The 60,948-nt window shown below is 35.2% G+C and overlaps 1 long non-coding RNA gene across 1 annotated transcript; it reads left to right on the forward strand.

Moving 5' to 3' along the window:
* The first annotated feature begins 28,446 nt into the window (after positions 1-28,446).
* On the forward strand, positions 28,447-60,670 carry LOC128080739 (uncharacterized). The gene is made up of 2 exons (XR_008206865.1): positions 28,447-28,533; positions 60,602-60,670. It is a non-coding gene; the product is annotated as an uncharacterized LOC128080739 (long non-coding RNA).
* Positions 60,671-60,948: the final 278 nt, after the last annotated feature.

The following is a 60,948-nucleotide window of genomic DNA, read 5'->3' on the forward strand; positions in this document are numbered from 1 at the left end:
TGATTTGCTTACGGAAGTGTTTCGTTACTGAATCTGGATGCTTTTCCTCTTCAACTTTTGTTATAACTGGCTGCTAAACCTTACAACGTTTTAAGGTGAAATTTATTCAGTCTTTAGATACAAAATTATTACACAAGAAGACCTTATGATTCCAGGAAGGGGGACAGTGCTGATGAATTGCAGAAATTTATACTGTCTCGCTACTAGTAGAGCTCTGTTTTAGTGGTCTTTTAAAGATGGCCTTATAAAAATATTACTGAACCAGGAACCAGAAGTTTGACAGAGCTGATCCATCAGAAGTGTCAATGAAATCCAAAGGAACCGGCATTTCAGTTGCCTGCCCAAACCAGTCTGAACTGTACTTATATATCAGAGTCTGTACACTATATTACTATCAATACAGGTATTTTTCACCAGCAGCAAGCATAACATTATTATGCCGTTTCCAGATGTTGTTTATTACAAGGAAAATCCCCTGTAGTCATGTAAGGGCTCAGGATCAGCCCATATCCAGGCCAGGAAGCTCTAATTTGTTCCGTATTGGTTTTGTCATGTTCCCAATTCTTAGTTTCCTGTTCAGTGAGACTAGACTGGAATATGAAAAGCTGTACTCAAGTAGACCTATGTATGTTGCAGTCAGATCTGACCAACCACTAGAAAAACTCTTGTGTATTAAGAAATTCGGGCAGAAAAAGAACAAACTTGTGTTGCTCTTTTTGTTTTCTGTGGAATCTAAAAGAATACAGAGCTGGAAAGCAGAGTAAGAAAGGTGTTCTTGGCTTCACTGATGACTTTGTTGTTTTCTGTCTAATCATTTTGTGAGCAGAGGTCAGGTTCACATCTATGGACAGCCCTAATCGTACTGGGGAAGTACCTAGTGATTCTGACAGCTTAAGAAGTAAGAATTAATAGGTTTGAGGACACTTAAACTAAGCTAATTCTTCATATTCGATGTCTAGTTTGAATTGGCCATGGAGTAAAACTGCTCTCATAAATTTCAGCTTCATACCAAATACTGAACTGACCATAATTGCTTTTTTCTTTTTTTTTTTTTTTTTCTCCACTGAAGCCTAACATATTTGGCCAAAATATGTTTTCCAAAAAAGATATCCAGTCTTTCTTTGAGCCTCTAAAGAGGCAGAGAAGCTTTTTTTTTTTTTTTTGGTAATAAGTGATCAAATATTCATATAAAGTTCATGCCTTACATCTGGCTCTGGTTAGACATTTTGGTAAAAACTATTTCCGCTCAAGCCTGAAAAGCTTTATTATTATAGGCATATGGCCAGATAACTACAGTTGTGTTGTTTCTTAAGCCAACTTTGAGTAAAATTGAAAGAATTTCAATTCCAAAGAAATTGAATTAGTGGACAGCCAGGAGAGCAACATGCCAGCAGTTTTGCATTTGATTAGATTTGCATACAATATTGCTGTATGTGTCACAGTTTTTTCACGTAATGATTGTCTAAACACATCCCCTTTTTATATATATTTTTTAAAATGCACTTTTTTTGCCACAGTTTGACGTACACTGATTTGCCTAAATAGGAATTAGACAATTACTGCTTTCCAGGGCACAAGCACTTACACTTTCATATGCATTTTTTGTAGATTGAGTTTTCTGACTGCCTTGCTAATTGCTTAGTTCTCAAAATTCATTTTCATCCTTCTTTATTCTGTTCTTCTCTATTCTATTCTGTTTCAAATGTACTTTCCAACAAATTATTGTTGAAAATGACAAATAGCATTGCCTAGATCTAGTGGTTTAATTATGGTCTATTCCCACAACCCTGTGCTAAAGATGGAGCTCTCAGTGATGACATCTGATTTGACATCTGTCAGTTCTGAATTCATTTCATGCTCAGTGTTGGTTTGTTTTCTTAGTATTAAGCTGTAACTCTACAAAGAGCTCTTGTATAGTAGTTGGATATAGTTGGATTTATTATGAAGATCTGTAATTTTATTTAAAAAAAAAAACAACAAAAAAACAAACAAACAAACAAAAAAAAACTTTAGATCAGATATAGTAACCTAATCTAATTAAGGATTATCTAGAGAAACCTTGCTCCTGGCCCTGTAGGACTCTGTATAATACATATTCAATTTTTTTTAAATAGAGCCTAGAAGAGCATCTTTGTTTGGAGATTGATCTTTTAGAGGAAACTAGGATGGACAAGAAATCCAGGCAAACAAGATGTTATTGACAAGTTTTCTTTTATGCAGATAGAAATGATCCTGGTTTGCTTTCTTATAAAACAAGACTTGCACCAAAGTGTTTTCAAGAATCTTCATGTAACTAATGCCTGAGTTGCATGGCTGGTTATGTGCAAATAGAGAAAAAAATATTGTATAAAATATTCTCTCAGTACTAGAGAACTTTTTTTTCCATGCTATCAGTATAAAGTCTCTTGTGTTCATTCTGTTATGTTAAATTACTAACAGAACAATCACAATTTATTCTGTGATGTATTGACCAAATAGTAACATTTTTTTGACAAATAGAGAAGGCTAGCAAGATAGAAGTTGCATGTGAAAAAGAAGTCTTATTTTGATTAGCTTTTGAAATGTACAATTTATGTGATTGTTAAATATTCAAGAGTATTCAGGTCTGGAGATATTCAAAATACACCTGAACAGGGCCCTTAGCATCCTGCTGACCCTACTTTAAGCTTGGAGATTGGGCTAGGCAATCTCCTACATTTCAGTTCTCAGTAATTCTGGGGTTCCATGATTTGATAGTTCAATCTCAAACTTTTGCTTTTACAGGTACTGAAGACTTTTTACACCATTTTCAAATGCAGTTTCCTTTCAATTATAGAAAAATCAGGCAAAAAAAAAAACAAAAACAAAAACAAAAAAAAAGACGGAAAAGCACTTTTTTTCCTAGCAACCTCTTGACAGTGAGGTTGAGGACTACTTTAAAAACTGCTTCCCAGACTTACAGCCAAATCAGTAATGTCTGAATAATAGTGTGATAATGCCAACTTACAAAATGCATGCTTAAAGCTGAAGTAAAAAAGTCTGCTTTTAATAGCTCACATATATTTTTCCTTAAAGTATAAAATATTGGGATTCCACAGAGATATTCCACATTAAAAATATTTTGCACATGTGTGTCTTCCATTGATCCTTTTAAATGTTTGCTATTGTACTTCTAGAACTTCTTTCAGAATAACACTATAAATGCAGATCATATTATAATACAATATTAAATAACTAAGTGTATAATCTTAGAAAAAGAATGGTCTTGCAGTGTGATAGAATGTGTTACTACAAATAGTTTCAATCAGGAGAAAGTAACAGGGGAAAAGTACGTTAGAAGCTTGAATAAAAAAACTGTTTGCAATCAGTTACAGCTGACTGCAACAAGAATTACTTTCTAGGGATCAAAGGAAATTAATGATTGACCAGTGTAACCAGAACATCTCACAGCATGGTAAATATTTAATACCATGCTATTACTGCCCAAAACAATCTGAGGTTTGGCATATATCCACTAAAATAACTCATTGCTAATTAATTTGGCATGTCATTTTGCGTAAAATTAGTAATTAATACTAACCACTGTGCACCATAGTAAACATTTTTCAGTTAAAGATCCAATCATAGTAGTTTCAAAAGCTTGGTAAAATGGTCATTTTTTAAATTATTCTTAGAAAAGAAGTTGCACGATGAGAAACGTATTGCAGTCAGTAGGAGGGATATATCAAAGTTTATAGACCAAATTTATTTGAGGTTGTTCAAGGTCAATGAATTTTTTTCCATCCACTTGCCTGAAATTATGAGTAATAGAACATGAATAAGTGGTGCACCAGCTGAAATGAACTATATTGATGTGTAGCACTATATTTAGCTGTCTTTTAAGCTGTTGCATTCTATTTGACAGACACCAAATTTAACTTGCATTCTTCACCACTTCACAAATAGCATTTACCCTTAGTTTTGCAAATTGGTGTGAAGAATCTCCAATAATTGTTACTCAAGATGCAGAAATCATGTGGTTATGGTAACCATTGTAAACACTGGTTTTGAGTAATAATAAATAAAAGGAAATCAAGTAAAACTTGGAGTTTGCTTTGCAAAGTGTTGTTATATGAAGAAGTGATTTTTTGGTCATTTTTTTCCTCTATCTTCGCAAAGTGAAGATTATAACTGTAGTAAAATACAATTTATTCTGAGCAATTGTGTGATTCCAAACCCCAGGCACTGAAATCCTCAAGTTAACTGGCCTAGAGAGTCATTGCAAGCTAGCATTAGTCCGTGAAGGTCTGCAGTGAGCAGGAACAATCTTGCTGCAGAGAAGTCAGAGACAGGAAGATCACTAGTAATTAAATTAATAGCAGTGGGCCCAAGGCAATGTTTCTTCATCTTCTGTTTCTTTTATTGCCTCTCATTTTTCCTGTGATACTTCTTTCCTTTTTCTTATTACTAATTAATACTAACACTTTTTTTTCTGTCTTTTTTTTTTTTTTTTTTCTTTTTTTTTTTCCCCCCTATGGTTTTGTTTCCATTCTAAGAGTAATTTCCCTGTCGGCTTATCTCTCCTTTCACTTTCAGTAGTCCTTTCTTTCAGAATCTCCCTTCAGTTACCTCCTCCCTTTGCTTTCTGCTTCTTTTTGCTACGTGACTAATTTCGTCTTGATAAATTTGATCAGTTTTCTGTCCAAATACACTTCTCCAGTACTTATGGTGGTTATTCCTCTTTAAAAGTGAATCATTTGAATGCTTTTTTTCAAAGTAATATGATTTTTTTTTTTTGTCTATTCTACTAAATAAAATTGGTTGTTTCTTTTTCTTTGCATCTATGACATTCAGTGAGCTCCAAACAACCATTTTAGGATTCTAGCTACATAACAGCATGTCATGACACCATGTCGCAAGAGCAGTTGACATGGTGACAATAATACTGTACAAAGTATGAATATTATACATATAGTAGGCCTAAACCTTTTAGTGTAATTTTAAATCTTCTTAAAAACATACAATGCATACATTAATCTGTATTGAATTTTCCTCCTTAGAGGCAATGTAGTACAGTGATATGCAGTGGTTGTATGTATTTAAAAATAATTACAATGCAAACTCCAATCTAAATATTTATTAGAGGTCCTTCATGTTATCCCATTAAAACAGGTAATGCAGGCCAATGTATTTGAACATTGAGCTTCTCTCACAGAACCAGTTTACTGCACAAGGTTATCCACAATTTCTGAGCATTGATGGGCACTCTGCCTCTGGATCATTTTTTTTTAAATAGTAAATCAAGCTCAGCCTGTGGTTGCCACTGCAGGGTTATCTGTAAGTTAAATGTTGTCATGAATGTAACATCTCCAATTCCTTGAGTAGTAACTATAGCAGAGACTTGTGTTTGTTTGTTTGTTTGTTTGAGAAAATGTCTTTTTATTCTTAGTACTGGGTCTAGTTTTTAGTGTGTGTGCAAAGTTTTTTACTAAGCAGGATAGCCTAGTCTTGGAGCTATGGGATACAGGAATTTCTGTTAGAGCTGTAGTTTTAAGCAGAATTTTTTAAGGGAATATAAACAAATATTCTTAGGCTTTCATATCACAGTTTGGACAGTAAACAATAGAGGGATCATATATTATTTCTACCTTTACTCTGCTGTCAGAATGCTCGGCACAGGAATATGATATTGTGAAGTGCAATCTTACACACTGAGGGACTAAGAAATTTCTGTTAGAACTTGTTATAAGCCTTATCTTTGGGGAACATAAAGAAAGAAAAGAAAGACCTAACTTTATGAGTTAGAGAATAGCAATGAACAGCCCTGAAATGCAGTCAGTGCAAAAATTGAGAGGGTATTTCCACTTATTTCCACTAGCAACCAAAATAAATTTGTCTATTGAGGAAGAATATAAAGAAAAAATACAACAGATATAAATGATTTTCAGTTAGAGATCAGGAGTAAGTTTCAAATCTCTGAGAACAAGGTTTAGAACTTTTTTTCCATGTAGTGCTTTAGGTGGAAATAAAAATGGACAGGTCAGTTAGATTTATAAGCCACAGTTGCCTGTGATAACAGAAGATGGGCTCAAATAAGGGAATGATCCCTTCAGCACTTTCTCCAGAACTAATGCAATGACAGCCATTTACTAAAAATTAATCTTACTTCCCTCCTTCCTATTCCTGTTATTCACATCTTAGCTTGTTCTTTGCAGTTCACTATATGGAGACAGTCTCAGAAATCTCTCAATTTTTTTTTGAAGTCCTTTATATTGTGACATAAAATCAATGGGCGTGTATTTCCTCTAAACTTAATAACAATCTTTACCACTTGGATGAGGTTAGTAAGAAGCAGTTTAGTTTGTCTTGCTGCATCACTGAATGGCTTGCAACATTGCCTTCTAGTTCCTGATAGTGCGTATAAATAAAGAGCCGAATTCTCATCTCTGTTATGTGGAGTTCACTCCACTACAGCTTGAATTGCCAATTTTTATTTTTTTTTTATTTTTATTTTTTCCCCAAAAGGAGATGTTTTATGTTTTGAACTTTGGGTGATTAATTGCATCACAGTAGATTAAGAGAGTACTTTATTCCCGAGTAAGCTACATTTTCACTGAGGTTTTGTAATAAACAGGCAAGCTTTTCTTGACGTAAAGCAAGATTTAGGTACTATTACACAGTAAGTGTTGGGAAAAAAAAAAGTTATCTGTAGCCTAAAATTGAGTTTACACAAATGTATCAAGAAAGAAACTTTTAAATCTACTTTCCAAGTGAATGAAATGGATTTATGCTGACTTAATGAAATAGTTCGCAACTTGAGATTAACTTAAATACAAGTGCTAAAAGACACTATTTTACCCAAAGAAATAAACTAAATTGAATCTACTAGTAGAGATGCTACAAAGTTATAAATGAAAAGATATGAAAAATGACCATCTTAATTATTCAAACACAGAAAAAACTTTTATTCTCCCAATGTGCAAGTAAAAAATTCTGAATAAAGTACTGAGGAATTAGTTGTAAGCAAACATCTTGTTCCACAAGGTTATTATTCTTCATAAAGAGATTAGGAATTTAAAGCACGGTTGAACTAATATTGAAAAACACTGTTGTATTCCTTACCAACCATTATAGGAAACTTCATGAATTCTAGAATGCTTGATAAGAAGAACACAGTACTACAGCAGCTCTCATAAGGCTGTGAACCTTATGAATACCATTTATCCATGCATTCTGTTATTTACACACTAATCCCAGCTAACACAGAACTTCTTGATGTTTTCTTGATCTTGATCATACACTGAAGGTCTCCATGATGTATAAAAATGATTTATAATAGGAGAGGTAAAATTTCCTGAAGTCAAGTATTCCTAGCATGTGTTTCCTGTTTGTTAAAAATAAAACAAAACAAAATAGAAGATTGTTCTTTGCTCATATATGTGAGTAGTTCATTGTTTCTTAATTGTCTTTCACATGTCCTATAGCAACCATACATGCATACTTCATTTTGACTATAGAGCAATTCTAAAGAAATTCTTAACATAGTTATAGAGTTAATAGCATCTATCGCAAGTCATATTTCTGACATGGATCATTCTTTTTGGTATTACCAACATCAACCATTAGGAAGTCAAGATTCTTTGAAAGTAATAGCATTATATTAAAAAAAAAACCCACATTTATACTGAGATAAGTGTTTCTTTCCTTTCCTCCTTCTGTGTCTCTGGAATGTATTCATTTCATGTTTTCAATCTTGTTCTTCAAAAGTACTAGTATATTTTTGTTTATTTTTTTACAAAATGAGGGTGACAGATCAAGGAGAAGTATTTGTGAAAAAGCAAGGCATTATTGTACTTTGATAAAGTATGAAAATTTACTACTGTTAGAGCTTGCCATAATTAAGTAGCAAACAACAAAAAAAAAAAGGAATCTATGAATCTATGAATAATATGACTGAAACATATTGTTTTGGCCTTGCATACTAACTGAAACAAATAGATTAAGTTCTTTACCTTTTACAGTGTAAGTAACAGATGACAAAACATTTCTGACCTCACTGCATCTGTTACTTCCACCAAGAGACTGGCAATTGGAAGAATGAAATTGAAGGTAAAACCTACTTTGGCTGCTAATCTTGCTAATCCTTCTATAAATATTTTATTCTGTACCATTTGAGTGTAGATAATTTATAGTCACTAATTTAGCATTTGTCTGCACACGTACCCAACATATGGCCTCAGTGAATGTGCAACAAGAGTCTTGAAATATGTAAAAACTTAATACACACAAGTATGTTCTTTATTGTATTGTATAACAGAAGAAAAATAATGGGTATATTAGAGTTTTACTCATGACTACTCTTTCCCAAATCAACATAGATCAATTTGCAAGCTTTTATTTCAGGAAGGAAGTCACATGGAAATGAAGTCTTCTAAGCATAAAATAGAAAAAAATCAATACCAGCTCAACCAAGAGGTCAAAAATGAATTGAATTATACTGGTATGTAGATATAGCAACTCAGGAATGACAGTAGAACACTGTATAGATATTAGTAAGTATCACGCTTTTGACTGAAACAGCATTAACAGCACGCCAGTATTTTCACTGTTTCTGAGTGATAGGAACACAGCAAGAGCCAAGCCAGGCTACAATGTGGGGAAGAGTGGCTAATTTCATGATGGAACAGCAGAGGGCAAGGCTCAGCCAGGATAGCAGTTCTGAATTAGTCCAAGGGTCATTCCATACCATATGGCGTCATACAGAAGGCCATAAAGTTGGCTGGGTGGTAGTTCGTGTGGTTGTAACTTTGTCTTACTAATAGAGTGGTGGTTGGTGGGCAGTTGTATTGTGAGCTTGGTGTTGGTCAGCAAGTGGTGAGTAATTGCATTATGGACATATGTAGTTGTCATTGCATTTTTGTTTTAGTTTTGCATTTCTGTCTTAGTAATTAGTTTGTGTGTCAACTCTACTTGGGTTGTTCCAAAAGTGGTACCTTCCATTTACTTCCATGGAAGCTACCACTAAGAAGTTTAATAGCACGGTTTAAAAGCATAGTTTCCAGGACAACTGCCTTGGGAAGCAGGTTTTACTCATTGTTTTACCTGAGAGTAAAATGAAGAGCTAAGGAAGCATTCTGACACTGGAATCATTTTTTCACATCTGCCTTGAGAACAAGGCAGCATATCTTCTGTTTATTTCAAAGCAGTGTTTTTAGGTTAAAGCAATATCCTCTAGTCTAAAAACGTTATTTTCATTTCTTAGGGAAAGTACAAAATAGATGCTCAGTAATTAAAATCTTATGTATATATAATGGTCAAAGAGAGAAAAATGAATGGGGAAAAATGGATCTATAGAGAACTACAGCTGATAGATATGAGGATCTTGCTGATCTTATGAGAATACTAAGACAGGAAGTCATACCCCACGTTTACCATTTACTTCTGAAACCTTCCCTCACCTGAGAGGCAGAAGTTTTCTCTCATAATTGTAAGATTCTACTTAAAACTTAGCTATATCTTGCTGTTGTGTCAGGGAAGACCTCTCAGCTTCTACATCTTGCTGAGTTGCGGGAGTTGAATGACCCAGGGAGATCAATCTTTCCTGAATGGCATGACCTCCATGCTTCCTATGAGCTCAGAACTTAGGCAGATCTTGCACTGTGCAGTATTTTGCACTGACAGTGGCAGCTGGGTTACAGGTCAAGGAGGAAGGTTTCTTACTTTTTAATTCTTTTTTTCTACGTGTTTTCCATCTGTTATGTTAGCAATAACAAGCCAGCAAATTTGTCGTAGCTTTCTCTTACTTCTGCACCAAGCTTCAAAGCCATCCATGGTGCCATAAAGCTGTTGAATGTAAACAGAAATGGGGAGTGCCGAAGGAGAGTGCACTTCTGTTTTAAGTGGAATCGGTGTTTGTAAGAAGTGATGATGTGTATAAAATAAGCAAGTGAATAGTATATATATGTAAAGTAATTCCCTCATTTTTCTGAAAATGCCAGCAAAGACTTAAGCCTTAATTGTGTTGTTATTGTTGCTAATCTAAACAGTGTTTCTATGTCTTTGAGTATAAGGGACAGTAATGTTTGAGACAGTTCGTGGAATCATGATACTACCGAATTTTTTAATAATCCCAAATGTTCAACTACAAACTCTCCATAAGATTTCCTTGAGGATTGTCTTTCTTACATTAAGATTTCAATATTTGATCATGATATTGAATAGCAAAGTTCATTTCTGCAAGGCACTGTATGTACATTAGCAAAATTCTTCAGTGTACTGATGCATGTATTTAGTGCCTTTTGTTTTAATGGATTTATTTCAAGAACTTAAATCCAATATACAAGTCAGAGAACACTGAAGGGACTTTTTGCAAATATGCCTTATATTTAACTGAAGATTCATTAAAATTTGGTCAGTGTACAGCATAGCCAAAAAAAAAAAAAAAAAAAAAAGGCAACAGATGTGTGTAGAGTAATGTAACTAAGTAATGTCTCTAGTTCTATTGACTTCAGAATATTTTTATGACAAATTAGTAAATGATACTTGAAAAACTGATCCGTGAATACCTGCTGTTCAGTTTTTAATCCAGAAATGACATAATCTTTATTAACTATCAAGCAAGTATATATATTATGTAAGAGCAAGATAAGTTCATTTTTCTGTTAATTTGTATATATTCAAATCAGACACCCTCACTAGAAATTAATCACTAGAAAGTAAGCATTATTTGTACATTGAGTTCTTATATCAAAGGGAATGCATGGTATTAGTAGTAAATGGCTGGTGCAATGTCCCAAAGATTTTTATTATAAACATAAGGCTTGTATACTCAGTTTTACTGTCTGATTTAAATGAATACATCAAGTAGTTTTAGTAGAGTTCTTTAATGCTGGAATAACTTTAAAAACAAAGTTTTAACTTGTTTCCTTTTTTGTTTTGACATGTCTGATATCAGGCACTTTAGATAGTTTCTCTTTGTTGTTATTAAGCCTGAATTAGCAAAAGAAAAAAAAAAAAAATACAAATGTGCATTTTTATTATTTCAGTTAGGATTCCTTGCCTCCTGAATAGGATGTTGAATAAGAAGGAAGACCTTTCTAGCACTCTATCTACACCTCTGTCTGAAGGAGAGTGTTCCCATTTTGCAGGCCACAGTAATAAAACAAACAAACAAACAAACAAACAAACAAAAAACAACAAAACATTTGAATTTTGTCTGGGTATTATAAAGAACTTTTTAATGTGTGCTTAATATGAACTGTGCGAAAATTTGTTCAGAACTGAGGCTGCGAAACACAAAGATGATTTTTGGCAGTGAGCTCTTAGAGTGATGAGAGGCTTGGATGGAGAGTCCTGCGGGGACTCCACCCATAAGGAGCAGATGATGGGGGAGAGAATGTGGACTTGAGCCTGAGTGAACTACAGCATGAGTTCATTTCAGGAGTAGCAGTAGTGAAATGGAAGGGAGATTTTATCTGTAGGTATTGAGTGCAGATAAAGGGATTTCCAAAGCTGAACATTAAGGTTCCTGAGAAGATATTGTTTATTTGGAAGAAAGATGTCTGTTCTTTATTTACATTTCATTTCTATTTGTGCATGCTTACTAAAAGAATGAAATAGAAAGCTACAAAGTATTTCTACCAATAATCTGCTCAAAGTTGTTTAAAACTATGTTTTATCTTGAAACAAAAAGAGCACATCAAGTTTGTGTTTCCCAGGATGCATTTTTCCTCTGTTTAGTATAAGAAATTTTCTCAAAAGTTTGGATACTTTATTTAAAGTAGATTTTTATTTTCCCATCCATTTTGTACAGCATCAGATTTACCTATCTAGATAAAGGTAATAGTGCTGAATCCCTGTATTGCTGTTTAGGAAGTATCCCTCAAAAGGTGTCTCTCTCTGGTCATTTTCTTTTCTTTAGATGAGCAATTATTTTTTATGGATATGTATAGCTGGGCAAATTTACTTGTAGGTGCAACAAATAAGCATGTATTTATTCATTTCAGCATTACTTTAGATGATGAATATTTTCAAATACAATACAACAAATTCATTTGTTTCTTACTGTTAATTGAAAAAAAGCTTTCTGAATACTTAATGTTTGTGAAATTGTGTTTTTGGTTCCCTCCTCAAACATTTAGTATAATATAGCAGATGTCAAAGATTTAACTAGTTCATAACTAACTTCATCCATTTTACCTAACTAATAAGATACTTCAGTCATTGTGTTTGTGTACCATTTGAAATTGAAAGTACCTTCATGTGTCTTGCACTTCTCTGAATCTTTCTTATATGGCTACATGTTTAGTCTTTCTATATGATCTAGATTTTTTTTCCCCAGAGATTTATGATTCGTTTTTATTTTGTCTTGTTGTATTTTACCTCTTGCTTCACAGGAATTACCATAAATAACAGGGCTAGTCAACTGATGTTATAGCAGAGATTGTTTGTTGAAGTTCCTTATCTTTTCCATTGCAGATATACAACATTTCTCATTATTTTGTGTGTTTTCGGACTATGGTTAACCAGTCTTCTAGAGTTATTTGCTAAATAATGGACCGATGAAGAAATTATAATTCTTTCTGAAGGTTTTGGGATATACTAACCTGAATAGATTTTGGAGGAAACCTTTTCTTAGTTGCTCTATAACTTCTGTGTATTTGCAATGTAAATCAAATTTTCATCTTCTTAGAACACAGTATTCATGAAGAGGCCTTACTTTCTCCAGTAGGAATTTTAACTAGCTATCAGTAGAAACTCAAGTACTTTGTATTTTTGAATAGCTTATAGCAGCCTGCACTGAATTAACTTTTTACAGCAAGTATCACTAGCATCTTGATTTGAATTTATTTCTTGTTCTCTATGAAAGCTCTAAGTTCTATTCTGAAGAAAAAATATTTTGCTTAGCCAGATTTGCATGGGCCTAAACTCAAAATAAAAACCATATGAAACCCTATTGGCTTCTAAAAATGCAGCTACTATTTGTTAAAGTCAGTAGAATTAAGAATTTGTGGCTTATGTCATAGAGCTCCTGTAGGCCTATGACATTTAGAAGTGTCTTGATGTATATTGTAATGACTGCTAAAATAAAACCTGCAAGTGATAAATGAACAGGTTGCTACTGTGAAAGTGTTTAAAGGTTTGGGACTCCTATTGATAAAACCACCAGAGAGAGTTTGTAGAAAATTACTCTCTTCTCACCTTTAATTGCATTATTTAAGTCAAAGATTTTCTTCTCTGAATGAAGTGCAAATAATAAAACCTTTTCATTTATTATGCAAAGTACTTTATAAACCAAATATAGAGACTATAAGTTAGGCTTACTTATTGAATTAAATAACCACTGGTCTACAGTGTTCATATTGGAAAGGAAAACAAAATATCCAGCGATGTGTTAGGATTTTCTGAAATGAAGAAGATGCAAAAATCTTCAGGAAGATACTTCTAATTAAAGTTTTTGTAATGCAACAATAAGCATTTGCAGTGGAAAAGCAAAAGTGGACCTTCCTGCAGAATGAGTTGGCCAGAAAAAAATATTTTTGAAATTGGTTCCATTTACTTCAGGAAAATGAGATTTAATCAATCTTTTTAAACCTAGTGGAAATATGCAGATCAATTTAACTGTATATCACATTTTTCATATTTGCTTGTAGATGAACCTCTTTCCTGTGATAGTACTTGGGTACAGGAAAATGAGATGCGGTAGGTTTTGGATGGAGTGATGAAGCTTTCCCTACCTGCGCAAGTGTAGCAGTTCCTCTGACACAAGGTTTATGACAACACTTGAGATAAGAAGGCAAATTGATGTTGAAGATATTCCAGAACACTGCTGGCTTTTTCATTGGTTATGGTTATTTCATTTTTTAAATCTTTATCTAATGGCTATTTTAGCTAACAGTAAAAGAATAAAGTGAGAAATAAATAGAAACACTCTGTTACCTTTTTTCCTTCTCAGTAATGCTGCTTATTTAATCCTGAAGGATAAACTGATAACGGAACATTTTATAGAGGAAAAGAAATTCTTATCAGACACAGAGCGGAGATAATTATTGCAGATTGGAACAATATATAGAAAATTCTCCGTAAATTGATTAGTCTCACTTTTATGTGCTGTAGTTTGCCCAACACAAATTCACTTCAGTTGATTTCTCTGCAAATGATATAAAATGATTTATTTTAAGTTATTGCTTTTCAACATCACTGTTGGTTTTTCTTCCATTATGTGACATACAGTCAGTTCCAGTTCTTGACCAATTCCTTTTCTGATCGTAAAAATAGTCAGAGATATTTTTGGAGTGAGATACATTTTACCATCTAGATAAATTATGATAGTGTGAAAGCAGAGAATGCTGCACAATTAAATGTACTCAAATAGAAATGTAGTATCAATCTCTTTTTATTATGAATAGCACCAGAAAAGGCCAATAACCCTGAAATCAAAAGGTACTAACTCTGAAATGAGCAAGATCAGGAAGCTGTGAAGTGTAACACTTTTTTCACTGATTTAGAAAATGGTTAAACATGGACTTTCTGGTCATGTACTTTTCTTTAGTTTAGATTTCAGTGTTACCTTTCTGCAACTCTTCCTAGTTAAGCTCCTGGGTCCTAAAAGAGGTTAAAGTTCCCAGTTTTTTTCCAAAACTAGAAGTGAGTAACACTGCTTATTGTCAAAACTTCTGAGAAATCCATTTTCTAACTGAGCAGGTATCATTTCATTTTGTGTTGTGATTTTAGTCTTGGTATATATATTCCATTTATAAGTCAGCTTTATCAATCTCAGGATCTCCTGAATTACCTGTTCCCTGTAAATTTATTGGGTACAGAAAGAAAGCTAACCGTATGGTTTGTTAACCTGCATAAAGGGATGGACAGAATTAAGAAATTTCAATTTAGATGATTTTTGAAGAGATTCTTAAGAGATACATAGATTCATGTTTGGAGGCTATCGCATTCTACTGTGCTAACAGAGAGCTTAGTTCATAAGCCAAGGTTCAGGCCAAGCCTACAAGGCTGTCAATAAAACCTGTGCTGCCTCCCCTGCCAAGAGCCAGCTCATGCTGCTGGCCACAAAGCCCTGCTCTTGGAAGCCTTTTTTGGGAGTGAGGCTTGTTACTGGGGGCATGATGTGCTGGGTTGTTCCTTTTGGTTGAGGATGAATGGCCAAATGTGCCAATGAACTCTAATAGACTTTAATGTAATTTTCATGGGCTATTTCCTCCCATGCGTAGGCACTGATTTTGCTTTAGTAGTAATTGTGGAGTACCTAGAGGAACCAAAGCCAGTGTTTCATTTTCCCAGGTGTTTCTTCTGTGTGTGTGTTTACAGAGTAAACAGGTATTTTTGTCATGTAAAGTTCTTGACAAAATGAACTCTTTTTAACAGAGGTTCAGCAAGCACTGCACAATATATGCTGAAAGTCATTTTTCAAATGCTTACCCATTTATTTTATTCAGTAGCCTATTTTAAAAGAAGGCCATTTAAGCCAGTTATTGTATAAAAAGAAGTTAAACAATGGAAAGAGGCTGTAAATCTTTCCTAGCTGGCTATGGATTTTTACTGTTGAAAAAATGGCTGGGTGGGACATAGCTGGTGCGAATAACACCATGAAACTTCCAGCAACCTGCCCCCTGTGCCCCAGGTGCAATGCAGCTGCACTCTGTGGGTACCTGGATGTTGTAAACAGTCTTAAAAGCCATCAATATCTGAACTTCCCAATGTCTGGGTAAGGTAACCAGTCATGAGGGTCCAGGTCTTCAGGTCACTAATACCTTAAAGCACAAGAAATCAGTGATCACACATTGTTTATGTCTTTGTAATGCTTGCACTTCTTTTTCCTTTCAGTATGGACTCTTGTGAGGAATTATCAAGATGGTGAGTGTGGATAGCAAAGCCTCCAATCAGAGAGGAAGTAAACCTACTGTAGTTCTAAGTTACTCTGCTCCTGTACATTATGGAATGGTTTCTCATAAGAGAACCAGAAGAAATCTAAGATGTTTTTGCATGCTGGTGTTGTCACTTGCGAGAGTTCTAACAAATTGTCTGATTTCTATAACCAAGTATTTCTGTGTGATTCAGTGTAATTGACAGTGCCAGAAACTAGCCTTGAGCAAATGAAATGCAACACAAAATCGGCTGTAAGCAAATTAATCACAGTCTAAGTGATAGAAAACTTACACTTCATTTCTTTTCCAGGATACATTTGTAACAGAAAAATAATTCTCTCTTCTCTCAAAAGACTGAGAAGGCTGTCAGGCGCTCTGGGGCAATGGAAATAAGTAGTTGATACCTCCCATAAATAAAGATATGAAATGTTTGTATTTGTGAACAAAGGCCAAAGTAACCTCGTAAATTTGGCATCCCAGGCTTTGACTCATGGGCTTACACCACAGACAAATGGGTCACTGCCCCTGCACGTCTCATGCAGGCACTTACCTTAACGTTCAGGACTGTAATTTAAGACTGCTTCACTGTACTGCCTTCGAAGACATCTGTGTAAATGATTGTTCAGTGCTTATTGCCTGACAGCATAGCTGTTTAATTAATTATCTCTTTCATAAGATTTTTATTAAGAATGAAGTATCCTGGACTGTACAAAATAGTGCCTTAGAGCTTGCTGTTCGGGAAAGGAATTTAGAAATGATTTTTAATGTGAACTCTGTTTTATAAACCCTCTAGTCGTTACTTACTCATAAGTCAGCAATGTCTCCTTCTAACACATCTTACAAGTACATTTTACTTTGTAAATGTGTTGCTTTAAGTTTTAGCAAATACAAATTATGGTTTTGTTAGCTTAATTTTAAATCTGACAAATCTTTCACAAAACTGTTAAAAGCCCATGGCTGCTGATAGTTGGACTGCTATTATCTTCAGACCAAAACTTTATCTAAGTCGATTGTCAGAAATGTTTTCCAGAGGAAAACACAGGAGACAAGTACAGGATGTGTAGAGGTATGTGAAAGCCATACTTTCCAAGTTTAACACTCATTGTCCATAAACAGTCTATCTTTTTCTAAGGAGACTCAATATGGAGTACTGAGAGTCAGGTGATGTAAAAAAATTGTTACAAACAGCCTCCATCACAATGTTTTTCTCTTTGGAAAACTGCTGTTTTTTTCCTGAGCAAGCTCTTTTACGCAGTCATGCAAAGTACAAGGTATTTTGTTCATAATGAAAGCTTGAAAGGAATCCTGTTATCTCAAGGGTGTGAATATTAGAATGGTTGCACCATTTTCTATAGTAATTCACCTAGAGCTCTTCTTCACTTGGATAAATTCCCTTTCTCTTCAGTGCCTATGTCCTTTGGATTAAACTTATGGTTGGACACTTCTGTACCAATGATGGGTATCATTTTTCATTATACTATTATAAACCTTATTTTTTACCAATTCTCTGATATGTAATTACTCTATGTCTTCAGAGGAAATAAGGTCATGGTCTTAATTGTTTTCTTTTTCATGTCTGTTACTTTCATTTAGAGACTCTGATGTTTCTTGTACTTTAACAAGCTTATACACTAGTATCCAACGAAGAAAATCAATAGATGTACAGCTAACTTTAATGCTGATAGTATAATTACTGTTATCATGGCCACATTCTTTGCTCTGATAAGTTAACATTAGCTGGTTGTGCTGCTATTTTTTGTCATTTTGTCAGCATTTGCGAACTACATACCACATGTTATATATCCAAAGCAGTTGCACCCCTGAAAGATCAAAGCAGATCTGGTGTAAGCTTAGGTATAGCTTAATCTTCCTTTCTGTTCTTACGGTTAAAAACACATTTTTCCTCTGTCTTTCGTGTGTGGGATAGAGTAGCTCTTCAAACTTCATTCAGTTGGCTTCACTGTTGTTGGTTTTTTTGTTGTTTTTTTTTCCCCACTCTGTCTAAACCAATCAAATATGCTTAGAACTATGAAGTGCATCAGAATCAGTTGTTACAAAAAAGCAACTTTCTAAGTGTCTGTCTTTTGTGACAGGCACATAGGCACATGTTGGATGCAAATTGAGGCAAGGTTGCAATTTCATCCAAACATCAAGAGAGTTTGAGCCATTTGAAGGTTTTAGCTGCTCCATTGTTCTCCTCATGACATCTTTCATTCACTGTGTTCAGTTTTGGGCCCCTCACTACAGGAAAGACATTGAGGCCCTGGAGCGTGTCCAGAGAAGAGCAACGAAACTGGTGAGGGGTCTGGAGCACAAGTCCTATAAGGAAAGGCTGAGGGAGCTGGGATTGTTTAGTCTGGAGAAGAGGAGGCTCAGCGGAGACCTCATTGCACTCTACAACTTCCTGAAGGGAGGTTGGGGTGAAGAGGGGTTTGGCCTCTTCTCCCAGACGATGAACAGGACCCGGGGAAATGGCCGCAAGTTGTGTCATAGGAGGTTTAGGTTAGATATCAGGAAAAACTTTTTCTCTCAGAGAGTGGTCAGGTGCTGGAATGGCTGCCCAGGGAGGTGGTGGAGTCGCCGTTCCTGGCAGTGTTCAAGAGGCGTCTGGATGAGGAGCCGCGAGATGTGGTTTAGTAGCTTGTGGTAGCAATGGTAATGAGAAGAAGGTTGGGCTAGATGATCTTATAGGTCGTTTCCAACCTTGTGGTTCTGTGATTCTATAATTAATTCCTTAATCAATTTGGATATGCTAAGGGCTAATCTTCAGGAATGAAAATGAGAGCATGACCAAGAACTGCTGCAGGTGGTGTCTTGGTGCTGATTTTAACCATTCCTGCCTTGCACATCCACTTCCCTGTGGCCTCAGTGACCATAATTTGTGGCATAGATGGGGCTGCAAGGATTACTGCACAGTGGCTGTAGCTAGCCAGGACATTCAGATTGCTGTTATGGTGTTCACTTTGATGCATTCACAGATTATTGTTTTTAATACTTTCCATTTGAATGCCAGCATATCCTTAGTTGTCATTTAAAATGTGGGATTAGTGATTGTTCTATGTGTATGTGTTCATCATGATAGGAGAGCACTAATTTCAGTTCTGTTGGAGTGTTTCTTGTTTAAGCTACGAAGCAGGATCTGGTGAGAGTAAAATCAAATTCACTAATCAACCTTTCCTTTTAAAACTGAAATCTATCAAATTACAAAATGTTGTGAAGGAATGGTTTATCCAAACCAAAAATCTGGAGACTGATCCACCATAGGAATTAATGTTTTAATCGTATTCAAGATGTAAGCTGATATGAAAGATATTGAAAGGCTGATATTTACAATTCTACTGCAACATCCAGAATGAGAAGCTAATTAAATGTAGTATTTAACTCTTTCAGTTCAAGTGCAGTAAGCAATCTTTGTCATTGTACAAACGTGATAAATCCTTTTGAATTTTGGTAGCAGAAGAGTTTTGTAGGCAGTCCTGTGCAGTATTCAGTGATTAATCCAATCTCAGAGTGATGAAGGCAGAGCATTGAATCTGCAGGTCAGGATGCTCCAGCAAAGGCAAGTGTCTATAAATGATAAAAGCTCTCCTTGACTGCAGGATATTGACTGAAATTCCTGCATGGTCACAGATATGTTAAAACAATCTAAAGATACAGTTTAACTCTAATTAAATTGAATTATGACAAAGGTTTAACATTCTGTGTTAGATTGATTTGAATTTCTAAAACTTTGTCTTCTCTTTCTAGCAAGGTGCTTTAATGTAAATAAACTTTGGGAATTGTCATATTAAATGAAACTCATATTTTTCCCAATGTATTTGCTTTCACTTTTTCCCAGAGTTAATACAAAATGTAGGGGGAAGTTTTGCTACTCTGTTTTCTTTTTACTTAAAACTGTCATTTGAAATCTATTTTCAATCCTTTGGATTTCGTATACGGCGTTTTACCCAGTAATTTGGGATTTGTTTCCTCTGTTGAGATTTTTGGTGCTATAGTAAATTCATGAAAAAAATTAGTTCCTGAGATATACATCAGTAGACTTTTTTGCTTCACCTTCATAAAGAATTTGATGTCATTATGAGATACGTTCATCATTGTCCTTTAAAATTACATTGATCTTAAAATATCCTGTGACATCATGACCATCTGAAATGAAGCTGTCAGTTTAATTCTGTATTAATTAAAGAAACAGCCATGAATGATCAGAAACTTCATGATTTCTCTATGAAATGATGGTCATTGGGCCTAGAAGAGGATCAGGAAAATTTTTCTTGCTGTTCACAGAAGCAGTAAAGAAAGAAGCAGATGTTAGGTTGAAATTAGATCTGATCAAAACTGATTCTTTTAAACAAAAATAATAGTCTGCGAGTTCAGAAGTAATGTTACATCAGATATCTCAGTGCTGTTACCTATTTCCTCTATCTACATATTTATTTCTTCTGGATTATAGTACTGAAGTACTTAAAATCTCTACAATGTCTTGAATCAACGAGGCAGAGGAAAGGGGTGGTGGGGATATGTATCACATGGCTGTGTCTAACTGTAACTGAATTGACATTAGTTCCTTCCGGTAAAATGCTTTTTCTATCCAAGAATATTTAAAAATTCCATCTGATCTGCAACAATATATTCATAATACTGCATACAAGAAGTTCTAATTATAAATCTTTATTAATGTCAATGTAGATTTAGATATATGTTCTAGAAATTCACAGGTCAAAGAACAGAATCACAATAACAAAATAACTATAGTTGACTAAGAGAGTAAATAATCATAGCTGTTAGTTCATATTAAACCTAGAGGAAAAATGTTTTCTCTGCTACAGTTATTTAATCCTATCCACAGAAATCACAACTGTTTGACTACAGAAAGAGCATGGATGAGAGAGAAGCTAAATATATCACTGGTTAATATCACAGCATGTAATTCAATCTGCTGCACTCCTAAGGCTCAAATCAATGACAGTATGGCAGCCATAGAAAGTCAGTGTTAGTGTATGAAGAAAGCTGTTGTTAATACGCTGTGCATCAATCTCTTTGTAAAATCTATAATTTCCCTTCTGGCATCATGTAATACAAATAGAAGAATCATGCTTCACTCGTTCTCTAGTATTTGATTATTGCTTATGGGTATTGAAATAACATTTCTAGAGCTAAGTTGCTGCTCATGGAAATACAAGTGGTGCAATCCCCTCCCTTGTCTGGCTGCCTTAGAGCAACACGCCACATGTGTGCTGCAGTCATTATCCTCACCAGAGGCATGAAATTTGTTTCCAAAGAAGCTTGGTGGGTGCTGCAATATGTGATTTGATAGGTGATCCAGGCATGCACAGGACTCCTATATGGTAAGCCAGTAGTACACGTAGGAGTGTGTATGTACTGGCATTTGAAATGTTTATATCTGAGAGTGAAAGATGAAGCTCTCATACAGCTCTGCTGGTGAGTCTTTTAAGGTGAGGACGTGCTCACTCACCTATCCTTATGCAAGGTGACTGCCGAGTGGCAGGTGAAATTTAGCACATGGCAAAGGGTTAACCACATCAAGCTAAGAGAGAAAAAAACTTTCAGAGTGAATGCGAAGCTTAGACAGATTTGTAAGTTAGCCACATCTCAGCATCTTGCAGGGGAAACCCACCTGTGTCGTGTACTTCATCCTGGGAAGCCTGCAAAATCTGTGACATCATTAGCAGCAAACAGTAGCATAATGTACTTATTTTGCAGTAAGCCCTGCCTGAAATATTCGAAGTATCTTCTACTGAGGATATAAATCTAAAGTAGCTATTTCTCTTTTCTAATGTCTTAGGTCTAAATATATTCTGTTTTCCATAGAGACCATCTATAATTTAAATGATTTACAGTGTACACAAAGAGTGTGAATTCTCCTGCTTTTATTTCTCAAAGAAAGCCCTTGGAAAAAAAAACAACCTTCAACATGCCATCATTCAAGAAGCAGGTACAATCTCTGAAGTACTGCTTCACCTTAAAACTATCAACACAGGAACACATTTTGAAAACAACAAAGTGACTGCTGAGTATATGAACAATATTGAGATGGCAGTAGAAGATCAGTCACTTCTCCCAGGTCTTTAATATCAAACCAAAGACAGATTTTGACTGAGATTAAGGTTACCACAAATAACAAGATACAAACATTTGTATTTTCGAGTGGTGACAAAATCAGTTTGTGGGAGTTATATTTTATTTCAGCACTGCGTTAGTGTTTCCTGCTGGCAGCATGCTACTCTGATTTTTCTTGTCAATCTAGCTTTTGGGTATATTTTTCCCCAGTATCTGTAGTATAATCTCACTAATTGATACAAAATATACAGATGCTAAACTTCTTCCAGCTATAGATTCACTGGTGTGTGGGTGGAATAATGGAGCTTTAAGTACACCTCTGTTAAATACACATTATTGCCTTTTTTTGATGATTTTTGATCTTTTTCGACTCTCTTCTCTTTTGCCTTCAAAATAGGACTGCATTAACAGCTGAGGTATAATTGCAGCACTCCTATAAACTGAGAATTTTTGCATCACAAATTAAATAATAGGATGAGTTACTACATAAAATATGATTTTTGTTTTTGTCTTTTACTCTCCCATTCTTTTGGCTGCACATTTGTATACTAATTGAAAGAATGTTCTGAGAACAGGCTGCTAAATATTTCAAAGTGTTTTGAAGTTGGAATTAAAATGAGGAGCAGCAATAATGAAATTGTTAGCACTTGCAGAAAAAGTTAAGACCAGCTCATCACCTACTGCAAGTCTCAAACAGAATAAGATGTGATACAGATAATATTTTTCCTAACATAGGAACAGATTAACTCACACAGGAGTTAACCAGATCATGAGACAAAGCTTAAGAGCTTCCATGTTATGAGACTTATGTTTCATTTTCTCCTCTGCTCTCAATACCATGTAAAAAGTAGTTTGATTCCTAATGTACATTGCAGTGGGCTCTGTTTGTGTATGCTAGATTTCTTTTGTTAACCAAGACATACCCATAGCAATACATATTTGTCTCTTTATCTTCCCCAAGAGATTGTTAGCCTACGTTTCTTAAAAGATGTCTGTACCAGTTTTCCTCTGGAAATGGTATATACAGAAAATAATTTCCTACTGCAATGTATAGAAGCAAATTTCATAAATATATGTGAACAAAGAAAACTCTAACACTGCACGCGAGTGATTGCCTTTTACTATGCGACAGATGTGTTCTAACTCAAATGTAGTTTTATCTTTTTGTCTCATTTCTCTTCAGATCCTCCATGTGCAAATGCTTACATTTTGACAGCTTTTCGTATGCATATGGTACATAAATCTGAACAAAAGTGGTAACACTTATTTTTTCCACCAAGCAGAGTTTATAATTAACTTAGAATTGGATTTCTTTTAGAAATAAAGCATCCAAAGCATTCATTTGAAATGTACACATAACATTTGTAATTGGACGTGCAAAACAGAACGTTGCTCAGGAGGCCGTGGGAGCAATTGATGGTGCCATTTTTATTGAGGCTAAAATATTTTAGTTGATATCTTTTAATTAAACGTTATCTGCAGGAGTTTTTTATTTTTTTACAGGGGAAGGTGAATTACACCTTCAAGTGAAACAAGGTTATTTTCAACCTTATGGTGATCTGTGTTAGTTATTTAAATAAAACCGAAGGCAATTAGGTTACATCAGAATCAATGCCATATAATTCAGACCCAGTCAGTCATGTAAATGGGGGGCCTCCCTCACAGGTTAGGTCTTCAGTGCAAACACGTCAAGTATCTTGCTCATTATTCAGTGTTTGCCTGTTTTCATTCATTCCTAGCACTATTTTATCTAAGATTTTAGCTTTTGAATTTTCTATGTCATAACTCAGCACTGCTTTTGCTTTCAAGTTAAGAAATGTGAAAATAATTGAACATTTTTATCAAAGTATTTCATGTTTATTTTTTACCTTAATCTATACTCTGCTATGATTAATGGGCTCCAACCAATTTTCTTGTAATAATACGAAATTTGTCTCTTCCATGATTGCCTTAAAAGAAGCAAACCAAGTTGTACGTCTTTCTCTTGCTAATCTTTCATGTTCAGCTATTGGTATTTTTAGCCCAGATGGTTGCATTCCTGACTATCGTAATGCTTTCTTTTGAGTAGCAACAGTTTGCCTACCTGTCATGTATTTTCTAAATTCGTAATGGCTTCCATGATTTATATATACTTACTGAATAAGCTCACATATCTATGACACTTGATAATATCTGTGTCTTTTAAAATCTTTCTTATGATGCAGTACCGTAGTACCTGTTGATACCCCACAGCTGAATATCTCAGGAAAACCTGAGTGAATGCTGTACTGTTTTCCTTATTTATTTGCTTGAAGGAAACAGTTTCAAATGTAAGGTCTGATCAAAATCTGTTGAACCTAATGAAAAATCTCCTATTGATTTTAGCATGCTTGGATTTTATAGAGAGCCTTTATGCCAAAGGAAGACGCTGATCATTGTTTAGATACGGTAAAACAATATCTTTCATTTTTCCTATTAGCGTGTGGGTGGTTCTAACGTAAGCTTAAAGATGTTTTATTTTTAGTTTTTGCATTTTTCCCATTTACATGATGATGCTATTTTCTTCGACTGCCTTTATAAAGTACTTAGCATGAAATATACCACATAAATAAAGCCATTGTTAACTGTCGTGCTTTTACAAAAAGTATTTCTTTCTACTTAAAGATAAAGGATAGAAACGAATGTGAAGGTAGAAAAATGTATTTTATGACACTAAATTCTTAGCACCATCAATCACAGTAGTTTCATTGTTTTTCATAAGTGAAAAGCTTTGCTTTGTCTTTAAGGTAATTAAGTGTTAAATCATGGAGTGCAAGTTCACGTAAGACATTCCAATAAATGTGCACTATTCTTTCCATATCCTGTAATACATTTCAGATATTCTTACAAGAGCTGTGCAGATGAGTGGGGTTGCATTTTGGGACTCCTACATCTGGGAACACTGCGGGAAAACATAATTATGGGTAAATGGAGCGCTTTTGAGCTACCAAAGATATTCTTAGAAAGATGAAGAATAAAGAGAGAGCCTATATTTAGTTCATTCAAATGAATTCTATGAAGTAAAATGATGCTTTGCAATTATTCTTTTAAAATGTCTTTGAAAATGCCCTTGATTCTGAATTCTGATTTTATTTAAAATTTCAATGTCCAACAAGGCTCTTGATGTCTTTACACTGCCATATATAAAAAATAATTCCATTTTACATTTTTCAAGCTTAGATTATAGAAAGCATTCATAGTAAACAGTAACAATCACTTGAAACAAGACTTTCAAAAGAATTCAAGCTTTCTAGAAAGACCTTTTAAAATTAATGAAGTTTGTGCGTTGGTCTTCAGTTTGTTTTGTATGAGACTCCTAGAATGTTTAGTGCTGGTATAAAGGCAGCTATGTTACATTTAGCTCCTAATTGTTAAGTGTTTTCCTGATGACTTCAAAGCTGTAGGTTGTCCATCTTGAATGGACATTTGCAGCTCTCGAAAGACTACTAGCAAAATGAAGTTATTATCATCTTTTTATTACAAAACTTTAGGTTTTCAATAATTTACAAAAATAAATGAATAATATATTTATGGCACATGTTAGCAATACCCCCAATAGTTTACAATTCCATTATAAATATTTTATAATATTTTTGTGATAGGCATTATAGACGCTAGTACATTGTCTATTAATTATAGATACAGTGAGAATCAATAGTGATGCACAGCTATTTGTTATTCTAGTGCTTTGGGAAAAATGTTATCATAATGGCTAAAAGTTGTACATGTACTTGTAGAGGAGGAGTTTATCCTCTTGGCTAAAGGCTGATGATATGATTTTTTTTTTTTCATTTTCCATTTATAAGAATGTAAATAATCCTTTAGGGCAAACACTATTATTAATGGTTGTACCTATTATTTTACATACATGCCTTTAGTTCTTTAAAGCACATTCAATATATGTAAGTGTTTATCTAATTATGTATTATGTAAACACATACTTGTAGGTAATGTGTAAATGAGTATTAAATTATTTTAAAATAATGCCTATTTATGTGGAATACGGTTTTCTAGCACTTTCTGCATAGCACCTTTTCTGGAGGAAAGATGTCCTAAATAGGTGGTGCTATGAGGTCAGCTCTCCTCTGCTGGCAGCATTAGTGCCTGTCACAGCGGTGCCTGTATTAGCACACAGGCTGTCTGGAGACCCTGAGAGCCTAGACTGCAAGCCTTACACTTTTACTAGGGTGCTCTGAATGAGGCTGCCAGTAACTCTTGTACCCTGCAGATAAAATCTTGTTGTGGTTTTAGGATGACAGTATCATTTGGCAAGTGCTCAGATCTCATCAAGGCCAAATGTATTCCTATGCTACCACAAATGTGAAAATCTAGTTTTCCATGTATTTTTCAATCACTCAAGCTTGAAGTCAAACAACTGCTGCCTTCTCAAATGTTTACTATCCATGAACTTGTAGTTGAAGTAGTATTTACAGAGAGGATAACAAACTGTCTGGTTTAAATAAATTTGACTATGATTTATTAACTGTTTAAAACATTCTTGAGGGAAAAGTACCTTTTTTGCAACTGATACGCAGCATTATGCAAAATATTCGTGTGACATTTGACAATGAAAGTTTTTCTATAAGCTTTTTTGTCTTCCTTTTTTATCAATTACACTCTATATTAGCTCAAAAAATCACATTTGTATCACTGACCTTTTTAATTCAATGCCTTCTGGTTTGTATTTTTTTTTTTCCTACAGTAAATGTGGCAGTGCAGTTATTGAAGTCAGCAGTTTCAGGGGAAATGCTGGTGAACTCATTAAGAGCACTGCCAGGTGCTGCCAACCCTGGGTGTCAGCCCACTGGATAGCAAGATATAAATAACTCTTTGTGGAAAAATTGCAGGCTAACAAATTACTTACCTTGGGCAAAGCTAAGCCAGTGTGCTGCAATTTGCTTTGCTGCTTAATTTTCTGCTAGTCCAAATGAGGGGAGACTCTGCCCCTTCCTAGAAGGTGTGAATCAGATTAGTGGCTGCCTCTTTACCAAAAGATTCTTCCAGAGGTATGTGTGCAAAATAGGCTATGCACCTGTTTCTTATTAATTTTCCCTCTCTGTAGCCAGGCTAGTTACAAGTGGGATTCTGTGACTACAGAATTCTTAAATTCTCTAAACTTTTAATATTGTTTCCTGTTGATTTTAGTATTCACCTACTTGAGAAAGTAGTAAGAATAGCAATGGCAAAGCGTTTACATGTAGCTCCACAGAGTCGGAAGGAGAGGGAGAAGAATTTTTTTCTGATCTCTTTTACTCCTGAATCTGTATTTTGGAGCTCAAAAGTGTAGGTACTACTGGTGATTCAAGGGACTAGAATTTAAATAAAGTAAATAACATTATAAATTTTACCAAAACATCTTGAAAACTACACCTTTGAGTTTGAATGTTATTTTACGTAGTAAATATTTTTTTATTTACTGTGAGCCTTCTGTTTTTTTGTTTGAAGAATGGGATTTATTCTGTATGTTTGTATTTTTGTCCTAGAAGTCCTAGTCTACCTTGGCTGGCACATCCCTGCTGTAGATGCAGTGTGATAACACTGATTTTTCAGGGAGAGGAATATGTTTTAATTGTACTGAATGCTAGTCAAGTGTGAGCATTCTCAGCTGTGACCTCATAACACACAGAACAGTGAATGGCAGTCAGTAGTTTTGAACTTTGTGAATAGGTGAAAGAAGCTATTTTTCAAATAGCCGATGATTCAGCTGGGTTATGAAACATCTGGCATCTACACTTAAGCTATTCACACAAATTGGAGAACTATCTCATCTCCATCCTGCCTGAGAAATGTGTCTCCTTTAACAGAAAACATTCATGTGTGCTTAGGGGACTGTGGTCACACTTGATTAAAGGTCATGACAAATTGTTTGTCCTTAATTTGTTTCTGAAGTCCCATGATATTTAGTTTCTCTTCCAAACTGAGTAAAAGAGTTATAGATCTTCTTTAGAGTCTTTGCAAATGGCTTTGAGATGCAATATGCTCAGATAAGAAATCTGTAAATGGGATAAGTCTGATATAGATGCTGGTATAGAGACTGGGTCAGGGTAATCTCAGAAGGAACCCTGATCCCCACACTAATAGGGCTGCAATCAGCAATATGGAGCTATTAGCTAGCCAAGGAGTAGAAAGGGGGGCAAAATATATGAGGTGTTGACAGTTTTAATTCAGTAAGAAATTTATATTAAAAAATGTATATTGAAAGTATGTATAAATGGAGTCTGACTTACCAGATGTTACTCTCAGCAGTACTCTTAAGAATGTGTCCTACGCTTTCCACTGGTTGAAATTAATAAGTATTCTTATCATTCTGTGTACTTGCTTATCAGCAGATTTCATGTAGATCTTATCTATTAGTCATAGTGTTTGACTAAATTATCATTCCTTGTGCTTATTTTAGAAGTCTGGTCTTGGAAGATGCTCAACCACATATCTTCCTAGTTTTAAGTGATTCTTGTTTGAGTGACACTGTCAACTGTTTTGCACTTAACTGTCATCTTGTTTCCCTTTTCTCTTTTCCATTTACTTTTTCTTTTCTGCTTTTTCTTTTTTTTTTTTTTTTTTTTTTTTTTTTTTTTTTTTTTTTTTTTTTTTTTTGTTTGTTTGTTTAATTAAAGGTTATAAGTCATTTGGAATATAGAGGACATGTAAAAAATAAAATCCAGGAGATTGGCAGTTATATTACCAATAAACAAGAGAAAATATTCCAAAAATAGAGTTTAGAGACGGGATAAGTTCCCTGCATGAAGGCTCTAAGCCCAAACCAGTGGTCAGTGTCTATTAATAGTTAGCATTTAACATTTTCTATGGCTTGGGATGGGAAAACAATGCTGTACCACACTTCAAATTAGTTTATTTATTTTCAGAACTCTTAACATTAAAAATATGGTAATTCCTCTCTGTGTGTTTGGAATTCCACTAAGCAAGTCTAGCAATTTGTGATCATTAATAGGCAAACCTGTTAATTCACTGTGTCAGTATCAGCAGAGGTGTTTCTTCATTTGTATTTGTTTGCATTATTTTGTGCCCCAAGTGTAAAAATGTGAATTTTATATCACAGCAAAAAAGCAGCTCCCCCAATATATATTTTTAATGTGTTTATGTTTCACTTAATCATACACAAAAGAGCACACAACAAATGTATGATAAAAGGGAAAATGGACTATCCTCAATAAATAAAAAGAGACACTGAATGGTTTCTTACTGTCCACTGCATACTGTCCGTTCCTTTTAAAGGGATACCATTCAATTTAAATCCTGATAGTTATTGTAGTTCCTCATGGAACAGGCTGATTTAACATCCAAACTTAAGGGTTAGCATGTGGTCTATTGATCAGAATTCTAAATGTACAGATCATGCCCTTTGGAATGCATTGCCAGATATTTTATTTGTAGTCTATCTGAACCAAGAGGTTCAGGGATATGAAAACTATGAGAACCCTCCTTTCACATTTATCAGAAGAGGCACACTCTCTTTGGCCTGCCTCTTCTGACATATATACTTGTAGAACTCCTCTTTGTTTTTAACACCCCTCTCCAGGTTCAGTTCCATCTGTGCCTGGGCTTTCCTAATCCCAACTCTACAAGTCCAGACAGCATCCCTGTATTCTTCCCAGGTGACATATCTATGTTTTCATCGGCTGTACATGCTCTCTTTTCACTCAGTTTGACCAGCAGGTCATTGTCAAGCTATGCTAGTTTCCTGCTTCCTCTGCCTGTTTTCCTGTACTGGGGAACAGAAGGCTCGTGTGTTTTAAGGGCATCCTTAACGTGCTGCCAGCTCTGTTCTGTTCCTTTGTCCCAAAAAATAGTTTCCCACAGGATATCATCCAGTGATTCCTTAAATGGCCTGAATTTCACTCTCCTGAAGTTTAGAGTCCTGATGTCAATCTTTGTGTGGCCAATGTTAATAGAGATCAGAAATTCAGCCAGAGAATGGTTGCTGCAGCCTAGGCTGCCTCCAGTCTTAATATTTTACTAATAATTTCCTCTGTATTGGTGAGCACCAGATCCAGTAATGTTTCAACCTCTGGTTGGTCAGTCCAATATCTGAACCAGAAAGTTATCAGCTCGCCATGTTGGGGGTTGTTAAAATCCCCCATCAGGATGAGCGCTTGTGAGTGCAACACCTCTCACAGCTGAAGTAAGAAGGCTTTGTCAATAGTTTCCCCTTGATCAGTTGGCCTGTTGTAGACCCCGGCTACCATCTGACTTCTATTGGTCCCATCCCTAATCTTAATCCACAGGCTCTCTATCTGTTCCTGACTGTTTCTCAGAGGGAACTCCTCTCAGTCTGTCTACTTTTTAACATAGAGGACAACTCCTCCACCTCCTACTCTGCCTATCCATTCTAAAATGCTTATAGCCCTCAGTGATGGTATTCCAGTGATCGTATCCAGCAAATCATCCTACTATGTTTCTGTAATAGCAACAAGATCAGATTTCCAGAGGTGGCGTCAGTTTCTAACTCTCCTTACTTGCTGTATGTATTGATGTAGAGGTACGTCAGCTGGGCTTTCAGACACATTACCTTCCTAGAGGAGCACTCCTACACACCACATAGTGGCACAACTTAAGTCAGGAAGTTAGGAAATGCTCAAGACAGATGTGTTTGAATACTTATACCTGAGAAGCATTAAGAAGAATTCTGTCATTGCCCTCGTGCACAAGCAGCTGCCTGCATCCCTTGAAAAAACAAGATAAATCTCATTGCTCTGTTTTGAGAAAAAGCCATTGAAGAGAAGCAATAGTGGTTTTCAGTTTTTACTATATCTCATAGAATCATGTCATAGAATGGCCTGGGTTGAAAAGGACCATAATAATCATCTAGTTTCAAACCCCTGCCATGGGTAAGGTTGCCAACCACCAGACCAGGCTGCCCAGAGCTACATCCAGCCTGGCCTTGAATGTATCCAGGGATGGGGCATCCACAACTTCCTTGGGCAACTTGTTCCAGTGCGCCACCATCCTCTGTGTGAAAACCTTCCTATCTCATTGATTCCAGCATGCATCTTGGATGTAAGAAACCCACACTTAGTTTTTTATTAATCTTAATGTTACAACTTGCATCTTTCATATTTGCAGGCATAGTTTCTCTGAAACTTTTGCTCCAAATAGCCAAGATGTAGAATGATGAAATAGTTTCCAGAGCAGTTAATTAGTCAATTATTTAAATGCTTGTATGGTCACTTTAACAAGTTTATCAGTCATTTTCATTCTTCAGATTAATGGTATTGGTCTTGATGATGCAACAAAAATCATTACCTGCTGACTTACGATGTATGATGGGCTCTTTTCATCACCCCTGCCAGGTTACCATGTTCCCTAGGTGTGGGAAATAACAATTCTGTTACATCAGAACTGTGCTGTGGTGGGAGGCCTTATCACATACACTTGTAGCTTTGACTATTGCACTAACAGTTTAAAAAATGTTTTGGCCACACCTACATTGATTTTTTAAGTTCTAATAACAAAAGAGAAAAATGTTTCTTTCATGTGTAACTTATTTAAAACTGAAGTTGTCATACAGTATTTAATTAGATTCATTATTGTGAGCAAAAAGTATGTAAGATTGAAGTTCACAAATTAGCAGCTCAGCTTTGGCTGTCATCACTTGGTGTTATTGAAGGTGGTATTACGAACTCTCCTCAGTAACGCCTCCATCTCTGTGTATTTGTAGCCTGAGCTTAGCAACGTAACTTGCAAGCAAATAAAAGACTTGAAATAGGGCTTGTTTGTAGATCTGTGTCAGGTGTTGTACTGCAATGAAGAAAGTTGGTGGTATGTTGATAGTTTAAAATCTGTGTTGTTTTTTTTTTAAATTTCACACTATTTAATGAAAAGAAACTTCTCTGTGTACTTGATTTTCATTTCCATCCTTTTCTTTCTAATGTATCCATTCCTTTCTGTTTTGCTAGACAGCAAAGAGAGCTAAAATTGGGGATAATGCAGCAAAGATTTTTCTATCTTGAAAGTATATTCTAACAGATAGGATTAGGATGTTGTGTGGGATGAGCTCGCCTATTTCTGAGAAGCCCTTGAGATATTTTGGCTCAAAGAACTATCGTATACTGGGTTTGATATTTAGCTTGTGGTTTTAGAAATAGATGAGTTTAATATCTGCTTTTAATGAGCTACTGTCCTTTCCATCTTTCTTTAAATATATATGGCTTAATAAACATGAATTTTCTAAGTCTACTTAAGTTTTAAGGCTAGAAAGTATGCACATGTTTTACTGTAGGTGAAGAGCCAGGAACCTCTCCTTTCTTTTCTAACTGGCTACAAACATCTCAGGGGAAGTACAGTGAAGTTTACCAAACCTGCAGATGTGCTCTCCCATGTCTTGTGCTGTTCCTAGAGCTGGGAGCACTCCCTGTGCTGCTGAAGGGCAGACTGGCTCCATACCTTCTCTTACCCGAGGCAGCAGAAATGCATGTAGTCTCTTGTGTAAAATTCAAAGCTGCTTTTGTCCAAATTTTGGTACAAATACCATTGTTCATAGTAATTGCTTAAAGAAATACAAAATACCTGAGCATTCTATGTATCAGTCATATTTAAACCAAGTAACCTTCCTAATTCTTTGGGCTGCTGTCTGTAGACACTACATGATGCAGATTGTGATAAGGTAATACCTCATGCTGCTGTTAAATATAAAGTCTGGGAATATCTCTGCTGCCAGAAAAATGTCAATATCTTGATGTGACATTCACAGTGCAGAGTCCTGTTTGAATTATTAAGCAGCTATCTGCACTGTCAATGACGCTGTTTAAAATACTTGATAATGATAAGAACTTCAAACACTTAAACAAAGAATGAAGTGATGTACATACAAATTGTTCCGGGAGTTGCCGTTTGTGGCTAGAAAATGGAACACATTTTGAAATCAATCTCAGAACAGCAGCATTAGAAGGATACCATTGTTTTAAGAAAAGTTTACTTTTCAATCAGGTCTTATGAAGCAATAATTAGAAAGTGCTGCAAGTGCAGTCTGTGCATTTTTATGCTATTTATTTGTCTTGGCCACTGATGTTTTAGCACTGTCACCCTGAGTATGCAATTGAGTATGAGTTTTTGTTTTTCTGCAAATAGTGCTTATTTTGAATTATACAATGCAATTTTTCATATAGAGGAAAATCTGTGCATTTTGTTTCTCCATATTGATTTTTATTTAGACTTTCTTCAACACATGTAACAATTTATAATGCAATCAGACATTTTTTACCCTAATTTGAGACAGTAAAAAAAAAAGCAAACAACAAACTAGTCAATAACAAAAAGCAAGGTGGTCTGGAACACAGAATGCACATGATGTTTTTTACAATTCAGTTACAAAAAAAATTACGTAAATGTCAAAAACAGAAGAATAGACTCTGACTCCGGACTGTAAAAAGAGAATAACTTTGCTATTACACAGTTCTGAAATTAGATGAATTTAATAACAAGCTTTAAAAAGCTTCACAAATCTGCAGATCTGAGAAGAACTCTGATCCTCCCACTTCAAATGATGGGCCTGGAGCACTCAATATGAAGGCAAAGCTTGCTGGCTGCTGGCAGTAGAAATCCTTCCCAAGCCGCAGCCAGGCAGCAAAGGTCACTTTATGCATGTGGTTGTTGTGCATGAGTTTAGTACCATTGAAAGGAAGAGCAAAACACGGTTATGAAAAAGTGGTGACCAGTACAGGGCACAGTGATATGCACGGAATTGGTTGCCAAGCAGTTACCTGCTTTCATGATTTTTTCTGGTTTGTACAATGAGAATATTTGAAGGAGTAATATACTGCCTGAGAACTACAGGAAAATGTGTTTGACAAAGGTAGAATATCAGATCATGTTTATGTGAAATCTCTTCAGATGCAGACATCACCCTAAAATAACTTTCTTAGTTATTTGACTGCAAACTTGTTTTTCAGCCCCAAACTGTTGTTGATATAGGATTCCCTTATAGGAGAGTGCAACTGTAGATAATAATCTATCAGACTGTGTAAGTGTTATAGCTGGATGTCCCTGCTAAAATGAAGATTGGTAACAATGGTAACACTTACCCTCTTGTAATTAGACTACCTTTAAAACTGTTGTACAAGTATTTGTATCATCAGGTGCAAATATAAAACTTGCACTTGTATTGCGAGAGAAAAAGTAATTAGCACTTCTAGTTAAATTCTTACATCTATGTTTGTAGGTAGCTGTTTGCACCAATATGCACTCAGCAACTCTGCTGTGTTTTAGGCAAAAATAATCATGAATAGATAAAAATCCCCACAGCTTTCTTTATAGAAGTTACTTCTGGCTGGCTGTGTAAAAGCAACAATTGGGTGATCACATCTCATGAGAATATATTTCACAGCTGTATTTTCTTCCTTCTTTTAACTATGTTCAGAAAAAAAACAATAGCAGGTTAGCATTTCAGATTGTGTTTACTGGTTGTTTTTTAATTTACCGCAAAATTTATCTGCATGTATTTACCAGGAAATACAATACTTTGAAATGGCCAGAAGAAAATAGGAATTGGTCAAGCATAGAGATGAAAAAAATTACGAAAGTTCAGGACAAAATGCATGTCTATCAGGAGGATGGATGGATCAATTTGCAAATATGAAACTTTAATGATTGCCCAAATTTTATCTGCATTTGAAATTTTCAAGTCATGCAGTCTGGGTGAAAAAAAGCAACACAGAATTATCATTATCTCTGAAAGCCAAGCAATGGCAATTACTGCAAATGTCAGGAAGATAAATGATTTAAATATGTTTACATAATTTGTGTATATGTTGGAACTTGAAAAGTCTACTGGCGTCGTTGGTCTACTAATGCTGTGTTGCAAATAGTAATCTTGATTCTGAGTGAGTCCAGAAGAGTCCAGAAGCTTGATAACACTGCAGGATTTCACCTGCTCAGGGGTGTGCAGTGGCTGGAACAGCTTGGGGCACAGCCCAGTGTGATGCCAGCACCTGGCTCCTGCAGGACTACACAGCTCCAGGAGCTGGGCAAGTGGCTTGCCAAGCTTTTTCACAGGAAGGCTGTGGAGAAAAGGGAGAACTCTGGTCTTCTGCATGTTCTCGGACAGTCGGTGCTGTTAATGACACAGTTTCATTGTACCTTTTTTGTCACAATTTAAAATCTGAGGATAAAATTAATGTGGACTGAACTAGGCGACCAAACAGGAGATGCCTAAACTATGCATATAATTTGCTAGAGAAAGGGGTTTCCATGAATGCTTCTTAGACTTGAATACTAAGCCTGCAGCTTTGTATCTGTGACATTAATATTCCTTGCCTGAAAACCTTTCCAGGATTCAGGAGGTGGAGGTGGTCAAGTCACTTTTTCCTACATAAAATTGTATTCCACCTTTCGTGATGCTGAGTGCAGAATTCAAATGTTACAAGTGTCTCTTGCAGAGAGCAAAGTGCTAGCTGGGCTTGGCATCTTCATGATTAGGGTGAAAGTAGGAGTCCTAGCTTTCATTTTTGTTTATCTATTTTGCATTAAAGAGAAACTGAATAAAATGAGTCAGTAAGTACAGAGAACAAGGGTCAAAATCTCTCTTGGGATTGAACTCACACTAGGCAGGCTGCAGTCATATTTCTTTCTCCTTCCTACTGCTATTTCAACAACATTTGATCTTTTAAAGTTTACACAGTTTTAATGGAAAATACAAGCAACTGCGTTCATATGTTCATAGAGCAGCTGAAGCCAACAAGGACCTCCAGAGGTGTAGGTGCTCAGAGTAACTCAAATTACATTGGGTTTCCCAGGGCTACATCCTCTTCAGTACTGAACACTTTCAGGGAGACTCCACAACCTCTCTGTGCAATCTCTAAATCTCTCATGTTGAAACTTTGTTTTCTTCCTCGTATCCATCTGGAATTTTCCTTGCTCCTATTTGACTGTTGCTTCTCATTCTATCTCTGTGTATAGAGAAAAAGAAAAAAAGAAAAAAAAAAAAAAAAGAAAAAAAAGTGACAATATGTTCAAAAAAGCTTTAAAAAATTCTCAAAATGTGTAACTTTAAAAGTAAAGTTGTAACTGAGAAAAGCAGTGTTAAATGCATGTGCCTTTGCATGTTATTTTAATAGCAGTTGGAAAGACGAAGAGGTAGATTCCAGACGTAACCAGCCATATATTTCTGTTCACTGTTAGTGGCAAAAGAAACATGGAGAAAATCCTGTGACTTCATTGAAATGCAGTTCTTACACAGCATTAACATGATCTTCTATAACTTGTCTCAGCAGCATCCCACCTCCAAGAAAGAGCTTGGTTTGGTTGGAATTCTCTTCTTACAGAGATGATTTTTGGGTACAATTCTCCAAGCCAAGAGGTGTGGAATGAAAACAGGGCAATTAACACCTTGCAAAGCTGTCAGGCTTTCTGAATTCTCAGTAAAAAAGAATGAATGAACTGGATAGGGTGATAATTCAAAACTCACTTTCCACTCACTTTCTAACACTTGATAATCCAATGATGCCAAACAAGATTAAAGTAATGTGGATACTTTGTTCAAAAGCCACAGGTTTGGTAGGCTAGAAAAATTCCTTTTAACAATTAGAATAAGAATGTGCACATTTGCAAAAAACATTTTAAAGCAATAATTATTGTGATGGTTTTTTAGGTTTAAAATTGCTTATGAAGTACATTTCCTAATTACTTTTAAGTATTTAAAATTATGCATACAAGGAAATTAGCTTTTTCAAGAGGAAAAACTCCTAAGCAACCAATTTCTTACTCTAATGTATCCAACAAAAATGCTATTAAATTTAATTGACTTTTTTAAAAAAAAAAAAAAAAAAAAAAAAAAAAATGACCTGAAAATTCAAGCAGGGATTACTGACACAATGCTTTTAGGAAAGAAAATTGAAATATCCATCCGGTAACAACCTTAATTAGAGTATAAGACTTCTGCTTCCTTTGGTCTGTAGGTAGGTAATCCTTCTGCTCAGGCAAAGTAAGATTAGGGAGCCCATGCTCCAAGTTCCTCAGTCCTACACTGTGCCCAAACCCTGTCAGGGAGGTGATGCCCCAGCCATTCCAATGGACGGGGAGCACAGACTTCAGCCACTATAGAAAACCAGAGGTCTGAGAACAGTGGAGCCATGAAAAAGAAAAACTTAGGAATATTTGCTATTGTTGACAGTAGTTTTACATGAATATAAATCATTATTTCTCTCCGTAAGATACAGAGATACATAACTTACTGGAATCCCTTATATCATCTCAACGTGGAAAAAAAAATATGTTAAGAACTGCTTTCAACAGTGTGCCATGTGTACAAGCAGAATGAGTGTATGTGCAGGTTACGTAAGAAAATACAGCAGATATCACTGATTCTTTCAAGTCTGAGAAATAAAAAGGAGTATGAATGAATACAAACACTAAGAATAGCTATTTGATGTATCAACTGTATTAACTTCTAAAACATCTGAATAGAATGTGCTCAGGTTTACAGAGAACCTTCCCATAATCACTTGTGAGCTAAGCGTACAGGTTGGGAAACAGCCAACATGACAGGCAGGTACTTTTACTGGGAAAGATAGTAAGTGCAACACGTACATGTTTGGGGTGAGAATTCCTTGAGTGCTTGGCAAAAATTGGTCAATCTGACAGATATTTTAAGGAAAAAAGTTAAATTTGTAATTAACTTTGTTTTCTGTGAGTCACTTTAGAGCTAGACTTGTGACATGTTATGTATTGATTGGTACATCTGAGTTGAAAAGCTACTGAATTTGTATTGCTTTCTCAGTAACTCTGTTTCTCATGAAAACATTTTATTTTTTCTATTTTGTCAACTGGAATTAAGAAGACAGATGTGTCAGGTTAGGAGATTCATTCCTCCAGTACCTGGGAAGCTATTAACTGACATGGCACATACAATAACAGAAGCCTTGCCTGAGAACTTACTCAAGAGAGGTTCTACTCAGAGAGTTTGTGGTGTCTCCTTTGGAGATATTCAAGTCTCACCTGGATTCTTTCTTTTGTGACCAACTGTAGAGAGCCTGCTTTGGAAAGAGGTGGACTAGATGGTCTCTGGAGAGCCCTTCCAATTTCTACAGTACTGTGATTCTGTGAAAGGAAGCCAGTCAGGATGTTACCCTGGGCATCTCCTGAGACAGCAGCTGCTTGTGTGTTCAGCCTTAAACTAACAAAACAAGGAAAAAAAGGTCCTTACTGTCCTTTAATTGCCATCTAAATTAACTTGATTAGCTTCTCATCTGTGCTGCACGCAGTTATGTCAACTCAGCTAGTCTGTGATACACCATTAAACCAGTGAATTAGGAAGGTGCCTAAGCCCATAGAGTAATATAGGCAAGCATAAGAAAAGTTCAAATCAATCTGAGATAAGTGTAATTGCAAAATAACTTAAAAGTTTTGAATTCTTAGCATACAAAGGCTAAGTTAGCATTTAGATGTCTCAAGAACTTGGGAGTAGGTTATTAAAATTCATCCTGTAGATCACTTGGTAGTCTTTAGTAAGCCCTGTGACTTGCATTTAATTCTGTTGTTCTTAAAAACAAAAACAAACAAGCAGTTTTATAGGGAAGAGGAAAGAGAAATGTTTAATATTAATGCAAAAGTCTTTATAGCCTATTTAATATTCCTACATGTGTTGTGGAAGAGATCCTTTCTGATTGGTCAGACAAAAAACCCACAAAAGGTAAACTTAAATTAGTAAGGGCAGTGTACATGAGAAACCATTTGAAAATTCCATTTTATCAAAATAAATTCAGAATGTTTACAAAGAAAAAGACAAAGTCCTGGTATTACTCAGTAGCATGTTTCTATCTGGCAACTGACGTTTAGACTTTTGTGACAGCGCTACAATTTGTTCCGATCCTTGAGGATTAATTCAGCATTTGAGAATATATATACAAAACTTAAGAAGTTGTTGTTGCCAGACTGGTGTATGTGCATTGCCAAAGCAAGCTTAAAGTATTGTTTCTGTTATTTTTTGCCTTTCGGGACAATATTTTTATCAGTGTATTATACCGCAAATGAACACAGTCTTACTCCGTAGGATATAAATTCTATCAACTTACATATCCAAAGATACATATTTAGTATATATACTATATTTAGTAATGTTTATTGTACATATATATTCAGATATTTTTTCATTGAGTCCTAAGAAGCTCATTGTGTCAAACAATGTCAATTGGAAAAGGAAAAAAAACACCTTGAAATAACTTTTTCTGGCTTTCAAATATCACAAAATTAAGTATATAATACAAAGCATCATTTAGATGGGGGTTTTTTGTTGTTGTTGTTGTTAGTTTTTGTTATTGTTTAAATATGGAAGAACTGATGGCTGGATAATGTTGCATTTTTTATTCTTACATGAGATAGGGAAGAATGAATGGAATCTGGAAGTTATCTGACTGGCTGACTGTAAATGTCCAAGGCTAAATCACTCACATTTAATCTGAAAACAGCATTGAAGTCCTGTTCCATTTTTATTATTTTTTCTTTACTTGGTCAACAACTTTTAAACTGAGAAAGAAAATATTATTTTCTCAGTATTATGTTTTCTGCTTTTCATATTATTTTGTCTAAAATATAATGCCTATGCTTCAGATCTTAATTTTCACTGTTGTTGACAATTGTCCTCATCACTTTCTGACCTGTACAATCTGATTCTTGAAATAGAGAGACTATAACTGCAAGTGTTTATTTAAATTAGAGAACATTTATTTGTTGGATTGACTGTACTGGATCTCCCTCTGTTATTCTCCACACTATTTTGCATACATTTTACTTGCTTCCCTGATCTGCAGGGAAGCTGTCTTTAGGACAAGCTATCTTCAGGATCTGCATCTTGAGTTAAGATAATCATTGAACTGTTTGTAGTATTTCCAGTTCGTTTAAAACAACAGAAATGGTTTGGGAAGTTTATTTTCATTTCTCTTCGAAATTAATTAATTTTAAGGATGTTCTGCTACTAACCTTTAGCACTTCTTCGAGTCTTTGAAGTTGTTTGTGATAAACTTCTCTTGAATAATTAAAACAAGCTGTTAAAAGAAACAAACACTTAAGAGATACAGAACAATTTGTCTAAATTGTCCAATTTTGTCTTCTGATCATTTTATTTATGACCAGTTGAAATCTATTTACCTTAAAATACATACATTTAGTACTCTTTTTTTTTTTTCCCAGTAGCCGTATAATTCTATAACGATATCCTCAGTCTTTTGCATATACATTTTGATTAGATAAACTGCTGTTCCCTAATACTGTAGTATGTCTTCAGGATTTATGTTTGGTAATTTTTGCTGAGTTTCCATATTTAAGCCTTCTTCCAATTCTTTATATATGTGCTCTGTGTTTTTCTTTTGCTTAAAATTAAACTCATCTTCCCATTAAAAAGGAGAGAGGAAAAACCAGTTACCAACTGCTGTGATGGGGCATGGGAAATGGATGAATATTTGCAAACCTATCATATTAACTGGATGGCTCTTCTAAATGTATTGGCAGACTTTTGCAATAGCAAAATAGCAATTTTATACAGAACATATACTCGTATATAGCCTTATTAAAAACAGCTAAATGTTATTCTGCTTTTTGTTTCTCAGAAAAAAGAAAAATATATATGTATATTAATACAGAAGGTAGTCTCTGAAATACAAACTCATATTATGTTTCTTCAGTTCTATTTGAATCAGTAAGATCTTATTTGACAGTTCTGCAAAGAACGAAGTTCTATTTAAATTTACAAACAGAGATCTCTTTTTTAGATAGAAACTTCTGTTTTGTTGGATGAAACATTGGATATAGCCATAGACTTTTTTTTTACTGGAACCTAAAATTCATGCTATGACTGGAGTCTAATCATTGTGTACAACGGATCAAAGGTATTTTCGGCATCCTTGATGTATATTTCTTTTTGAATTACACAATTTCAGTGCATTTATTTGCGTTTTCAGTCACGTTATGAGATGTATGCAACTCAGGGATAATTAGCAATAAAGAAACATTAAGTACCAGAAATATATCTTCTCAATGGTTCCTAGTTTTTCTGTTGGTGGTGTTTCTTTGTTGTTTTTGTTGTTGTTGTTTGTTTGCTTTTTAGCTTGGAGGGTTAATTTTATGGCTTTGGAGCAATCATTATTTATCATCTCTCGGTTTATGGGAAAGAATTAGAGTTATTAGCTATTAAATTATCCATGAAAATTTGACACCACACTAGACCAAACAAACCCTGGGGCTTGCTGATTTTCCCAGTATGAAACATCTGTGACTTCTGCTAGAGAGAACTTAACATTGTCTAATTAGATTTCTAAGATTTATAACTCTCAAATACTCTATTATTAGAAACCTGAAAATTGGAGTAAAAGTTGAAACTTGCATTTACTGAAGATTATTTAAAACCTTTTTAACAGCACTGTGTGTCGCCGAATACTACTAGCGTGTAATTGGAGAGGATTACCAGATAATGTATTATGGTCTATAACAACAGGAGTGCAAAAAAAAAATGTGCTTTCTTCTACTAAGTTGCTGTTTTCCACTTCCATAATTAAAAATGCTTTATTGAAAATAATGCAGTAATTATATGTTCATTTTTAGATTCTAGTTTAAGGATAGTTTATATTTTCTCATTCAGTCTGCTGAAGCAAAAAATCAAATTTGCTTATTTTCTTTTCTGGAATATTATCATTCATGGAGAGGGAGTGACAATGCTCATTCATCAGAATATAAGAAATGGTTTTGTATCGGCTCTGATCTTGTCTAGCACATACTGAGTTGCGCGCTGCTCTGTCTTTCTGCGGAGTCAACACAGTTCTTTAAAATGGTAATTTAGCTATTGGATTGCATCTTCCATCTTTGGATTCTGATAAAATATTTAAGAAATTTTAATCTATTAGCATAGAAATAGCATTATAGCATAGTCACTATTAATATCATTTAAAAAATAGGGAAATACTATCGAATTGGAAAGTAGTCAGTAGTTAGGAAGGTTCAGAACTGGAATTGCTCCTCCACTTTTAACTTGTACTTCCTCCATTTGGATTACAGCAGTCTTTAGTGACAGGATCCTCTTCTTATTAAGTACACAAAATGAATAGTGTTTAGCTAATAAACGACTTTTCAATATTTTCTCTTCCACTCATTGTTCATTGCATCGTCCTGTATATTATTTACCCTAGTCTATTCAGTTCCTGCTCTTAAGAAGAAGTGATTAATTTCCTCACAAGAGTTTTTCAGTGGTGCACATCTCTATATTATTTGACTTTTTCCACAAATACTAATTAATCTTCATTACACCCTTGTAGGCGAGGAGTGGAATTAGCTCTAGTTTGCAGAAAGGAAACCCATTTACTAGGAGGATAAGGTTACAAATCTCTGTAATATGGCTATACTTACTACTTAGTTTCTTTCTGTCTTCAGTATCACATAATGCTTTATTCATAGACAATTCCTATTAATTTCAATCTCATTTGTGAGAAAGAAACACTTCTGCTAATGGGAACACATTGCTCCAAATCAGGTAATCAAAAAAAAAAAAAAAAAAAGACAATGCAGTATTAATTAGGAGAAATTTTCTTTCCTCGGTTACTGAAATCTCTGGAAGAAAAATGACTTCCTAGGATAGAATTCAGCATTGATAGCCAGAAAACCTTTCTGCAAGACTTTCTTTAGCTTGTTACTTAATTTCTGTTTCTAAATCAAGTCAGACAGGGAACAACCTCCTTCACAGCTGTACTTTGGTTCTGGGGGAGATGTCTTGGAGGAGTTGTTTGACGCCTTGTTACAAAATAGACATTGAGGCCCCTAGAATGGGTTCAAAGGAGGACAATAAAGCTGATGAGGAATCTTATTAGGAGCAGCTGAGGGAGCTGGGATTATTTATTGTGGAAAAGAGGAGGATCAGAGGGGACCTTACCACTTTCCACAACAAGCTGAAGGGAGGTTGTGATGAGGTGGGAGTCTACCTCTTCTCCCATGTAACTAATGACAGGACTAGAGGGAATGGCCTCAAGTTGTGCCAGAGAAGATTCAGATTGGGTGTTAGGAAATACTTCTTCTTCGAAAGAGTGTTCAGGTACTGGAACAGACTGCCCTGAGAAGGGGTGGTCACCATCCCAGGAGGTGTTCAAGAAACATTTAGATGTTGAACTGAGAGATGTGATTCAATGGATAATAGTGGTGATAGGTCGATGATTAGAATGGGTGGTCTTCTCCAAACTTGACTAAATGTTTCAAAAATTTTTTTTTTTTTTTTAAAGAAAGTTGTTCTGTGACTTTGCCAGTACCATATACTGAGTCTCTCATGCTGATTCAGTGCTAGAGATGGTCTTAATCACACCTCATTTTAAAATATAACCCTTGTGCTTTAAAGAACTAATTTTCTTTTAACCAGATGAGGTTTAACAAAAGCAAGTGTAGAGTCTTGCATCTGGGGAGGAAAAATTGCATGCACCAGTACAGGTTGGGGGATGACTTGCTGGAGAGGATCTGTGCAGAGAGAGACCTGGGTGTTCTGGTGGACAGCAGGTTGGCCATGAGCCAGCAGTGTGCCCTCGTGGCCAGAAAGGCCAATGGCATTTTCGAATGCATTAAAAAGAGCTGGCCAGCAGGTCAAGGGAGGTGATCCTCCCCCTCTACTCTGCCCTGGTAAGGCCTCATCTGGAGTACTGCGTCCAGTTTTGGGCTTCCCAGTACAAAAAAGACAAGGATCTCTTGGAAAGAGTCCAGCAGAGGGCCACAAAGATGGTGAAGGGCCTGGAGCATCTCCCCTATGAAGAAAGGCTAAGTGAACTGAGTCTGTTTAGCATTGAGAAAGGAATACTCAGAGGGGACCTGATCCAGGTCTATAAATATCTAAGATGTGGGGGGCAGAGTGGTGAGACCAGACTCTTTTTAACAGTGTGTGGAGACTGAACAAGGGGAAATGCCAGAAATTGCAGCATAGGAAGTTGCGCACAAATGTGTGCAAGAACTTCTTTACAGTGAGGTGACGGAGCACTGGAACAGGCTGCCCAGGAAGGTTGTGGAGTCTCCTTCTTTGGAGATGTTCAAGACCTGCCTGGACACCTACTTGTGTGACCTGGTGTAGGGAACCTGCTTTGGCAGGGGGGTTGGGCTTGATGATCTCTGGCGGTCCCATCCAATCCCTACAATTCTGTGATTCTTTCACTTAGAAAATGCTTTTGCCCAAGTACACTTTCCAAATAGATAATGCACTATTTCGACCTTGTGTATTGTAGATATTGTTTTTAAAAAAAAACCAAAAAAAACAAAAAAAACCACTTTCTTTGAATTCAGCTGTGTACAGGCTAAATCCAAGGGTAAATCCAATGTAACAGAGGCCTTTGAAGTTTGAATCATGTTTCCAGTGCATGGGCATCTTTCCTGGTTATATAGAATTTCTGAGTCCATAACACTGAGACCTTTGTATTCAGTTCAGAATTCAGTTTCCAGGAGCTTTTGTAAGAATGCAGGTAGGAGGGAGCGTGCATGTATGAGGTCTTTCACCTTAGAATCTCCCAGTTGCTAGCAGCTTTCAGTTTGTGACCTATGCCAGTTCTGCTGCAGTTCAAGTCTGCACTAATGCACTCAGCTTGGGAAACAAACTGGAAGAGTTGGAAGCCACTGTATTACTTGGAAACCATGAAATAGTTGCTGTCAGTAACCTGGTATGATGATTTCCAGTCAGAGTGTGGCTGTTGACAGCTACAAGGTATTCAGAAGGGACATAAAAGGAAGGGTGGGATGCTATTCAGAAGTACCTAGACAGGCTTGAGTAGTGGGCCTGCATGAACCTCATGAGGTTCCACAGATCCAGCTGCAGGGTCTTGAACCTGGGTTGCAGTAACTCCCATTATCAGTACAAACTGGGAAAGTTGAAAGGATTTTGCCCTGCTGAAAAGGACCTGGGGGTATTAGTGGATGGCAGCTGGACATGAGCCAGCAATGTACCCTCACAGCCCAGAAAGCCAATCATATGCTGGGCTGCATCAACAGAAGCATGACCAGCAGGATGAGGGAGATGATCCTGCCCCTCTGCTCTGCGCTGTGAGACACCATCAGGAATGCGGCATTCAGGTAGGGATTGCTTAGTACGGGAGAGATGTGCACCTGTTGGAACATGTGCAGAGGAGTGCTACATGGTCTAAGAAATGGAATACTTCCCCTACAAGGGTAGGTAAGAGAGCTGAGGCTGTTGTGTCTGGAGAAGAGAAGGCTCTGGGGAGACCTGAGAACAGCATTTCAGTATCTGGAGGGAGACTATAAGAAGGAAGTGGACAGATTGTTTAGCAGTGTCTGTTGTGATGGGATAAGGGGAAATGATTTCAAACTAAGATGGGAGCTTTAGATTGGATATAAGAAAAAAATATTTTTGATGATAGGGGTGGTGAAGCACTGGAAGAAGTTGTCCGGAGAGGTGATGGATACCCCATCCCTGGAGACATCCAAGGTCAGGCTGGAGAAGCTAATCTAGCTGTAGGTGTCCTTGTTCAGTGCAGGGAGGTTGATACAAACAAACATAATCATCACAAGAGAATACTGAATTTTTAAATTTGGCTTTATGATTATGTTTTAAGAAAGTATTTCAGCAAGAATATAACTTGCATTTGTTAATCAAAAACTGTTGTCGAACAGCTATTGCATTGTGCATTATGGCAAAATAATCTAGACCGTATTTAAAATTAATTAGTGTAACTCATTTTCCTTGATCCCTGCATCCTTTGAGGACCTGTTAGTTAAACTATTTTTTAAAAATTGCAAATCAAACTTATTTTTAAGAATAAAATAATGTTCTATTTGATTGGAACTGCTAAATTATTAGCATCTTGATGCTGCCACCTTCAGGCACATATGAGAGCGACAGGAAAAAAATAGGTGCTTGCTTCTAACTAAAGCTGATTTTGGCTTTGGCTGATATGGCTATGCCATATATTTATGAGTCATGAATCAGGAGCCAGAATGTATACCTTGAATGTTTTTCTTGTTTGTTTTTGGTTGGTTTTTTTTTTTCCATAAATTTGTCTACTTGATTTCAAAATCATGTAAACTTACAGCCTTTACCTTTCCAATTTCTTGTTCTGTAGTCATTTCTGTCATTTGCATTGTCCTTTTTGCTCATTTCTTTCCATAATGCTGAAGTGTGTCACTTTGGAAGTGAACAATTATATAAATAACAATTTATATGAAGATGCAATGTTTTGTGTTTCCTTCTTTATTTCTTATGTTATAGTTCTTGAGATTTTAGTTCTTCTTACTCACTACTAAGAAGCATACCAAAACAATCTATAAAAGTCTCAAGATCTAATTCTGGAGTAATAATAGTCAGTTGATAGCCCATGTTGACTTTTTCTTCCTTATGTTCCATTGCAATTCTATGGATTTAATTGAATATGTCATTTTACTGTTTCAATTATTGAGTGTTTTAAGTCACTGAACAGATGTCTCTTGTCCTTACTATCCTGCATGACTTAAAATAATCACAGGCTTGTCCCCTTTCTAGTAACTTCCTGGATCATTACAACCCGAGTATCTTGAACAGCATATGAACATCCTGACTCTTGTGCAATTCCATTAGTAATCTTCTCTGTGATAACCATAATCTCTACTGCCAAACTTTCATCAAATTACTAGTCTATATAATGGATTTCTTCTGTGTGATAATAGCCTGATTTCTTTAACAGTCTGTAGTTAATGGACCTCATCATACATTGCATGGAAAACAGATTAGCTGGGTCTTATGGCCGTGTGCTTACTTGTTCCTTCAAGCAATTCAAGCGGATCTGCGAGGCATGACATGTTTCAAAAGCCAGGTTCTCTCCACACTACTTATCTAGATGCCCACTAATCCTGTAAAATAATTTGTACTAGCTTGTTTGGTGCAGATATGAATGTGATGGTCTGTAGTTCCTCAGATCTTACTTGAAGCTCTTTTAAAAATTCTCACCAGTTTAATTATTTACAGTCTCTTGTGTGGAGACAGTGTTAAATGGTAATTAGCGCACCATAATTAAGATATTTTCTGCCGTAGGTTCTTCTAAAATTCTTGGACAAAAAAGTCTGATTCTAATGATTTGTTACTACTGCTATGATTTGTAACTACTGTTACTACTATTCCATGACCTCGTCTATTGGCATATTTTTTTGTTTTTCTACCTTTTCTATATATCTATAAAAAGAGCTGCAGAGTGGGTAGCTCTTCAGACTACTGGTGACCATAGATACAAAACACTCATTTCACTGTTTTTGCTTTTTTTATTCTTCAGCACTTAGTTAAACTTACAGGCACTGCAGTGAGCTTCCTGCTTCTGATGTGTTTTGAAAAGCATTTATTAGCAGATGTTTTTTATACTTTCCCTCCAAACTTTTTAATGACCTGTTTTATTTGCATTTCTGGACTTTGTGTGCTTGAGATTACGGTCATTCCTGTTTACCTTATTTAGACACAGCTTTACTTTCTCTTCTCATTTCTGATTGTTTTTTTTCTTCTATCTTTAACCATCCCAAATTCTTTTTGAGACTTCCTCATTTCTTTCTGAATCTGTACATCTTTTCTAAGTCTTGAGAATTTTATTCCTATACAGTTTTTACATCATCTTTAAAGATTTATCTTTTGACTGGCCCTTTTTCCTCCTTTTTAATAAATTCTCAACTTTTATTATAGTATGTCTTTGGGAAAGGAAGGATCAAAATAATAATAATAATTATTATTATTGTGCTTCTTTTTGCTTCTGCAAGAATATTTTCAATGTATGTGCACTGTGATTACCGATAAAGAACATCTAGTCAACAGCAGCATACTATTTTGTCTTCCCTGTATAATCTGTATGCTAGAATTAATGTGCCATTGATTGTCGTCTTTCCCTCCAGCTTCTGATCTGATTATTATGTCAATAGTCTTATTTAACAATAGGCATTCTCATTCCATCATTTTATATCTCACACTTCATGATTATCATTGTTTCACTATCAGTGCATTCTGACAGTTCTCTGTTATTTTTAGCTTGAGTATTTCCAGTTGGGTAGATGAGGGGAGTGCAATGAATGTTGTGTACCTTCAGTTCAGTTCAGCAATGCTTTTGACATTGTCTCCTGTAACATCTTCATAGGTCATTTCAGAAGGTGTGGGATAGGGGAGTGGACAGTGAGGTGGATTGGGAACTGTCTGCCTGCCAGAGATCTGAGTGTTGTCATCAGTGATGCAGAGTTCAGTTTAAGGCCTGTAGCTAGCGGCGTTCCCCAGGGATTGGTCCTAGATCCAGTCTTGTTCAACATCTTCATCAGTGACCTAGATGAAGATGCAAGAGCACTGGAACAAGCTGCCTAGAGAGGCTGTGGAATCTCCTCTGAAGGTATTCAAAACACACCTGAACGCTTTCTTGTGTAATCTATTGTATGGAACCTATTTTAGCAGAGGGGTGGAATTAGATGATCTCCAGAGGTCTCTTCCAACCTTTACAATTCCTTTACAAAACCTTTACAACCTTTACAAAAAAAATGTGTTTCTGTGATTGAGCATGACAACTCTAACTTTCTTAATTTCAGTCTATACTTCAAATACTGATATAATGATAGCGGTTGGTAAGTAAGTCATAAAAGCTGCTGATAATCTGATTATAACATACACCTTGACGTTGTTTTACAGCATCACTTCCTTGTCTGTCACACAATTGATTTTTTGGACTGTGCTGTGGTAGATGTGGTATTGCCTTTCATCTTTTAGAATAGGGAATTTTGTTTGGGAATTATCCTTAAAAAAATAAAATAAAATACAAAAAATTGAACTACTCTAGGGTTCAGTAGTGTTAACTAACAAATACAACTGATTTCTTTCTCTTTTGAGTTTAGTATTGTTTCAGTAGTATGACTATATGATAACAAGTGGCATGACTGTTTATAAACAGATGTCACTGATTCCTTAATTGAGATGAATTAAGTACGTAAAGACTCCCCCTCCTTCTTGACACGTCGTAATATTGTTGTATGGGCTTTGTCTTTCTTTCTCTCCTTTGGTCTTGTGATTTCATGCTGTACGTATAGTCCCTATGGAGAGAATTGATAAATTAGTTGTTAACATAAAGTCATTTGTGAAGTTGAATGTGGTTAGATATAGGTCTTCTCAACATGTAGGAAGAATTTAATTAAAATGAAATTAAAGTCTAAATTAAATTCCAGTAATAAATGGAAGTTATCCAATATAATAAGCTATTCTCATAAGAAATTAGCACTGTCCAGTAAACTGATTTCAGGTCTTGAGGGTGAGATTTCTGGAAAATAATTATATGAATGTAAAGTAAAGGAAACTAAGCTTAGGAGTTTTTAGATATCTTTCTGGAGTGTAAAATGCCATGATACGTGTGCTGCTAATCAGAAATAAGGATTTCTTGTTCTGCATTTTTTATTTGACATTGCTTAAATTCATTATTTCTTTAAACCAACTTATATTAAAGTCGTAGCTATAGAAAAAAAAATGCTGCCCATATTATTACATGTTTCTCATAAATGTTCCATTGTTTTTTTTTCCCCATTCTTGATTTTATTTGGAGCTAGCTGTAATTACATGCTAGTTCTGTTTGAAAGTAAAGATCTATTCACACATTTTATCCTTCAAAAATTAGTGGAAATGTAGTTAGAAAAGTACATTTTGCATTTAGTTTTATTATAGGTTATCATCAGCATGCTTTACTTCAAAGTCAAATTTTGTAGGAGTTAGGATGTCAAACTTAGATTTGTTTCCTTGTATATATTAGAGTTTAAATAGCAGCTTTCTCTAGTTTGCTTTCTGGATGAATGAAAGAACTGGACAGGAAGATGGAGTCTCATGTCAGGCACATTTTAAGCCATACTTCTTTTGGTATGTAAAACATATTATAATTACATTTTACATTTTCACTGTGGAAATTCTACATAGACCATAGCAGCAGATCCTATTCCAAACAACACAAAGGTTTAAGAAGATCAGGTAAATTGCTTCAACTTTTGCCCTAGATTTTTGTTTTGCCAGAAAAAGACAAAATACTTAGAATATTACTTAAAATAAGTCTTTTTCTGAGTTACTCCTAGTATGAACTCAAATGCAATATTGTACTCTCATCATGTGCTTCATGGCATTGTATGTTACAGTTAAAGACCTAGTTTTTAATGTTAATTACATGGGAATCTTCATTTTCTGCAGATAATTATCCTCATATTTGCAAGGATTTGCAAGGAAAATCCTCTTATTTGCCTGCTTCATTTAAAAAAAAAAAATCAAACAAAGTGCATAGTAAACAGAAATTTATCTGACTGTTTACTTCATCAGTAGTGCATCTCCTTCCTTCAGTAAATCTTTTTCTTTATGATAAAACAAGAATTGTGAAGCTTCAGGCTATTTCTGTTCATCAAATAGAACATGGTATCTACTCAGTATGGAATATTTGCCAGAGATAACTCCTAAGAACTGGTTTAAAGCCAAGCCATTAAGCTGCCAGGTTAACTGATCTCTTTAAAGGAAGTAGTCTGATGGCTTCTTTTCAGCTTTTAAACAAAAAACTTATTTGAGTACATTTCTCAGCACCTTCAAATCTTGCTGGTTTCACAACAGTTGATGATTCTGGTGTCTGCAGTGCTTTTTGTTGGTAATTATGTATTTAAACGTGTTCTTGATTAACGTGGATTTTACAGTTCTAAGATACTTCTTCCTTTTCAAGGTTTATAATAGTTTTTCTGTTTAAAAACAGATAAAGGGATAGGTTCTAAGAGAGAATGAATTGCCATATGGTGGATTTCTTTCCATAAAAGTCCAGAAAGCTATACCAATATTGTTAATAAATGCAAGTACATATGCATTTTAAGGGGATAAAAAACAAAACAAAACAAAAAAAAAAACAAACAGTTTTTTTTTAAAATATAATTGTTTTCACTATCTGTGTTGCGACTACTCTTTATTTCAAACATAAATCTTAAATGTAGATTAATTTCTACCTACAAATTAATGTTAAGTATAAAAAGTGATCTTTAAAAGATCAGAAAAAAATCTACCTTGTAACTAGAATGAACCTTAAATGAACCTTAATTAAGAATATTAAACTGGCTCCTAATAGACACAGCTATTGATCTAATTAACAGGAAGTGCATAGCTGAACGGAAAGATTTGATAGAATAAATCCCCTCTTGTTGACACAATGTTGGCACAGAATTTCAGTGAGAGGGAAACTCTTAATAGTTTCTCTGATTTGTTCCCCCCACCTCCACCCCAAGTACTCTAATTTATGATCGGATTGGCTGGTATTGCATTTTAGTGTGAAGATGGTATTGGCTTTTTTTTGTTTGTTTTTTGTTTTTTTTTTCTTTGCCAAGAATAGTTTAGCAGGAATAGCAAATCAAATGAAAATTATATATACTAATTATATACAGTGTATTTGTATATAATATAGTATGTAGTATTACACATACTATATTTGATATGCTTGTAAATATATTATAGTATATTATATATAGTGTATTTGTATGTAGTATATTTGTAACTTAGTATATAGTATTTTATATATTGCATATTTTATATACTTGACATATTCTGAGTCACAGAGGCTCTGCAATAACAACAAGGCCAATATTTTAGAACAGACACACAGACTGTGCTTACTGTTTCAAAATATATGACATCCAATATCACTTTCAATGACAGATCCCTTTCAATGTCTAAATTAATGATTATAAAACTTAATAAAATCTTACTCAAAACCTACATGTTTCAGGTATTTGAACTGGTGTTGATCAGGTTAAATTTATATACTTTTTGTAGATATTTTGCATTTATTCGTATGTTCTATTCCATTGTAGTGAATGTCTTAAAGTTGCTTATCATATTTCATCATTACACTTAAATTGGAATTTAGAAATAATAAATTTATTACAGAGAGAAAAACTGAATATGAAACTTCTTGTTTTAGTACAAGGCTCCTACAGATGGTTCTGACTCTGTCCTCATTTCACTTGTTTTAATTCTCTATTTCTCAGAAGTCATACACATTGTACACATATCATAAAGCTAAATCTATCTGTATTCATGTATATTCTGTATGCTACACTAAGCTGGTATGCATGAGTCTAGAATATATTAGATCAGTGTCAGAGAAGACATGATTTCTGCTTGCTTTGTGAGCTACAAATATATGTTTTAAATTCCATTTTAGTTTATTCATCCTAGCTAATACCATTAGTTTCTGATACAGTTGTATCAGAATGAGTTCAAAATCAAAAGTTTTGGTGCTGATTTTTCTTCTTCACATGGACAATAATAAGATACAGGTCCTGAAAAGGTGAGTGTAAAAAGGAATTCTTAGTGTGTCATAAAAAATAATTTTCATAATATTTCCAAAAGCTAAACTGTATGTGTCAATCTCCTTTGTCTGTAGGACAAAAGCTTTTTAAAACTTCTACAGATTTTATCCTGAATTTTGAACTGCTTAGTCAGGAGAGTGGAAGTTTGTATAAGTGTATATTTCAGAACAGCCTGAAGATTTTCCTGCATCGTGTGTAGTCTTCACATTTTTGAGACCATCAGCTAGTTCTTGAGACAAGGTGAATCGAAATTTTCACCAGGATTTCCTGATATAGAAAAGAGAAAATGACTACATTTTCCCTCTGATGTTAAGCATGGCTATTTCATTCATTTCAGTGAAATTTGCACTAGTTCCACACAAGGGGAATATTTGATCAGTGGCTTATTTATCTGTCAGCCAGTACGCATGTTATTCTTTTATTAGCTGTTTACTGTAAAGACTGGGAGACTAAATTCCAATTAATATTGATGGGTGTGTTCTTACAAGGCAGAAGATTAAAAAACATTATTTCTTAACAGTGTTGCTTTTGTGAAAATAAGAAGATAAAATAAGCTCTGGCTTTGTTTCTTTGTTTGTTTGTTTTTCTGTGACTTTCACATTCCTATTTAGTCAAGTCTTTAAGCCAGTGAAATACTTTCAAAGACTTGGATAATTGGAACAGAAATTACTTCTTGCTCCTTCTCCACATTAGATTTGCCCAGAAAATTTTGTATGAAGATCTCGAAGCCAAATCCATTCAAATAGCTAGGACTCCCTCCCTTTTGGGCTTGCTACCCTTTACTGCCTTTCTGTAGAAACTTCCTCAAAGCTCTGAGTGCTCAATGTTATTGGAATTCTCATCCATAACAGGTTTTGGATGATCTGCATTGTAGCTGTAGATTTTCAGAAATCAATTGTGATTTCTTTATGTTTTATACTTGTATGGATTTGCCGACTTTCATCTTTGATACCTTCTACTGATTGATATTCTACTTGCATTAATGTAACTCCATCCGGAATGAGGTAATTCCACCCTTCAGTGAATACTTCGTTGCTTCTGCTTTTATTAAGACAACTAAAACAAAACAAAACAAAAACAAACAAACAAACAAAACCATACTATTTTTTGATGTAAAGATACAGCTCCTACACGGCATTTTTTGGCCATTTCAACATTCTGCATTGCTAATCCATAATAATGGTAATAATTGTGTTAACACATCTACAATCATTTCAGTTTATTCATAGCTAGATGTTACTATTCACAAAGCAAACTTTTGTCTAATGAACTCAGTTTGTTTACTCCTTGTTATCAAACGTCATGTCAGTCTTATTTGAAAGTTAAAAATATTCTTTCCATTTAGAGAAAACATCTATAAAATAAATATCAGTTGTAGAATTCCCTTGTAAAGGTAATTGTAAGGGATTCTTCTAAAAGAATCAATCGTTTGAGACCTCCACAACAATGTATTTTCACGAAGAACATTAAAGGATGACAATTATTTAACATAATATAAATCTTGAATATAAGATTAACTGTCTCCATATTGATGCATATGGAAATATTTCTTGTATTAACTGTTTCATAGATAAATTGAACCAATAGATTTCCTCTTAGTATACAAAAAAAATTCTGCTGACTGTTTTACATGTCTAATGACAATCTCAATCAAGTTATGGTTATATTATTTCACACTGTTTCTTTCAAGTCATTTGGTGGCCAGCTTTTCTGTCTTCTTGAGAAATGCCTCAGTGTTGTGCACTTGAAGTATTTTTGTAGTTTATTAAATTAAAATCAAATATGTAATGTCTTGAAGACCAACCTTCTAAAATAGAGCTTTCAGTGTATTAGTAGGGCAGTATATGGAAGCTTAAATTACATCTATGTATATATAAATATTTTGTTAATTAAGAATTTGATCTCCACTGTAAACCAGTTTGTTTTAAGGAATATTAAGAAGCTTTATATTTCTGCCTAAAATAGACACAAAAATCCAAACAATGCAAAATCATTATTTATTATAACATGCTGTGGTATCATTAATTAAATATTTAAGACAGTAAGAAATTGTCAGTAAGAGACTGCTTTTCCTGGCCTTCCAATTACCTTAAAGTACTGTCTTTAGGTACTTACCAAAGGTATGAGTTTTTTTTTTTCTGAACTGTTAAAATTACTTTAAAACATCTCCGTGGATGGCGCTGAGTCAGTGTGAATTCCATAAATAGATTGATTTTTTTTTTTTTTCCCTGCATGTAAATGTAATGTAATGTACCTGCTGCTTGTTTCGTAGTTTAAACTGTTCATGAAAGAGGATCACTAAATTCCTTCTCTTCTGATAAGCATAGTGAGATTGAGTAGACTTTGAAGATTATTTATCTGTAGTATGAACTGATTTGCATATTGCTATGTAAGCAGAAAATATGGGAGAGACAACCTTCCAATTTCTTGTTCAGAGTAGTGCAAGCCAGTGGGACCTCTAGTACACTTGCCAGTTTCTGCTTACATGATGGCTAAATGTTTGCTCATCTCCTAGATATTTATGGACTCTTATCTGTGTGTTTACTTCTCTTTCATCTAATCAGAATTTCATTTGCTGCAACCTACGGCCACTACATCTTGTCATTTCACTGTGCACCAAACAGACTGTGGCTTAACATCCTGTATAACTCTCCAGGAGATAGTTAGATAGGAGATAGAAAACAGCAGTTGGAGACTTTTCTTATTTTTTCTACAGGCCAAACAAATAGAGGTTTCCTGCACCATCTGCTCCAGCCTCTTGACTAGGCTAGTGGCTCTCCACCTGACCTAACCTGGTTTGGCAATCTCTCTTTTGTACTGGGGAGCCAAAACTTAACATAGTGCAGTCTCATGAATACTTTCTGGAGAGAAATAATCACTTGTATTTAGCTCTGCAAAATTAGAGAGAATTTGCTGTTATGTGTGGAAATGTCCTCCCATTCTTTTTGGAAGATCTGTTTCATCTTAATCTGAAGAAACTGAATTTCTGGATGTAACTGTCAAGTAGTTTCCCTCAATTTTTAAGTAAAGACAATGACTGGTTTTTTCAAATCCCTTAAAACATGAGGCTATTCCTTGTTACATGCAGTACACTTGTATTATTTGCTTCTCAGGTATTACTGCACATTTTTCAGATGTTATTTGATGTTCTTGATTAAAACTAGAAAATATGCCTTCTCCTCTTGGTGTATTCTAGTTAATCTTGGTTCTTGAAATTGTATCTCTGAGACTGTTTATTGTGAGTAGATGTAATAGACAATTTTGAGGTAATTTCATATTGAATACAACTTCCTAGGGGGAAAAAATGCATATATACAAACAAGAAATAAAATTACACATAGAAAAAAATGTTCTCACATGTAAACATTCAGTTAGTGTTGTCTATTTTAGTAAGTTGTCTACAGTTAAAAAACTTAGAAATCAGAATGCAAAAAGTTCTGAGAGAAATAACTGAGATGTTTATCTAATTGTGAAAGATCAAACACGCTGGAAAATTAAGAAAAATGAATGTGAACAATCTGCTTGTGATCCAGGAAGTTTTGTAAATGAATTTAAATTCTCTATCTATAATTCAGGAAGACATCTGTATTTCTTCTATTTGTTTTTCACAACTTCTTGTACTTAGCAGAAATACTGTTGGCCGAGACTGAGCCCTTTTGTGTTGAAAACTGGTATAAGCATAACTTTCTGTAGACACAGACTCTTTATTTAAGAACACTAATTCCTGATGTTTTATAAATAGACTTTCCACTATTATAATTCCAATTAAAATCTGTGGGTCCTGAGATTTCACTTAACACCTGAACTAATAAATGCAGGGACATGCACTGTGGAGGGAGCTGAACTGCCTTTTCGTGAAGTGTTTCTTCTACTGTTTTATTTTGTTCTGACCCTTGCTTTTCTGAGCTATTTCTGTACCTCTACATAAGACTGAATCACATACAAGAAATACGAGATATCATATGAGAATGACATACAATATTTAATGTCATATTCTTTTTTGAGCACGTGTGATAGTGATGGAATTGGAGTGCCTACCACTTCCCTTTGGAAGAAAGTCACCTGTTAACTGTAAGGAAAAGAATTGTGTGTGTGTGTTCACAAGTGCATGCACACATGCGCACTCATTCATATATTGCATGAGGATCATGTTTGTATTTATTGAGGACCATTTTCTAATGGTCTAGTTTAAGTAATAGGCAACAGATAGCACATTTGTTTTGCTGAAGAGCTGAAGTGGGAGAAATGTGAATGACTTCTGTGGGTTGGCATGATTTGAAACTGAAAGAGAAAGTGGGAAAATGTTTTTGTATGTATGTTTGTTTGTTTGCAAGGAGAATTCGGAACTGAGAACAAAGCATTTGAGATTGTAGGGGTTTTGCATACTCTTCCTCTGCTCTTTTTCTTCTCTACATAATTGCTATTTAGAAGAACAGTCAGATGCAACACTGCTTTCCATCCAGTCGCTTTTAAGAACAAGAGCTTCACAGATTATCTTTACGCAAATATAGAAGATAAAATCAGAAATGATCACTCTCTATTTTAAAATTAGAAAAACATTCCTCGTTTTTGTTTGTTTTGCTTTGATTCCCTCACATTTGACTATTGTAAAGAATTTGCTTGGCAGATTGAGTTTTAAGAAACTTACTGGAATCTAACCAACCAGGATATTTTTTTAAGGGTGGCCTTCAACAGATGTTTTTTCACCTCTTATCTACAGGTAGAACCTGATAGCAGGTATTAGACTGTCAGCACATCTCTAAATTTACTTTGATGCAGGCTGGCAGAAGCAATAGGTACTGCAAAACTAATCTTTCCAATAACATATGTCTCCTGAAAGAGACAGGACTGTATGTATTAAAAATATTTTGATTGAAGGGAAAAATATATTGACTAGGATTCTCTTATCTGATACTTACTTTTATCTACTGGCAGTCTTCCCTCTTCCTCTCTTCTCTAGTCCCACAAGGAATAAAAAGAGGCCTGTGCTCCTGGTAGAGCTTCTTTTATATATATACATATATATAAAAATCTTTTTTTAAAAAAAATATTATTAATCATGTAAATACTTTCTTTTGGTTTTGCTCTCCTCTTTCAGTTTTTCAGATGAAAAAGTAAGCTATACCTATTTTCAAACAATCAAACTTCCTTCCACCTCTCTATGAACTCATGTCCACCTTAGAAATAATATGGTGAATAGTTCTATAAAACAAATACTTGACTGCAGATGTTCCTTTAGTAACCCTATAAAATATGTAGTTTGGCTGCCAGATACTGTCATACTTATTGACTTCTTTTTGCTCATGAATAAAAATCCATTTTACATTGTATTTTTGAACAGGAGACCTTGGGTCTGTATATGGAAGGAAAGGATTTCATGGATCAGGAATTTTATTTTAGCACCAAGACAAAAACCAATTTATTGCAAATTGAACTTTTAACAGAACATTTAACTGATAAATAGGTAAACAATAAAAAGATTAATTAAAATTTAATTATGGAGTAAGTGCAATTTTAAATTATCGGGAGTACAGCACATTATTGAGTCAAGGAGTAATTCATTCAGTGCTATTTTGGTTTCGTAGTAGCCCAAGTTTTAAGCAAGATACTACTGTATGACTGTTTCATGCCTGATAGAGATGTTTCAGATTTCTTATCTGTCCAGATGCCTGAACTCTCTGAACAGGAAAGCATTTGTGTGCTTCATGGCATCACTGGTACATCCATGTTCTGGGCTGTTAGAAAACTGGGGATCATCTGTAGTAGGCCTGTCTTCCCTGCAGCTCTGCCTGTGTTCCTCAAAATCCATCAAGGCCATTTGTATTTCTTTCGTTTGCCAGATGGCTCACATTTGCTTCAGGCAGGCCTTCATCTGTGCAGTGGAAATTTCCTTTTACATCAAAGCAGAAAAAATACTAAGTAACATAAAACTGGCACTTTCTCTTTAAAAAATTACTTCCTGATATTTTTAAGGACACCTATTGTATGTGGTTTTTGTTTGTTTATTCAAAGTACAGAAATTTTTAGAATTTGAATTAATAGAATACAGTTATTATATTTAGGGATGAGTATGAGAGCATTTAAATGTCTTGTCATGAAGCTTGTCATTTTATTTATTTATTTATTTATTTTTTCTTGCTTGCTTCCTTGCTTTTTAAGCTATTCTCCTTTATCATGAAGAAATATTTCTTTTTTAGTGCAGGTGTCAGTCTGACACAGACATTGACTATTATTTAAAAACTTTTTGAGGTAAAATTATAGAGATAAGATTGTTTCTCCAAAGTAGATTGCTTTTCCAAACTAGCAACAAAACTCAGAGAAAATGTTTGTGTGCATTTTCTCCTTTTTACATCCCTGTTTTCTAGAATGAGATAAAAAAATATGTAAGAACATTAGTCATGCTTCAGAGGAAGTCTGGCTGAATGCTGAGAATAAAAGCCAACCCATTCCTCAAGCATTAGCATTTGAACATAGTTTTCTTAAAATGTCACCTTTTTATTGCAATCAGCATAAGTGTCAGTGTGTTATTCCACTGTTATTCCAGGCCTTCATAACTCTGACCACCATTTACCTTCATTGGAATTTGCTGAATCCATGGCAGGAACGCAAATTCATGGGGTCAAAACCAAAACAAATAATTTGGAACTCTTCTCACCTAACTCAGCTGGAAAAGAAAAATTACTTGCATTAGCTTTGGGGAAAATATCTGTGTATGTGTAATTGTTTAGTTTATATTCATGGTTGTGTAAAGCAAGCTAGATCTGAAGCTGCAGTTTTACGCTTATGTTAGCTCAATATCCAGAAATTATTCAGGAAAAGCTTGCTGAGGATGCCCAGCCAGCACAGTGGAAGAAGGTGCAGCACTGTCATGACCTCATATTGCTCATTTGCCAACCCATTGTGGAGAGCAGCCAACAGCAGAGTCCCACCAGCAGCTCATGACCTGTCCCATAATAGAGAGATGCAGTGATTTGGTCCTGAATGCGCTAGCTGATGTTTTGAGAGAGTTTCAAGCTGATGTTGAGCTCAGGCAACATGGCTTTCTTTGCTCAGGATCAGGCTATAATCACGTGATAACTCCTGAGTCTTATCTCACCTGTCCAGAGTAACATCCTGGCTTAAATCTTAACAGACTCAAGAAGGTGAGAAACTACTTGTCATCAGTGTGTTCTCAGCTGTCAGAAGAGCAGGCTGGTTTAAGCTGGAATTGCTGCAATGTCATGTATTGCCTTCTGCATTTTGCCACACAAGAACCTGTCCCAGTGGCATTATCAGTCCTGGCAGGTATACAATACTGAATGCTAAGCTCTCCAAGAGGAGGCCCAGGTTGGAGCAGAGGGATGTAGAGAACTTCAGAAGGTGAATAATTGACTGTATCTTGACTGTGCAGGGGATGAGAGAATGCACAAAATAATTTTCCCGGAAGTGGGAAGGGGAGGAAAAGCAATCATGGCAGAAAAGTCAGAGATTACATCCCTGAGTCCTGGGAAAGAGAACCCAAAGAAACTTCATTCAGAAGTGTACGGATTTTACCAGTTGTGGCTGCAGTGTGTGTGGGTTATGGAAAATGCGAGAAATAAAAAACAGGACAAGATCAGATGTGTGTTGCGATGATTTTATGTACATAATCTCTCTTAGCAATACTGTCCAATGACATACAATACTATGAAAGTCTAGGGATTTTGAGTCCTTTATCCTCTGAATAATATGATTTAAAATAAAGCTTGAAACTTCAGTGCCTTCACTGAAAACTTCATGGAGATGATTCATGTACAGCCTGTGAATAAAACAGCTTTTGGTGTTTTGAAGACCAGGGGTGGACAGGGGTTTTTCACTCAAAGGACTCATCTGTCATGGCATGGGTACCCACAGGCAGGTTGTTTAGCTGGGATGCTTTTACATTCCTAACTCAGAGGAGAGTTAATGAATAAGCCTCACAACTTCAGTGAATATTTAGGAGTTTACAAAATAGTAATGGAGTTTGTAAAATGTTAGTGTTTCAAATATATTCACTATCCTTTATTAAAATGATATATTTCATTATTGAATACACTTGGGGATCAGTCTGTCAGGCAGTGTGGCACAGATACAATGTCAACTTCCTTGCTAATTTGTTCCTCATAGTAACAATACCGGATGCAATACTGTAATGCCATGTAATGGAGTAGGGAAAATGTCTCATATTCAGGTGATCTTTTTTTCAAGTCAGTTATTTTTATTAGTTTTTGACCCTCTAATCTTATTAATTTCTGATATTTGCAGTTTGTTAGCTCTCTTCAAAAAGCAGGTACTGGTGTTTGCACAAAGTCCTTCTGCCCTTATTACTTACGCTACACAAAAATATAGTTCTGCTTCTCTCCCCCTCCTCTCCCTTCAGAGGTCTTTAGAGCATGTAAAAGGAACACTTTAATGGGCTTTTTTTTTTTTTTTTTTTTTTTTTTTTTTTTTTTTTTTTTTTTTTTTTTTTGGCTCAATTGATGCAGCTATGTATTATTAGCCTAGTGTAACTCTAAAAAGCTTATGAGGCTTCATGGAGTAGCTGAACTGAACATAGGTTTTATGTTCCATACCTAACAGATCATGCAAGTTTCTGTCATTGTCAGTTAGGATATGCTTGATCAAGTTCAGTCAGGCCACAAATGATGAGATGTTTTTTCTTCACTGTGTGATACATCTAAAAGTCAATAGGCAGGTTATTAAGGGGTCTAGTTCAAAGTTTCAGAATTCACAGTTATTGTTACCAAAG

This window comes from Tympanuchus pallidicinctus, unplaced genomic scaffold (assembly GCF_026119805.1).
Source record: "Tympanuchus pallidicinctus isolate F22 unplaced genomic scaffold, pur_lepc_1.0 scaffold2, whole genome shotgun sequence".
NCBI classification, from domain to species: domain Eukaryota; kingdom Metazoa; phylum Chordata; class Aves; order Galliformes; family Phasianidae; genus Tympanuchus; species Tympanuchus pallidicinctus.